The sequence below is a fragment of the Anopheles coustani genome, chromosome 3 (assembly GCF_943734705.1).
Source record: "Anopheles coustani chromosome 3, idAnoCousDA_361_x.2, whole genome shotgun sequence".
Classification (NCBI taxonomy): Eukaryota; Metazoa; Arthropoda; class Insecta; order Diptera; family Culicidae; genus Anopheles; species Anopheles coustani.
In genome coordinates, this window is record NC_071288.1 from 81,018,279 (window position 1) to 81,086,290 (window position 68,012).

General features: G+C 44.2%; 6 protein-coding genes and 1 long non-coding RNA gene across 9 annotated transcripts; 4 read left to right on the plus strand and 3 right to left on the minus strand.

Moving 5' to 3' along the window:
- Positions 1-8,860: 8,860 nt before the first annotated feature.
- LOC131258533 (uncharacterized) lies at positions 8,861-16,561 on the minus strand. Its single transcript, XM_058259868.1, has 6 exons — positions 16,123-16,561; positions 13,766-16,041; positions 13,302-13,687; positions 12,905-13,183; positions 11,931-12,665; positions 8,861-10,895 (listed from the first exon to the last, which is right to left on the minus strand). Exons 1-6 carry the CDS (start codon positions 16,454-16,456, stop codon positions 10,799-10,801), a joined length of 4,107 nt encoding a protein of 1,368 aa, XP_058115851.1. The 5' UTR covers positions 16,457-16,561; the 3' UTR covers positions 8,861-10,798.
- Positions 16,562-17,261: 700 nt separating this feature from the next.
- On the plus strand, positions 17,262-20,380 carry LOC131260900 (possible lysine-specific histone demethylase 1). Its single transcript, XM_058262748.1, has one exon. It carries the CDS (start codon positions 17,503-17,505, stop codon positions 20,089-20,091), a length of 2,589 nt encoding a protein of 862 aa, XP_058118731.1. The 5' UTR covers positions 17,262-17,502; the 3' UTR covers positions 20,092-20,380.
- Positions 20,381-21,951: 1,571 nt separating this feature from the next.
- Positions 21,952-48,783, minus strand: LOC131272196 (sarcolemmal membrane-associated protein). Of its 3 annotated transcripts, none has more exons than XM_058273853.1 (11): positions 48,682-48,783; positions 47,071-47,371; positions 27,151-27,540; positions 26,918-27,073; positions 26,479-26,828; positions 26,100-26,412; positions 25,866-26,003; positions 25,655-25,783; positions 25,459-25,576; positions 24,869-25,398; positions 21,952-24,447 (listed from the first exon to the last, which is right to left on the minus strand). In XM_058273853.1, the coding sequence occupies exons 3-11, from the start codon at positions 27,535-27,537 to the stop codon at positions 23,290-23,292; spliced, it is 3,279 nt and encodes a 1,092-aa protein (XP_058129836.1). In that variant the 5' UTR covers positions 27,538-27,540; positions 47,071-47,371; positions 48,682-48,783; the 3' UTR covers positions 21,952-23,289. The 3 variants fall into 3 exon arrangements, with proteins under 3 accessions (XP_058129836.1, XP_058129835.1, XP_058129834.1); XM_058273852.1 differs by having other exon boundaries at positions 24,869-25,395; positions 25,655-25,786; XM_058273851.1 differs by having other exon boundaries at positions 25,655-25,786.
- Positions 48,784-50,157: 1,374 nt separating this feature from the next.
- On the plus strand, positions 50,158-51,673 carry LOC131271444 (uncharacterized). Its single transcript, XR_009180117.1, has 6 exons — positions 50,158-50,213; positions 50,404-50,485; positions 50,673-50,715; positions 50,906-51,107; positions 51,288-51,343; positions 51,526-51,673. It is a non-coding gene; the product is annotated as an uncharacterized LOC131271444 (long non-coding RNA).
- On the minus strand, positions 51,641-53,626 carry LOC131271443 (ATPase WRNIP1-like). Its single transcript, XM_058272876.1, has 2 exons — positions 52,512-53,626; positions 51,641-52,450 (listed from the first exon to the last, which is right to left on the minus strand). Exons 1-2 carry the CDS (start codon positions 53,567-53,569, stop codon positions 51,751-51,753), a joined length of 1,758 nt encoding a protein of 585 aa, XP_058128859.1. The 5' UTR covers positions 53,570-53,626; the 3' UTR covers positions 51,641-51,750.
- A 737-nt stretch (positions 53,627-54,363) lies between these two features.
- Positions 54,364-57,772, plus strand: LOC131271528 (116 kDa U5 small nuclear ribonucleoprotein component). Its single transcript, XM_058272984.1, has 3 exons — positions 54,364-55,518; positions 55,697-57,575; positions 57,676-57,772. The coding sequence occupies exons 1-2, from the start codon at positions 54,455-54,457 to the stop codon at positions 57,555-57,557; spliced, it is 2,925 nt and encodes a 974-aa protein (XP_058128967.1). The 5' UTR covers positions 54,364-54,454; the 3' UTR covers positions 57,558-57,575; positions 57,676-57,772.
- A 1,987-nt stretch (positions 57,773-59,759) lies between these two features.
- Positions 59,760-60,585, plus strand: LOC131267455 (uncharacterized). Its single transcript, XM_058270343.1, has 2 exons — positions 59,760-59,963; positions 60,031-60,585. The coding sequence occupies exons 1-2, from the start codon at positions 59,760-59,762 to the stop codon at positions 60,583-60,585; spliced, it is 759 nt and encodes a 252-aa protein (XP_058126326.1).
- Positions 60,586-68,012: the final 7,427 nt, after the last annotated feature.

A 68,012-nucleotide genomic window follows, 5' to 3' on the forward strand; every position in this document is an offset into this window, starting at 1 on the left:
ATATTTCCCATTACTTTACTTTCGTCTTCTTTAAGTTTCACTTTCATCGAAAGAAGCTGTACGGTGGCGAGCAAAAGTTTGGGCCCCCAGTTTTGGACCAGGCTCAGGCGCGTTGCGCACCGAACCACTCCGACCGCGACCCCGGCCAGCCCTTTACTACTCATTTTCGGGCACCTATCCCGGAGCCAAAACCATAAAATTTTACACAGGAGAAAAGTTTGTCGGCCCTCGTTCGGAACAAAATGGCTGAGGCTCGCAATTTGAGCCCTTTTCTGGTGGCTAAATGGAAGCAAAAGAAGAAAGCGGTTGAAGACCGTAATGAAGTGGTCGAGTGAAGGAAGATGCCGGATCCGGAAGCTCTTATTTTCCACCCACTCGCTGTTGATTTTTCCCAAGCAGGCAACTATAAAGCCTGTTGGAGCACGCATTTTTTGGTTATTTTTAAAAAGGTATTTCAATTGTTATGGATGGTGGAAAACGAGTTTTATTCGAAATAAGCCAGGCTGCAAACAGTAAATGTCTTTGGCATGCTTGGATTAAACTATGGAAGATCACATTACAAAAAGTCTGCTTAGTGTATATCACCTGAATCCCTTTTTCCAAACAAACTCTGTTGTTCCAAACAAACACTGTTGTTGCTATAAAATCGATATTACCGATCATAAACAACACATGCTAATTCTAATATTGCTTCTAATAAAAATTAATCCATTTTTCTTATCTAAAACCATTTCATTGGAAAATCTGATGAACCTTCTTTTTGTTTAAAGTATTTGACAATCTTAAGTTTTGTAGATTTTATCCTCCTTTATTAAGAATCATAATTTAATTTTTTTTTTTAAATATGATATTTTTTTCTGAGCATGTTTATATTAAGAAAGATGTTTTGTATTTCATCAATCATGGAAGGTCATTTGCTTGCGTTTGACATATTGGAAGAAAGCACAACGCAAAAATAAAAAAAGCCGAAGACAAATAATTTAACCATCTACTCCTATTTTACACTTTCTTTGTATAAAAGTTTGTTCCAGAACGGATACAAAACAAAAAAGGGATACATTTCGGGTGCTCCTTATCATCTTCAGTTCGGCTTCCTAATTGCAAATTTAAATTCATAATTCCATTTCAATAAATCATAGCAGCAGTTGCTTTTTCCCCGTTTTGCATTGTTATAATTTGGCTTTCACGTCCCTTTTCTTTCGTGAAGGCGATATGCGCGAGAAAAAAAATATTCAAAAGTTAATTACAATCAATTAAAACAAGTGGCAATAAACATTCCAACATTAATTAACGACATTTCCATCTGGAGTATATGTGTGTGTGTTTGTTTTTTTTGTTTTTTCTAGGAGTAATTTCATCCTGTGGGTTGACTTTAACAATGAGGGTTTCCTTTTTTTGCGTTTATTTAGAGTGTCGTACCATCACGAGTTTTTTTTCTTTAATCTTCTTTTCCTAGTAAGTGTCCCCTTAGCAACGCACAACATCCTTTGGTTACTTTGTTCGTTCTATTAAGGGTTTTTTTCCACCCAGGAAGACTGTCTCAAAATCCTTCCAAACAAACTACCGTCATTAAAAATGAACGTAAATTTATGCTATCTTAGCAGCGAGACTCTTTGACTGCCGCGTGGGCCGCAGTTCGGCAAATACTCAAAACTTTCCTTTAAAATGCAAATTTCATTCCATCCCTTCCCCTCGGCCGACCGGTGGCCAAAAAATCCTGTTGCCGAGGAGCCAACAACAAAAATCTTTTATGTAAAAGAAAAAAAACTCGACTACCCCTGATGAGAAGAGTACTGCAAGAAGCCGAAGAAAAAATCAAGATGAGGCTGGTAAAGATGCTTAGTTGATAGAAAAAAAGAAGAGAAGGGCAAAAATGCGTCCGCCTAAAAGAACGATAAGAAGCAAAACAAGCAACCGAAGCTAAATGAAAAAGAAACAACGATAGAAAGAGCAAGAGATAGTAGAGAGAAAAAACCTGAGTACGCGCGAGGGGGGTTAAAAAACAGTACAAGGCGTAAAGTGCAAAAAATCAACCCCCTCACGGTTAAATATTCTGGAAATTATTTTTCACGTCACCCGCCCTGCGTCACCGGACCTCCGCCCGCTCTTGTTCCAGGGGTTGAAAAAAGGGGCCACAGCATCACGGGCCCCCTTCCGGTCCCAACCGGAGACCAAAGTCATTCCCCAACCCACCGCGCCCACCCGTTTCACCGTTCACCATGTTGTTATCCTTTTTCGCCTGCCTCCCTTTCCCGTGTTTCACTTTCCACGCTGCCGTTTTGGGTGCCACCGGTGGCCGGAGTTTGCCATTTAATCGTCGACACACGCACCAACACAAAGGCAACACTTTTTCCCCCTCCATCCCCGGCTCACCAACCCCCCGTTTGTTTCGGTGTCCTTATTTTCTTCCATTCTTACCAGCAGCATCCAAGGCATTTGTGGCGCTTCGGTACGTTTCATGTTTTTTTTTTTAATGTCCTTTTGGCTCCCGCTTTTTCGGTATTAACCGTGGGTGGAGCGAGGGGTGGTTTTTAAGTGAGAGTGTTTCGACGGACAATCGCATGAAGGGAGGGTGGGGAGCCGAAAATGAAAGCTTTAAAATGGCTGAAAGGCTTCGTTGCTCCGCGAGCCTTTCGCCTTTCGGGTTCGTTCGCTCGCCGAAAAAGTAAGCTGAAAAATAAAACGAAAGGAAACGCCAGCGGGCGCGGGAAGAATCTACCCCTAATTTATCAGCCACCCTCCCTCCCCGACCCGACGTCATTGGCCGCGCACGCACACCACGAAATGGATGGAAAAAAAGGAAAAAGTAAAGGAAAGTAGGAAAACTCATCCACAAGTCCAGCGCGAGAGATAGCAATTTGGTATTAAAATGAAATGAAAATCACTCCCCTTCACTGATGCCATCTCGCTCGTTGGGCAAGGTTTTTCCTGTCCCTCTTCGATTAATCTGACCCCATGTGCTCCACGAGGAAAGGATACACGCTACTGGAACAAAGAGAAAATGTGCAGCTTCTGATTTTTTTAAAAGGAAAATGGAGAACATGGACTGAATGTGGCCTTCATTTATTGGACCAACAGCCACCTGGGAACTGGTTCTTATTTGATTAGTTAATGATAACAAAATATTACTTACATTTAAGGTAAAATAATTTTATAAAATACGTATTTCGAATAATAAATTGTATCGTTTTTAATGTATCGGTATTGTTTTGGGTTCAAATAATTTCTATACTTCTCCTTTTATTGCATTCTACCGCAGTGCTTACATTAAATGTTGTGTGAAATTAAACTCGATCTTCAATCAGAACCTCTACAATCCGCAGAAGAAGACATTCTTGACCGGCCAACGTGGCGGCGACAGTGAGCTTCCCAGCCGGCGACAATTTAAATAAAAATTTTCCACTGGCCCAGGACGTCCGACGCACTCGAACGATTTGGACTTCCAGCCCAAAACCGAACAAACCCACCAAGCCATTTAATGAATCGCGCGGATCGCAAATGTGCCGTAACGGGAAGTGCCACACCGGGGACTTGGGTGTAATAAATTTGCAGATTTTTCACGAGGATTGTGCCGGACTCCCCTTTGCTTGCTGGGTGGCTGGGGAGGACTCAAACAAAGAGTACGCCGCACGGTGCAACTTGACCGAGAAGACGGTTGAAATAAATTAGAAACGGGCCGACCCCCGCGGAAATGGGCTCTCCATTCGAGCCTCTGTCGGTGGCTGGCCTCCGCCGGGTCATCCGCGCCGACAAGAGTGGCTTTGCGTAATTTTATAATTTTTTAATCCCAAAGTAAATAGATGCGCACCCGAAAAAAGATGGGATTTTTATTCATCCGGCATGTTCGGTGGAAAGGTCCCTGGTATTTTGTATTCGTTAAAACTGCCTTTCACGTAAAAGGATAAATGAAAAGAAATAAAAGACGTTTCGAGTTTAGTTCACAGTTTTCTAGAATCCTGACAAAAATACTTTTAGACTAACCTTATAATTTTTTTTAAAACTACCTGCTCAGAAAAAAGATACACCTCTGCTACACATTTAAATTAATTATTTTTCATTCAACATTTGCTTCTAGAATATGCAAACACTGCGTGGTTAGGTGACTTTTTTATTGTTCAACGAATGCCAAAAATTATAACTTTCAACAATTTGACTAAACTTGTTTAACAAAAGCATCAACACTTTTTAAGAATGTTTATGTTTTGTAAGCTAAGTTAAACAATCAAAACCAAGGAGAAAATACCAATAAAAAATTCAAAAATTCAATTCGATATACTATTATTTTAGACAATTTTTTTTTTGTAAAACTTTATCAAACACTAATTACTGTACGGGATAGCTGATTAACTTTAATGGTTATGACATTTTTTAAAAGGATTTTTATTGGAGTCACTTTCCGGCATCCCACGAGGGCTTTGTTTTTTTCCGTTTTTCATCATTGCAGCACACTTTTCGGTTAATGACTTTTCTTACATCGTTTGCTGAAAACCTTTTCCCAAACTTTCATGAAACTCCTTTTCGTCGGTAATGCTTACGGGGCTCAGACTGGACACTTTTTATCCATTCCCGCAGCCCTCTTCCAAGCGAGGAATCAGCCTAGTTCAGCCGCGGTGGAAAACTGGTCACGAAATTACCGACGCGGACGCCGGGGCGCGAGTTAAAACGATAATGGAACCGAAATGGCGTCGAGGTGCCAGCTGCGACACCTTGGAGGAGTTGTCTTTTTTTTTTGTAAGAGCTGATTTTTGTAATTTCCCTATCGCACCGGTCATATGATGCCACTTTTAATGTTCCATCCGCGTTTATGGCCGTCCTTTTAAGAGAAAGTGTCGCGAAAAGTGCAACATTAAAAGCATTGTAAACATTTGTTAGTGTGCTGCAAGTTTGCAAAATATATCATGAATATTGTCTTCAAAAAAAGAAGCGCATGACAGTAGAAAATTTCAAACAGAAGTTGCAGTCACCGGAATTAAATTATATCAAGATAAACAAATATTTTCAAACATAATGAGGAAATTTATATTCATTCTCAAATTATACGACAGGGATTTTCCTATACACATAAGAAGAATATTATTTCAATTCTGTATTTGTTAGTCAAAGCGACTAAGATTTTTTTCAGGATTCCCTGCCATAGTTTCAAAATTATCGAATTTTTAAAATGTATACTATAACACCACGAACTTTATCGAATTGATCCTAGAAAATTTAGATTGTTGATAACGATTTATAGTTAGAATATCAAATGAAATGGTTATCGCAGAGACATTAAAAACGTGAGTTGAGATAAACCTTTTATAAGAAAAAATCACAATAATAGCATAATCGCTCCTTTCAATTTTAAGTATGATTTCTAGAAGCTGTGCATAGTTTTCACAGCTTTCGATCGTTGCTATGGAAGTGTTGTTGTTCCAAAGAGCCGCTAGTTGTTGCTATGTTGCTCCCTACACATGCCCTTTTATTTGATATCACTCTATAATGGTTTTTAATGCAATTATTGGCAATTAGGAAGCCTAATTTATGAGTTAAAAATGGCTATATGACGAAAAAACAGATTGAAAAAACTGTACATAAAGTAATAGCAATGTACAAAAGTACGCGTAATGATAATTTCATGGGGGGGGGGCTTAAATGTAGCCGTTGGTTTCGAAATGTTTCGATTCATGATAATTGGATACTTTCGAAAAACTCATTAAGAGATTGAATATAAAAATGAAATATAGTAAATTTTCATTGATAAACTTAAGAAACTGTAGGAAAGTCCTCGCCACAGATTCGATTTATTCGATAAAAAACACAGTCTTCCGTTGTCCGGTATTCAAGAGTTCAAAGAAGAAGCATTAGGAAGTCCCTGAAAGTGGTTGCTCCTAGCATCGGAGGCGATATGGACAGGTAGGTTGGCTAAGATGTTCCGGGATTCATCTCGTTTCGATCGTCCATCGCAAAACGCAGCACGCGGTGGTGAGTGGATAATTTGCATTTAAGATTTTTGATTTGTTTATTTCATTATTATCTCGAGAGGACGCACTCGTCCCACCTCGCGTGTGTGTGTTTATTCATGGCATCCATCCTCTAAATAGGGCACATTTCAGTTTCGCGATGGTAGGTGGTTGTATTTTCCTTTTTCCTGCGTCCAGCATTTATTTGAACTACACGGAAGGTGGAAAAGATAAGCTAAGCAAATTAGCGAGCGTTTTAAAAGCAAAAAACGGTAGAAGAAAGTCTGAAGCAAGATCGTTTAACGGTGGGCTGACCAGGTTTCGCAATTCGATTTCCCTGGAACTCCTGCAACCGGAGGGACTGTTGGCCGTTGCCGATGGTCTAACTCACTCGTTCTACTCTCCCTTTTTGTTCCACGGCAACTTTTGCTCCTATCTACAGAATGCTACGGAGGATTTCACTGATTGGGCGGACCATGAACCACGTGCCGTATAGCTTGTTTTACCTTCCAAAGTTCAGCGAAAAGTTTCACTCACGAATGAGTATAAATATTGTGATGTATTCCTTAAATAATACCGACTGTTCAAGGAGAAAAGGAAACATAAAAAAGGAAGCAGCCCCTGGCAGCAGAAAGAAGGCATTTTAATTTTTGATTGCAACAATCGAAACAACAACATTAAGAACTTGTCGTGCGGAAAACCGCGCTGGCCAGGAGAAAGCGATCTGTGGTATGGAAAATCAGTTGAAATCTAATTATTCAAATCATCCTTTTCGATCATCGAAACGGAGAGGGAAGCACAAACAAGAGCATTTGGTGTGCAATCTTCAAATCTGAAAAGTTTCAACTTCCGGTAAGACCAATGATAAGAAAATAGAGATAATACATAAAAATGTATAAATCAAAAGTTACAGGAAATGCGCGTTAATTGTATTGCAGATTTTCTATATTTTATGTTTTATCTCCAAGTTACACGGTTTCGATTAGAACAAATTTGAGTTGAGGAGGAAAATTCGCTCAATTTGTTTAATTTACTTCTAATGGTTCCCAGGAACCCGGGCCGAACCCCGTCGCCACAATTCCCTGCAAACATCCCACCCTTTGCATTTCAATCACCACGCTCGAAGAACTCGTAAACAATGCTCTTCGCGCTTCGAAACACTTCAATGTAAATTCAACTCCTGAAGATGATTTTTCAAACTCAAACTCGGAGCTCTTCCCACTAGGCAATTGTGATTGAAAGAAATTTGTAAGAAAAGGTCTCGCGATTTAGTATTCTTGCCGGGTGTTATTAGTTCCTCGGCATTAGGCCTCCGTCACTCATTATTGTGTGGCGAAAAGTTTAAAGCTTGTTTTCGCCGTTTTCCCGACAGCGGTACTCTTCAAACCGTCACTGACAGACGACCACACGGTGATGGCGTTGATCGGGCGCACAATTGACCGGTCCAGGACCTGTTCCGCCCGGATGCACTCGTCAAAAACTTCGCTAGCAAACACGCGAGAGCATCGGAGCCACAATTTGCGTGGACGGTGGATAAACTCGTGCTGCCTCAAACACAGACAAACACACACACAAACACACGCACACTTTTCCTGCTCGCGGGAAAATGTGCGCCTCGGGCAACCCAGCAGATCTTCGCTGAAGAACCGGTGTAAATAAATTTGTTGTTTACCGAAATCAATTCAAACAGAAATTCTTCTTCAGTGTAAAACTTTTCCACCCAGAAGCTCTTTTAATTTTCTTCCCTCCTCCCACCAGTCACCCAGCAACTGTTAACTGCCCCCTTTGCCCCTTTTTGGGAATGAGGAGAACAAAAAATTAAACAATCTCATCCCATGGTCACCGAACCCCGGGCCCAAGGACCCTTGGGCGGCCAAGGACGCAAAAGGCGATGGCGAAAGGTAAAACGGCATCCAGCATCAGTCAGCGCCACTGGCAACGGTTGGGAAGGAAAACTTTTCCATTTTCCCGCCCGCCATTTTACTTTGCCTTCTTCCACAAACAGCGTAGGCGCTCTACGTTGTCTCGCTCACTTTCGTTTGCACAACAAGATTTGAGTAGCCGCCTGCTTTGCTATTTCTTCTTCGGGTGTTTCCGTTTCCAACAGCCTCCCTGGATTTGTTTTCCTTATCCTAGCTGCCCATTTCCTTTTCTTTTTCGCCCTCGCACTCTCTTTCCCTAGATTCCGTTCCATGTTCCTAGGTGCAAGGCATTTCGCGAATTGCAAACCATCACCGGCGAAGAAACTTCCAGCCCCATCATCAATCTACAGAAGGGGGGGCCTCGTGCGAAAAGCACCGGCCGTCCGGCAATCCCCGGCCATCTTTGGCCACTCGTAAAGATCACTTTACTCATTCATTCATCCACTTTATCGCTCGCCTCAGTTCATAAATCAAATATTTTGATAAGAACTCATTAATTTCTGCTTGCGCAAACTTTCCAGTTTGTTCCTTCAATTGCCAACTCTCTATCGCTTGGCTTTTTTTTCTTTCTGCTGCTTCTAGGTAGTTTTTCTTTGCTTGCCGCTTTCAAGTTTATTTACCAGGCCCTTGCCGGGCCTCATCGGAAGCTCTCAGAAATCAAACGACGAAGCAAGCGGTTTCGGTATGTCCGAAGCCGTCCAATAGCTTCATAATAGATGTCGCAGCGCTTTTGGAAGGTTTCAAGGATACGCTAATTGTTTCCAGTACTTGATTACCTTCGTCGTCCGATGATTTCCAGCCAATTGCAAAAAACAGTCAGAGGGTAATTAAATTCAGTATACATTCACTTACAACTTTACATTTTCTGTAAACAACATCACCAAATCCTCATAGTTTAGCGTAGTTCACATCAAAGTTCTTTCATTGTATCTGTAAAACTACAACAACACCGTTCGGTTCTCGTTTAATCATACATTTTATTTTCTTTTCATTATCCGATCTTAAAAATACATTTTCTGCCCTCTAATCTCCGTAGGATTTGTTCGACTTGGTTTCCAGTTCTTTTATCACTTGTTATCCACCCAAGAGGGAGGTAATCGGTAGTCGGGAAGTTAAAAAAGAGTATGTAACAAACGTGTGTTACGCAAGCAAATAAATGTAGAAACAATACTATGGTTGTTAACAGTGAATATGATTGGTAGAAAAAGAAAATAGAAACACAGTATTGACAACCATCGAACGATAAAACCGTTCATATCGGTACTAACTAGCTAACAATGTGAAAAATTTTCAATCGAAAATCAAAATAGAATACAGTGAGTGTAGAAAATTTTAACTAAACTAAACCAAAAGATGCATGTCGTGCGATGTGACTGATCGCTGATCAATTCGCGTTGGTTGGAAGTTGGACGGTCCGTGTTTTTAAAGTCGGGATACACGTGGGCAGCCCAAAAAAGGCTCCTTTAGTAACATACTAAGCCGCACCGCTTAAAGGTTGTTCGTATCAAACAAACAATCACACCACAATCGAACAAACACACGCACCTGTACAGACATACATACGTTACAGATGTATCATTGTGCCGTGATGCTGCCTTGTTTGAATGCAATGTTCCGCCCGAAGTAAAATGATAATTAAAATGTGTATAATGTCTAAAAGAAACGTATAGTACGAGTTTTTGAAAATAATTCTTACACAAACAAAAAGACACAATCGAGTAAGCTTAATGTTACGAGAACACACACACACAAACAAGATCTCTTCGCGATCGAGGTCAGTGCAGGTTCTCCAGATGTAGCTCAACGGATTTCTTCTGCGTGCGCAAAACCCAGTACCGGGTAAGTAATCCATTCGAAGGCAGATGAAATCTAGTGACGCTTTGTACTGTTTATTCTTCACATTCTCTCCTCTTCCTTCCCTGTCGCTCGCCAGGAAGAACATGGAACATGCCGGGATTAGTACGGAAACCACGTATGATCCGGAACCACACACTTCGGTACCGACGGCGTATCGTTGATCTGTTTGCATGAACTGCTTCGATTTATAGGAATTTATTATCACTCGTAGATGATAAACTTCTACCGTCGCACTCTTAACCCAATTCAACTATAACTTCTAAAAAAAAACCCTTTAAAATGTATCACCCATCGATCGCTCAAACAAGAAGCACTGTTTCATTAACTTTTGATCGATGTGTTTCCCTTGCTGTCCCTTGATTGACCTCAAATGTATTTCACATTCATCCTTTTTGCGCTACGTCGGTTTGGTCGCACCTTTTCGCCATACTCTGACACACCTTCACTTCTGGGTTGGTTCTTCGAGAAGGATGAACCCGTCGACGACGGTAGAAACGAACGAAAAAAACGATTCGAGACAACGAGTTAACTTACCCAAACCAGTGCATGTTCCCTGAGACACGGCACATGACGAAGATGATGATGATGTTCATGAACATTACACGTTGGTGATGATGTTTATGACGCTATGGTGACGCGCAGTTGCTTCACCGGTTCCAGCTCTTTTCCGCTTCCTCGTGTAGCGCGTCCCTGGCGCTCTTTACATCCATGGATCCAGCAACTCCGTCTCACCGTGTTGCTGCAGTGGCAACAAACTGTCTTCTTTCTTCTTAGAGATACGAAACAGATTCGTAAACAGTGGCATTTGTTGTAGGAAGCACATTGTCAGCATTAAGGATTGTAGGAAAGGATAGGAAATGGGGCGGAAGAGTTCAGTGAGTGTCCGCGGGAAACGAGGTGCATTCGTGGGTAGGAGCAAAAATTAAAACAAGAGATAAAGGAGCGCTAAAGAACGCACAGAACTGAGAGTTAACACATGAATGGCACTAACTTTACACTCTGAAATGATCGTCCTTTTCGTTCCGGCCGGATCGATCCATTTCACCCGAGGTTGGGCCAAAAGGGACGACTTATAATCGCTCACTGCTGATTAAAGTGTTCGAATTTACACTCACGATCGACGCACTGGCCCCCGAGCTCGTACGGGCAAAGGACACCGGTGGGAATGTGTTGCACGCTGGAACGTTGGTGGAAGAGAAGAAAGAGAAAAGGAAGAACGGCGCATCGCAAAGGCAATACGGTGCAAAAGGGGGAAGTGGGATAGATGGTACATGGGGAAAGAAGATATAAATAGTAAAATCAATAAACAGTTGGTGGATTAATAGAAACAAAAATTAAAAGAACAATAAGGATCGATAAACGGCTCCATGGAAAAGAAAACAAACAGGATAAGGAAAGAAGCGAAGGATATCATTGCGAATAGCGTAACCGTAACCTTGAACATAAATGTATTTAAGAATTTAGGTCATTTGGGGTCATGCGGACCGGTTGAGCATTAACGGGTCTTTCGTTTATAAAAAGATAACTTTGGATTTATAAAATTCTTAAGTACATTTTGGGGGTCCGCGACAGCCGGGCGGTAGCGCCGGTTAGAAAATTGGCCCATGAGCGCCGGGGCTCACCACCTCGACGGCGTGAGTTCGAATCCCAACCGAGACCAGACCCTCCCCTGTACGAGAGGACTGACTATTCACGTACACATAGGGTAAAAAGTCTCGTAAACCCTTAACGGGCAGGCATGACCGACAAGGTCGTTACGCCAAGAAGAAGAAGAAGAAGCTCATTTTATAACTTACATTATCAAATATTATATTCGCAGAGCATTGTTAGCCATTCTTTTGAATTGTTTGCAACCTTTTTGTGGTGCGCCAAAGTAAAATTTAAATACTTTCAACTAGATACATATGTATACATCAATTGACGAGAATAAAAAAAAAAAAACAAATGAATAAAAATTAACATTTGTTCAAATGCTCTCCTTTGTTCGGCAGTGACCCTTCACGAAAAAGATCCGACATCGTTTTTTTCCTTGCGTTCAATCGATAGCACAATTTTCAACAGAAAGAAATCGTGGAATAAATCTCCGGAGTGCGCGGCAATAAAATGCCATCTCCTAAGTTCCGGTAAAAGCTCCAACCTTTGTCCATGATTTATCCTCAAATGACCTAATCCTTGAACGCAACTTATTAAATGATAGTTTATAAAAACTTACCCTTGCTTCAGTGATAGCAGCGGCGACGTGTACTTTACAAAGGCTATTGGCTCATGTGTGTGGTCCATAGGTTGTGTGGCCTCTGTCTGTTCCACCACTTCTTCAAGCACAGCTTCTTCTGTTGCCTGTTTCAACGATTGAGCGTCATTGTTTGTGTCTTCGTCAACAACAATCGCTACTATTTGTTCTTGATCAGCCACATGATTTGGTTCAACGCTTTCCTGTGCAGAGGATTTATCATTCACACTATCCTCCGCAGATTGTACATCGCATGCCATAGAGGGTACGATTGGTTCGATTTGTTCTTCGCTATTATCCGGGTGTGGTTCACTTTCTGGAGCAGGCTCCTCTTGGATTTCTCCCAACTTGTCAGTCTCAAAAACCCCGTTTGATGTGTCATTTTCTACAATCTCTCCTTCCTCCGGATCTTCGCGTTCCAGAGATACTCCAACGACCGTTCCTTCGGATTCTTGGAGCTGCGGAAGTGCGGGTTCTTCTTCTTCTTCCGCATCATCGTGAGCACCCTCCTCTGGGTGGTCCTGAGCCTGGTCCTGAGAGTCATCCTTGTCCGGCACAGCGTTGGAAGACTCGATCGCTTTTCGTCGGTGTTTGGCCAACAGTTGCTCCTTGAACTCTTCCAGCGTTGGCTTCCGGATGGCTCTCAGTTGTCTTGTTTCCGTCGCCAGTATCCTAAGTTGTTCCTGCAGCACAGGCCCATTCGGTGACGCGGGCAGTCTGTAAGGTGCAAGTGAATCGAAGTTTCAAAACTCTACCCGCTCTCTTTCTTCCATCACATCGCAACCCCAGCCTGGAAGGGCAACAGGGAACGGGATGACCCCGTTGCCACCCTTGGGCCGGATGCTCGTCCGATCCGGGCGCCGATCGAGTGAATACAAAACCGAGTAAAAGAAATATCTAATTATATGGAGAGAAACCCCCATTCAGAGAAACCAAACTACACGTGGCGCACTTACTGATACTCCTCGCCAACGATCCGCTGACCGATTTCGAAGCACATGCGTTCCAATTCGGCTGCCCGCTTCCGGCTGGCCAGTACCTTCCGGTGGGATTCCTGCAAGCTGGCAAAAGAGTCCACTGACCGTTGTCGCTGCTGCTCGTGCGCTCGCTCGAGTATCGCCAGCTTTTCCTTCAGCAGCTCGATCCGGCTGTCGATCTGGAAAAGCTCGCGGCGCTCGTGCTGCGCCTCGTAGATGGTTGCGTTATGTTGCTCGAGCTCTTGCAGCAAAGTTCCACTATTGTTTTTGGTGGTGAGACCGCATTAGCGCGTGGGTTAAAATATCAAATAACGATAAATGCAAATCATTCGGCAACGCTTATCGCGATGCCTCCGGTGGATGCGACACCAATTACCTGTGTTTTTCCAGCTGCTTCTCGGCCGTTTGAAGCAACCGATTTCGGGACGCCTCGGAGAGGTTCGGCAGGCTGGCACGTATTGTCTGCAGCTTCCGTTCGATCGGATCCTGACTGACTGGATTGGCGACGGCAGCCTGCGCTTCACTCTGCAAATGCTTTCGTCTACCCGGACTCTTAGCCATTTGCTTGTTCGTTCTGCCTTCCTCACTAAAAGAGGCCCGTCGTTTCGAGGGTGAGGTAGCGGCTTCACTGTTTGTTGTTGTCGCTCGTTCCTGAGGACCCCGGCCTTGCTGGCGGGCAAGCTTGTGTTGTTCAAGCTGCGCCATACGAGCCATCAGGCGAGCGTACTCCATCTGGGCGGATTTTGGAAGATGTTTTACAGCCTACCATAGAATGGGGGTTAAAAAAATTTTATTCAATTTGTAGCAATGAAGCAAGGCCTACTCGAACATGAATCTCACCGAAGATGTAACCGTCGCGTTGGCAACGACTTGAGCTCGATTCGCCAATCCCTTCGCCTGCTGTTGCTTCGGAGTGCTTACATCACCTTTCTCCGTCGAACTACTTTCAGGATGGTCACCGTCTTTGGCATTCTCTGCGCTATTAAACGCAGTGTTGCTCGCTTTGCTTCGTACACTTTTTAAAAACCTATCAAGTTGCTCCTCGAACCGAACCGCCGTAGGCACACCTGCGGGGCTTTCGCCCGATGCCGACGCAGCCGTTTCGACTTCACCGTTCGGCGTCGGTGAACCAAAGTCAACATCCGAATCGGAATCGGAATGCCCCACCTGGATGACGAGTTTTGCTACCGGCTTCGAGGCGAACGAATCCACAATGGTCGGGGATTCGTTCCGCGCTAGTAGCGGAGGTGACGGTGATATGGTTTGGTTGAGGTTGATCAATTTGTTCGGATTATTTACAAGCTTTTGCGTGCGAACCGTTGACACCTTCAACGGCTCGGGACGCGTGGCGGATGGCAACGTGGCGATGGCTAGCGCTTTATTGGCGGATGGGAAGACTGACGGGACTGTTTCGGAGTCCATGCCGCCGGTGGATTTGATTGTTTGAGATTTTTTTCGTCTCTTCCGGGCCGAAGTGGTTCGATTGACGAGGGTGATTAAATTTGAGTTGACCGTTTGCGATGCCACTTGCGCGGACGTTCGAGGTAATGTGGAACATTCAACGATCACGGACTCTTGTTCTTCCATTCGTTCCGATACTTCCTCACGAGGCGATGATAAACTACACAGTTCTTCTGGCATTTGTTCGAAAGTCTCTCCAACCGGTTCGTCTAGCAACGTTGACTCATCCTTCTGAGGCTGAACCATCCCAACAGTAACTTCTTCCGTCGTCGTTTCTTCCATTGGAACCTGTTCTTCTACCGTCGGTTTTTGGCTCTGCTTTTGACGCATTTTCGTCAGCAGGAAATGTCTCAACGCTTCCGCTTCCGCTTCCTCCATCGAATCCGGTGTCATCGGAGGGCTTTGTGCCGGCGGTTTCTCTCTGCGTGTGAACAACTCCGAGTCACAGGAATCGGCACCCATGAGTAGCATGCTGTGCGGTCTAATGTCACTCCGTAAGCTTTCGGGAAAGGGTTCACTGCTTTGTTCACTGCTTGCCAGCTCCATGTCAATCGGATGCTGCGAATCTTCGTTCCCTTGCTCCGCCGAGTCCCGGACTGTCGGACTATCGACCGAGCTTATCTCCATGTCTTTTCCTCCCTCCTCCCCATCCTCATCCTCCGTATCGTCCAGGGCAATAAGCTCACAGGGGGCCTCGATGATCTCGACGTCATTATCATCGTCGACAATCTCCACCGAAGCTTTCCCGACACTGTACAAATCGTTATCCAACTCATCGTACACGGGAGGCCCGTCACGGACTGGGCTAAGAACAAGGTCATCGCTGGGCGAGTACGGTCTTTCGGCGTCCTGCTCCTTCCGCCTTAGTCGTGTTTCGTGTTTTTTCAGGTACGCCGATTTGAGGGCAATCAAACGAAGCTTTTGCTCCTCCGTAACATTGTTTTCCGGCCCGAAGGGCATATGTTCCGATGGCAACTCATCTTCCGGCGTCGTGTCCAACGACGGTGGCGGAGGTGGCGATGGAATCTCGGGCAGATCGGGAATCAATTCATTCAAACCGGCTGCCTTCACGATCGGTTTGGTACGGAGCGCCAGCAGGCGAAGTTGTAGCTCCTCCTCCTCCCTCCCGTCCTCATCGGGCTCGCTTTCGGACGATGAATCAATGACCATCTGCACCACTTTTTCGCGCTTTTCGGCAGGAACGGATACCTTTTTCTTGCTCTTCTCTCTAGACCTGGGTGTCATAAGTAATAGCTTGCGTTTAAGTGGATTTTTACTAGCATGGGCAGTGTCACCCTTGCGCACATTTTCGGTCGCACAGGCAATCTTAAGGTATTCTCGATCGACCGTCGCCTCTGGCTCGGAATCCGACGACACCATATGACGTTCTGGCGACGGGGAACTCGATACGTGCTTGCGCTTTTTGTGCTTCTTGTGTGAGCAACGTTTGGCCTTTTCTTTTGTCTTTTCAAGATGACGCTTATGGGCAGCTATTCGCTCGTGCTTGGATGCCTCGCGTCGATTGTCCTGCTTCTTAGCAGCAGTGATTTTTGCCGATTTGTGGCCGGTATTACTGTAACGTTGCTGTTGGCGCGGTTCATAGTAATGAAAATAATTCTCCTTCCCGTACATACCATCCCGGCTATTCAAATAATCTACAAGTAGAGAAAGTATTGCCCATTGACCATTCACCAAAGGAATGCTACTACTACGGACTGCTGCTTTACTGTGCTTACCGTACGCACTGCGGCTCGATATTTGGTGGATTAACCCAACCTCCTTGTCCATCGCTTCCAGCGCGGCCATTCGCTCGCGAATGTTCGACTCTTCTTCCGAGCTAATGTCCTCCAATTCCAGCTGCTGGATCGATTGACCAGTACCGACCTGGCCGTTTCCCGGCTCCACATCGTCTTCGTCGTCCTGTATCTCACCTTCTTCCTGCTCGTCCTCCTCTTGCTCCTCCTGTGGACCACCTTCATCACCACTGCTTACCAACACCAGACCCTCCGGAAGGTCGTCTGTTTTCACCTTCGCCATCTGCACCACAGCACCTCCGTCAGGATTCTCCATCGTGCGTATCAAAGGTGTGCAAAACGACGTCGAGAAACAGTGCGCATTCGACAAACTTAACAATATCTACACAGCAGCACCGCTTACCACGTTATTACGCACATCAAACTCTGTAAACTATCATAAATATTTCCTCTGATACTCCATTACATTATTTCGCGTAAGCAGTCGCTTTTTTCCTGGTAGGAATGGAACTAAATTCCTTGAGCTGTCATTTCTATTCGAGACGACAAGGTTTCTATCTGTCGCTTGCCAGGTGTTTAGATGCAAGCTATTTCGATGTTACATTTTGAATTTTAACGTTATATTTACCAAAAAAAAAATTGTAATTTTTTTCTGTAGTCGTACTGTCACGGGCACGGGTTTCTTTTGCAACACATCACTAACGACTTTGTTGGTCAGTCGACTGGATCAGGTCAGGATCCTCTCGTACAGGTATCGGTTGGGATTCGAACACACGCCGTCGAGGTGGTGAGCCTTGACGCTCATGGACCGATTTTCTAACCAGCGCTACCGCTCGGCCATCGCGGACCTCCACAAAAAATTCTCGCAAATCCATCTTTATAGACAAATTCTCGCAAATAGAAAAACAAATTTAATTCAATCGTTCCAATTCTTTGATTAGTAGTGAGTAGTGAGAAATTAAAGATGATTGGTTAGAAAAACACTGTAACATGAAAGAGCTTGTCTCTATACACCTTTCATGGGACAATCGGGCACAACTGTCACCTCGAGCGAATCGACTTTTTCCAAACAAAAACGACAGCATAGCTGTCAAACGAAGACAAAAGCGATGTATCAAACCCCGCCGCGGAAGGCGGAAAAGGTTGTAGGTAATTTTCTTCAACGCTAGCATGTCCCGAGCTTAAGGTCAAACTGTTGAGAGAAACCCGCTTCGGTGAAGGAAAACCCACGCCGAGGAGTAACAAAAATCATTCCAGCAAACGGCATGTAAAGATGGTCCAGTAAAAAAGGAACGCTGAGGTAAACGTGAATACTAACGGGCGCGAAACGAAAAAAAGGATATCGTGTCTAGGCCAAAAAAAATGAATGGATCAACGAACAAAAGCGAAGGAGCGGGTCGTGCAGACGATGAGCAGGTTCCGATGGTGACGGTCACGTTGATCAGTGACGATTCCGATGTGGAGATGACCGATATTTCCGTGCGGGGCCGCGCAATTTCTGAATCAGACGAAGGACGACGTACCAGCAGGCGCAAGAAAACGAAGGTTGAGTACGGTGACAATGGTGCGAAAACGGGTCCCCGTCCAGGGAGTGCTTGCGAAGGAGGGTCGGAACAAGTGACCGGCGACCGGGTCGAATCATCATCGCAGCCACCGACACCGCAAAAGGCGAAGAGGCGGGATGCGGAGGAAAAACCCTCGTCCACCGAGCCCGACCCGAACCCGTACAAGGAACATCTGACCGGGCTGGACGGGGCAGCGTTTCAATCGCGTTTGCCGGTGGAAAAAATGACCGCAGCGGAGGCTGTATGCTTTCCGGAAATCATTAAGCATGGCCTGCTTACGCAGCGTGTGTTTCTGAACGTGCGTAATCGCATCCTGCACATGTGGATCGAGGACCCGACGGTGCAGCTGACCGCGGAGAACGCCCTCAAACGGATGGAGCCCCCGTTCGACAGTGATCCGGCGCTGGTGGCCAAGGTGCACGCGTTCCTCGAGCGCCATGGGTTTATAAATTTTGGCATTTTCAAACGACTCAAACCACTGCCGGTGAAAAAGATCGCCAAGGTGATCGTAATCGGTGCGGGCATTTCGGGTCTTGCGGCTGCGCAACAGTTGCAGCACTTTGGCTTTGAAGTGACCGTATTGGAGGCACGCGATCGGGTTGGCGGGCGTATTGCTACCTTCCGCAAGAACGCGTACACGGCTGATCTTGGCGCGATGGTAGTTACCGGGATCTGGGGAAATCCGCTCACAACCATCAGCAAGCAGACGGGCATGGAGATGTGCCCGATCAAGAGCGCCTGCCCGCTGTACGGGGCCGGTGGGAAACCGGTGCCGAAACACAAGGACGACATGGTCGAGCGGGAGTTTAATCGCCTGCTGGAGGCCACCAGCTACCTTTCACATCAGCTCGATTTCAACTACGCCGGAAACCATCCCGTTTCGCTCGGCCAAGCGCTCGAGTGGATCATAAAACTGCAGGAAAAACACGTCAAAGAGAAACAGGTGCAACATCTCTCGGGGATCATTGCGCTGCAAAAGAAACTGATCGAAAACCAGACCCGCCTCGAGGAAACGCTCCAGCGGATACGGGAGCTAAAGGTTAAGACACAAGAGTTGATCGATTCGAAACCACCGAGGGGTGCGACCCCGAGTAGTGCGAAGGAAGGCGGTGGCCAGGATACGTCGGCAACCGATGCGACCAGCGCAAAGTATTTCGAGCACGAGTTTCAGCTGCGTGTCACCATCCGCGAGGAACAGCTAGCCTGGAAGGAGGTGGAGCGATTACGAGCGTCCCAGGCCGAGATCGAGGTGAAGGTGAAAGAGCTGGAAAACGAGCAAGTGTCCGAGGTGTACCTTTCGTCGAAGGACCGACAGATTCTCGACTGGCACTTTGCGAACCTGGAGTTTGCGAATGCGACCCCGCTGAACAATCTGTCGCTGAAACACTGGGACCAGGATGACGACTTTGAGTTTATCGGAAGCCACACGACGGTTAAAAATGGGTACTCTTGTGTGCCGATTGCGTTGACGGAAAATCTGGACGTGCGGGTCAACACGGCGGTCACCTGTATTCGCTATCGCCCCGGCGGGGTGGAAGTGACGGCCGATCTGAAGTCCAACAGCTCGTCAGCCTGCTACAAGGCCGATCTGGTCCTGTGTACGCTAACACTCGGCATACTGAAGGTGGCCATCGCGGACGATTCACGCCAGCTAAATACGGTCCGTTTCGATCCTCCGCTCCCCGAGTGGAAACAGTCCGCCATCCGAAGGCTCGGCTTCGGAAACCTGAACAAAGTGGTCCTCTGCTTCGAGCGTATCTTTTGGGATGCCAATACGAACCTCTTCGGGCACGTCGGCAGTACGACCGCCAGCCGGGGTGAACTTTTCCTCTTCTGGCATATCTCACAGTCGCCCATCTTGCTTGCCCTAGTCGCTGGCCAGTCGGCTGCCATCATGGAGAACGTCTCGGACGACGTGATCGTTGGGCGGTGCATCGCGGTACTGAAGGGAATCTTCGGGAATTCGGTCGTCCCACAGCCGAAAGAAACCGTCGTTACCCGATGGAGGGCGGACCCGTGGTCCCGTGGGTCCTACAGTTTCGTCTCGGTCGGCTCGTCCGGCAGCGACTACGATCTCTTGGCTGCCCCGGTCACCCCGAAGGTCTCACAGGAAGCAGGCGGCAGCAGCAAGCAGCAAACCCATGACAACAACAACGGTGGAACCGGCGTTTCAGATTACGACAACGAGGACGACGACAACGACGAAAGCAAACCGGTCGGCATTCCGCGGCTCTTCTTCGCCGGTGAGCACACGATCCGTAACTATCCGGCCACGGTGCACGGGGCGCTACTGAGCGGGTTGCGGGAAGCGGGACGAATCGCCGACTACTACCTTGGCTTCCCCAATACCTACCCGGCGGAACCGAAGGACGAGCCGAAAAAGTAGAGCAGAAGCGAATCTGTATGGAACGGGACGGCTTTATCCGTAGCCGGAAACACACGCACATAAAAACGACCCGGAATGGTGGAGAGGAAAGTTTCCGCGCCATTCCCCATTCACTCACCCACTCGCCTGTCATGCTTTGCCTCGTGGTGGTGCATTCCTGGCAGATGGATGCGCGATTTCGGTTGAAAATATCCTTTGTCAAGACTTTTTGAAAAACAAAAAATCCGTTGCACCTGAAGCAAACAAAACGGTAGAAAAAGATCGTATCGGTGTGCATAATTTGTGTGTAGTCCAATGTGTGCTAAGTTCGTGATCGTATGCAAGAGTGGGTGTTCTCCCAGCACCCAGTACTGTAATGTTTAATATGTTCTTTCCGTCTGCCATGTTCAAAACGTTTTTTGTAGATAAATAAATCATAACAAATCAACGATACACCTTTAACCCAAAACAAAATAAACTTCTGGTGTTAAATAACTTGGGTTATTTTTTTTAGAAAATTTGGTTGGAAAGAAAGGACACTTCACCCATGCCTACGTAAAACTGATAAAGGCTTTTTGTTTTAGATGTAGAACTTAATTACCTAATATCTAGAAAATACAACTGAACCCTTCTACACTCAAGTCTACAAAACTATACGAAATAAACTACTAGCATCCTAAGCGGTAATTTTGAACGCTACGCAATAATCGTTAATATCTGTAAGACGACTACTAATTTAGGGCGAAAAGTACCCTAATTTAATAGTTATCTTTAAGCAATACGATCGATTCTGTAAAAGGCTAGTTTTAAGCATATTTATTGTCTTTCTTTTGGCATTTTACACCGAGTTACTGGAGTGATGACCTAAAAAGCTCAAAAACGCCAAAATATAGTCAACAAATACACTAAAAAGAAACCATTAACGTATTCGAAAAAATTTACGAACTTTGTAAAAAGGCAGTCATGAAGATAACAAAAAAGTATTCGGGTGTATTCCAAAGTAATGTGGCGCGATGCGATGTTTGCTGTCATTATCTGAAAGGTTGAACTGAAACGAAGACGATTTTTGTGTAGTATTATTTTGTATTTTTTGTTCTTTATTGTTTAAATTGTCGTCCGTCTGCAAGTTCTGTTGTTTTTTGCCTCTTTTTCGTTTATTCTTCGAGTTGTTTCGCGGATTTCACAATTCTTCCACTCGTCGGTCGAGCGCATATGCGCCCACCAGTTCTTCTTCGTGGTTTAATCTCTACTAGTTCATTCATATATAATACATAACTCAAGCGTTTCATTTCTGAATCTTACTCTCCCCACTATCAACTGCCCCCCACTCCTACTGCGAATGAATGCTGGACCGTTTTGTTTGCATGTGTGCAAAAAAAAAACTAAGAGCGCCGTTCCGGATATACTTCATTTCTACTTGTCGGCCGATATCGCGTGTATGTATTATATAACTATGCATCTATTTTCTATTTAACTCTAGCCTTAGTATTATCTGTCGCTGGCCAATTCACAAAAGAAGTTTATCTTTTTTTTTCACACGAAACGTTTACTGGCGATCGATCGTTCGTATTGGACTGTCGTATCGGGTATTCAACAAGTTTTCCTTCTTGCTTAATTTATATTACTTTGTGTTTATGCTGATATAAGCCAATTTTGTTTCATTTAAACCAACTGGATCATCGTCATCTCACAATGCTGTTTATCGTGCCGATTCCTTTCCTTCTTCCAGCGCAACCGATGCCGTTCAATGGTGGTGCCATTTTCCGTTTGCCGTTTCATTCGTTGTTTTGTACTTTGCATTCCCCTAATGGCCACACAGCAAACAAAACGTTGCCCGATAATCCATCGATCGCCTGCGAGATGCGTGAAGTGCTTTCGTCCTTTTGTTTTAGTTATTAGTGGGTAATGTTGTGTAGTTTGTGTATGCCGAAATGCTTCGAAGACGTTCCCCTAAAGATACCAGCAGTTTGTTAGTTTCGAACGGATTTACCAACGCTCTTGGTGCGTCTGCCATGTTCATCGCGTGTGTATTACAAGTATTCGGATTATTCGTTACAATGATTAGGTTCATATATAGATTCTTATAAAAGCTAGCCTAACCAACGTTCGGTTCGGTGCGCACATGAGTAGCGGTAGTACGACCTAAAAGACGTGCAGATTTCGATAGGAAACTTTCCATGTTTTCCCCCTTTTTCGATCTTCTAGTTTTTGCTCTCGTGACGATCGTTAGTAACGGAACAGCTGGTCCATTTTAGGCGTTGCATTGCGTTTAGCTGAAGGTTATTGTAACGCTGGGGGGGGGAGGTAATTTCGAGTCCCTGGTGGGGGAAAAAAAAAACGAAACAGGAAGATAAAGCTCTGCCATCCCGAGGATAAGAGGGGAGGAGAAAAAAAGCGTGAGTTTTTAAACTAGTTTTTTTTACAGTCAATCCATGCCTGATGCACTCGTAACCATATTTCCAATGCCTTAGGCTTTCCTTTCTCGTACTCATTCATAAAGGCCATTCACTCCAACATTCACTTACATGCACACTCAATCACACACTATTGCTCATCATCACTGGTACTGGAGGGCGGGGTAGGGGTCTGATCCTTCCCAGGCCAGCAGTTCCCTTCTAGGTTTCTTGCACGAAGCCTTGCTCGATTTCCTTCGATTAATTCACAGTTTCTAAACGTTTTTCTCGCGTTCTTCTCTCACATGCAATTGCGTCGGTAAAACTAGCGTCGGGAGGGTTATTCATTAATAAATACAGTATTGGCGTTTCACAAATGTACATAGTGGGGGGACGACATGTTGTGAGATTAAATGGACAAACGTGGATCGTAATGATTGATTCTTTGAAGGGGCTTGTCTTGAGTGGCGGGCTGGATATTCTCACTTTTGAAGAGTTAACATTTTCCGACAAACGAAAAGTGATTCCTACTCCTTCAATCGATTTACGAAAGCCGGAGAATTCAAACTGGAAGCAGGCCCCCTTTCAATCTCCAACGGCTTTGTTGTGTAATCATAATAAATAGTATTTATAAACAAAAAAAAAAAGAAAACAACACCTTCCGAGCGATATAAAATAACGAGATATTTTGTGTCTCCTTTTGCTTGGTTTTCATCTCGCAGACGATTTGCACATCTTCAGGATAATCCAACAACAAACACAAACACATGCACTGCGCATTTGCGTTTTCAACCACACACCTCCCACCCACGGGCACAAGCGTTAATTACGTTCGGTTCAGCAGAATGTAGCCGAAGATGGCCACGATCGGTGCGATGTACATGGCGAGCTGTACGGCGGACCAGTGCCGTGATTGGCTCAACTCCCCGCTCAGTCGCTGCAGCTGCTGGTTTAGCCGAACGTTCTCCTCGCTCAAGTGGGTGTACTTTTCCTTGAAGGCGACCAACTCTTCTTCCCGCTGCACATCCGGGTGATTGATCATTGCTAGCTCAAGGTCGATACTAAGCGCCGCAGCACTACTCGCGTCATCCATGGTGCGTAATAGTTGTTCGCCTCCAGCCAGTAACGCTGCCGGCAAAGGCATGAGATTCCCGCCACCGTTTGTGACCGAAGCAGCCGTGGTCACGATCGGAGCTAACTTCCCTTCACTAGCAGGCTCGCCTGGATGAAGTTTCGCTGTACCATGCATCGTATCCCCCAACTCCAGTGGACTGAAGATTGCCATGGCGTCGATAGTTTCCGTCTTTTCATCGTCATCATCCTCGTCATCGTCGTCCAAGTCGTCCAGATTGGAACTGATCGATGTGTCTCCACCGTCGCTCGTATCGATCGGAAGAGGTAGAACGGTTGCTACGGTCATGGATAATGAAGATGCAGAACCAGCATATTCGACATCGGTTTGGGTTTCCACATCCACCATCGGCACCGACGGTATCATCACCGGGGAGGGCATCTCGGCTACCGGGGCATTCTCCGTTACAACCAGCAGCGTAGTCGGCATCATTAGCAGCTCCTGCTGTTGATTCGTCGATGCGGCACTCTCTTCCTTTTCCCTCGATTCGGTTTCTGGAGTCGAGGAGGATTTCTCCCGCACAACCTCCTCCACCGGATCCTGCTTTGCAGACACTGTGACCATCGGTGCTTCCACCACAACCTTACACTCATCGACGGCCACAGCCGACGCCGCCGCCGCCGCGGCCGCTGCCAGTGCACTGATCTTTTCGTTCTCGAAGTTCTTTTGCTTCAGCAGCTCGAGCTCCATTCGCTCCATCTCCTGCTGGCAACGGTCGTTCATGGTACGCAGCTCTTCCACCTCGATGCGCAACGTCGAAAGGGTTTCCGCGAGACTATCGCAGAGTGCTTGCTTCTGATCGAGATCGGATTGCTTGGGGCGGCTCTCCAGTTCCGCCTTAAATGCCAACAACTGAAAAGGAATGAAACAGGTTGAAAGTTATGAAGAAAGTTAAACTACGCTTGGTACATTTGCAATACACTTCGATAGGTGCTTTCAAACGATACGAAACTTTTATGGCGAATCTTACACATGTACCACTAAAGAGAGTTATGAAAAAAGTTGGCAATCTAAGATGCCGGTGTGTCAATCTAAGATGCCAATAGACTAAGCACAGCCATCTTGGATTAACAAAATGTGAAAGAAGCACTCTACTTCCCAATACTATATCGGAAAGTATCAACGACTGCAGTCCAGAGAATACAGGGTACAAGTTGGAGAGATGGAGATTTTGGAGATGGATGAAGATTTTCTTCTCAAAAATCCGATTGGTGTAACATTACCCAAATCACCCCGAAGGTAAAATAAATAACAGATCCGTTGTTACCCTTACCTCGGATTCAAGCTCATCATACTTGGCCTTCTGGGACGCTTGCTCAGAATGTTTCTGCGCTATCGTACGCTCTGCTTGGCGCAACAGTGTCATGCAGTCGTTCTTGATCAGTCGAATGTTACGTTTCAGAACGTTCTGATTGATCGGATCCACCGCACCATATGGAGGTGCCTGCTGTCCGACACCAACGTTCGCTAAAGATTCCTTGTTTCCATTGGCCAATATGTTCACTTCCGGCTCCGGCTTCATATCGCCCACAATATGGACGGGTGCTAGCTCTTGCTGAATAGCCATCGATTCTCCGTCACCATCGGTTCTGCCTGTTACGTTTGAGGTTGTGCTAGTGCTGTTCACATCATTCTGATTGCCGTCGCATTCTTGTTTGACGATACTTTCGGCAACCGCTGGCCCATTCTCTCCAACTTCCTCCTTGCCCTCGCCGGCATTGTCCTCGGAGGCCAGCTTTGCCACCGCGGTTCCCGTTACTGCCGTTGGTTCCGAAGTTTCGTTGTCCAGTTCGTTCGACTCTACTGAAAATAAATTTGATCCGTTGATAAAGGAACATTTAAAACAGGAACCACAATCCTTACCATTCTCGGACATGCCATCACCACCGATAAGAAGGGCGAAATTTTTCTCAAATGTACTTATGCGCCGCTGCAGTTTTGTCAGTCCCTCAGTGTAATCGCTATTGGTAATATCGTTTTCCTGGAAAGAAAAGAAGTAAAACATTCATTGAAACCATCATTTGTAAACAATCGTTCGGTATTCGTTTCCGAAACTTACGGTGTCATTACAGATGGCCTTAATTATTTCTTCCGATCCTTCCAACATTTTGATATCCGAGTTCTTCAGCCAGTTCGACATGGCCGAACTATTAATCTGCTGTTGCTGTTCATCATCCGATGAACCAATCTGCTAGTGGGTGTGAAAATATAAAAGGTTTGCTTTCAAGAAGGAACTTGACCATTTGAGAACCCTTCCCCACCCTTCTTACCGCATAAACGTCAACGAAGTGATCTAGCTTGTGCGTGAGACTCGTGATTTCCGATTCCTTTGCCTTCAGTTGTTCCTCGCTGGAAGCAACCTTCTCGTCGTACTGACTCTTTAGGGTATCCATGCAGACGGTTATTTCCTGTTTGAGACGGAACGTGTGGCGGAGTTTAAAAGGTGTTTGTTCACAAAGGTTGATTTAATTATCAATTCCTAACTAAAAGAGCTTGTTAATTACCTGTAGTTGCTGCTTGGTTTTGTTCAGCTGCTCCCGCAGCAGCGAACATTCGTCCTCGCTGGTGCACAGAGCTTTCTCGAGCGAAATCTGCTTATGCACGGCCTCGTGCCGCTCCTGGTGCAGTTTGTACATGGCCTCCTTGGCCGCGTTCTGATACTGCTCCTTCTCGTCTAGCAGCTTCAGCAGCTCCTCCCGCAGCTTGTCCTCGGTGATGTTCTTCTGGCAGTACTGTAGCTTCTTCTCCAGCATGTCGATCCGACTGAGTAGCCGATCCTCGTCGATAAGCGCCTGCCAGCCGAGGAAGGAATTTTGTCTGCCAACAAACAGTAAACCCATTAGAATAATACTCGAACTCGCAGGGTCACTGACGTCTACTTACTTGGTCGCCTCGACCATCTTCTGCAGGCTGATGAGCTTCGTTTCGAGAATCTGCTCGCGCTGGTTCGCCTCCTGGATGTACTGATTCAATCGGTACAGGTCTACCGGTGGTATGATCGTGCTTTGGCCACCGATGCCCACCTTCTGGCTCGCCTTCGTTTCCCGACCGTCCGGCAGAAAGAGCTTGAGCGTGGCGGTAATGCAGCCGTGCGTTTCGCGGCGCGTGTTCTCCATAACGTCCACGCCGAACTGCACGATATCACCCGAACTGATCTCGTACGGTTCCGACTCCGTGCACGATTGGCTGAGCCGGAGGTTGTTGATGAATGTGCCATTGCTGCTGCCCGTATCCTGCAGGGAGTGAATATAAAAAAAAACCGTACGCCATTAGACATCCCCATCTCGAAGGAACGCATATGTTCATCCTACTCCCAACCAACCTTGATAAAGAAACGGCCATCCTTGTACCACAGCACGGCATGGTTCCGCGACAACACCTTACAGTCAAAGATTGCATTGTTCTCCGAGACGCGAATCCTCGCAACCGATCGTCCTACCTTAGCTTGGGCTCCTGGCTCAAGGTAAAGAGTTCGATTCTGTCGAAGAGGGAAGCACCAAAACTCAATTTTTATGAATACTTTTGCACGTTTGAACCCTTGGAATGCGCACTTACATTGAAAGGATGCGAATTGGGCCGGCAGATGAGCAGCGCCCGGGCAACCTGTGGTTGGCCATTATTGTTTATACTGTTGTTGTTATTGTTATTTATGTTATTGTTTACGCAGGAACTGCTCACGCCAATGCCGCCGTTGTTGTTGATGAGGGTGTTGTTGTTGTTATTGTTGATGTTCGTACTGTTATTATTGCTCAGATTTCCCAACTGTTGCTGCTGCTGTTGTTGCTGTTGCTGTTGCTGCTGTTGCTGTTGCACCTGTGATGCAACGTCGCGGTTCAGTGTCGTTGTGGTCGTCGTCACGTTGTTCACTAAAGGAGTTTGCATTCTTACTCCTGGCACTTTCAGGAATGGTAAATAATCATCTCTGTTATTTATAAAAACCATGACCTGTGGAAAAAATGAAAGAGAAAAAAGAAACGTTAGTCTGACGGTAACATCGATCGTATAAGAGTAACAAAGCCACAATTCGTCTCTTCCATCCTCCAAGGTCCGAACACCGGAGTGAAACATGCGAAAGATCGTAACGCAAATTAAGAGCAACGAACGGTTCGTTGATTGCAAAGAATCCGTCTTCCGCCTTCCTTTTCCCACCCGGTGGCCGTTCAACTTCTATCTATTCTATAATAATATATAAAATAAATGCAAGTGTGCTATAATTTGGAAAACAAATTTCAAACTATCAGTCTCGCAACAGAAAAAACAGAATTAGCGTCTTCTTGTTCGGTCATGATGCACTTTCTTCTCGCTTTGAAGTCACTAACTTGCTACGTATGTTTAGTATTTCCACTTTGTCCACAATTATGAAATATGAACAAAATAACTAAGTGGATTAACGTTTGACAAAAACTACCAAACAGCTTTTCCCATTGGATAGCATTGATTGCTGTAGCAACCAGCTTCATTTGGGAAAATGTAAAGATACTTGGTTGATTACTAAAATACTTTTCATGTTGAAATTGATTTTCGAAGCTATTTTCACGCAGCACCGGACTCCCTGTGCCTTATGTAATGCGTTAAAAGGAGTCAAGTGGAAAGAAATGCTCGACACCGGGCAACTAGCAAGATTCTTCGTATAATTTAACAGAAAAAAGTAAACCAAAACGAAACAGAAACAGAAGTGACGCAGAAACTGAAGAAGTTGTTTTATAGGAATTTTTAGCAACAAATAGTTTCAAAGATTCATAAGATTGATATGAAGTCGGACAGTACCGATTCCAATGGTTGAAAATGTGACTCAACTAGACTTGGAATAAAATGTTGAATGAATGTCATATTTGACTAAAGTTTCATATTTCATCTTCTAGAAGATAGCTTACACATAAAAAATGCATAGTGCCCGTGTAACCGGGCAAATAAGCTAGTCAAGATGTAAAACGTAGTATACACATCCAGTCCGGTTCGCATTTTCACAGAACGTGTAAAGCGTGCGCCGACCGCCACCGAGCGCCGTTGTTTTAAATTTTCCGACAACGAAACCCCGTGGCACCTGCGTGTTACACAAACTAAACGATCACGACATGGAGAGCCGCTACAGGAACTGGTTGGGGAATGGGTAAAATCCCAAATGAAGCCCCCCCGGCGCCGCATCATCATCATTTTTTCCACGTTTGCGCCTGAAAGTTATGCAATAGGTGGCACATCAATTCAGTTTGAATATTTGAACCGTTGATGTTCCGTTAGAAGCTGTAATGATTTGAACTAATCGGATAAACTGAGCAAGATGGACATCATAAACCAATGAGTCGGAGTGAAAAAATGAGTATGAAACGGCGGCGCGCCCGCAGCGAGCGTAGCGAGCGGACTGCGCTAGGTCTACCGAAAAAGGGAGTTTGTTATAAATTTGTGAAATAAGGGGGGCCCGTGGGCCCCCCTCATACCGCACCCCTAGGTTGATAGCGTAGCCGAATTTTCATACACTCATGCAAGTTATGCATGAGGGAGTTTATGTTGTACATCCTTTCCAGTATAATAATCATCTTTAATTTAACGAGATTTCAATTCAAACGGTTCACACAACGGCATTTGTTTCACCAATTGCATACCTTTAAGGTACATCTGCTCACAAATGGTGTAGCCACGACAGCGATTTCGGCTGGGGGGGCTTCATTTGGGATTTTACCGGGGAATGAGAAGAGGAACGTCTATCTAAGGCATATACTGGCATTTTCTACCGTTACAAAACCCCAAAGCCTCACACGGCATAGCAACGTTCCTCTCCGCGTGTTGTGGTGTGTGCCCTTAACCCAGTGAGCTTTTGGGTTGTAATATAAAAAACTAAAAATCACGTTCGCTAGTCACCGATAGAAGATCGGTTGCGAAGTCGAAAAGAGGCGAAACATTATAAAACACCACCGAAGCTCATTACTGAAAGTGAGTTGAATACATTAAGGGTTAGATTTATAAGCAACCGCGGGTTCAGTGAACTGTGTGTGAGAAGGAGGAGAATGCGATTATTTTTAATATTGTTGGTGTTCTTGTTTTATGTAGCACACACACACATTCTAAATGTTTGTGGAAAACTGCATCAGAGGACGAGTAGAAATCGGCATGTTTTTCATGTCACGTGCGAAGGTACGTGAGAAAAAAGGTGGCTAAACATATCATTCGCGTAGAACGTTAGTATCAAGAGCTGCGTCCACGGGGTTGCAAACTCAGCTCGATGCAGCTGTACATATGCAGCACCAGACCGTTGTTTCTGGGGGTACACGTTGCTACAACGCGCTCGAGAATAACTTTCAATCGCCAAGCCCCAACTGTTAGCTAACGGGAACTCGATGGCTCGATGAACTGCAACATCAAGTTGAGGACCAACTTACACCTAGGTTCTAATTCCGACACACGCCCTTAGGTGAAACGCTACCGCATCCGGCGGTTTTGGAAAGACCTTTGCAAGTGGAGAAAATCTATGGCTCAGGTCTGCGTAAAGAAGGTCACTACATAATTGTTTTCTCCCCCTCCCAAGAGGGTGAACCACACCCGAACTCGATACAACACACAGCGCTGAAGAATGTAGACGCATGGCTGATTACTTTTTGATTAATATTTCCCCCAACACCTCGCCCTATCATCGCGCATCATCTTTGGAAGCCCCAAAAAAGGGCAAGTGTACGTACGGGGTTCGGTTCCAAACTTGGCACCGGCCCGGAAACCGGGTGGAAAATTTACCGACCGCAACCGGAGCCTTTCGGGGGAAGATGCATGGAAGTAGATTATCCACCCGCGAAGATGCAACGGTGCGTTCCGCATGGATGTGCCTTTATGGTTCCGCCGCATTCCGTTGGTAGCAGTTTTTGTTTGAAGTCGACATGAACCGTCGTTACCCTTTGGTATCAGTAGAGGACCAATGGGGAATCAATGACACCATTTTCGGGGACTGTCGTTGAACCACGAACCATGTGAACACACGAGGTGAAGGTTGACAGCAGTAAAACATTGTTGAAGCCATTGATAAATCGACAGTAATTTCGGGAAATATCTTTTCCGACTCTTGGAGAGTGCGCCTAGGATGATAACGCTAACTGTGTCTTTGGCCACCGTACGTTCCGATCCGCTAGCTTCCCCGCTGTGGACCAGAGCGCAACGAAATGGTTTGATCATGAAAGGTATTAATATGTTTACAAAAAATAAAACATAACAGAGAGCAAACTAGATCCAACGGAACCACGAAGGAAAACTGGTTCCACACAGCGCTATAATTTTCGCCGGTCTGCACACACAAAACGACGATAAACTGGATAATGACGGCGGCAGCACCGTGCAAATGGCAATGAAAAGTTTGCAACCCTTGCCTCCGCTCTGGGCGTTCCGAAGTGTTTTCCACCTTGAAAAGAGGCACACAAAAACCGATCAACGAGGAAAACAGTCAAGATTTCATGCGGCGCAACATCGCAGGGTCAAAGGAAGCAGCAGCCGGACGGGTAACTTTTTCGAACTTGTGCTAAATAAGTTTGCGAGCAACTTTGCCACCAATGCGAGATACAAAGAAACAAACTCCACTGAGGGCGCATTTTCGTACTGCACAGCCTTCAACGAGTGGCTTATAAATAGCCGTCAACAGCCAACAACGTTACTAATAAGCGGTCGACAACTAGAAGAGGTAAATGGATTAATTTTGAACCGCCCACCGAACCCCGAGGAAGGTTGGTTCAAATTTCTAAATGCCACTTGAGGTGCCCATTATAATGTTACAACCTTACCTTGACGCACGAGCTGTGCGAACTTTTGGTGCGTTCAAATCCCAAATCAGATGATGATAAGTAGTTTTCCATTCTTTAGAATAGTGCTTCTAGGTATTCTTGAGAAAAGCCTAAATTAAGGATCAAATACTTCCAAAAATGTTCCTTCAGAGCTTGAACAGCTAAACAGCGGACTTCTACCGGCAAAAATGAAAACCAGAGCAGCTCCAACTAATGAATTGGTTTAAACATTTTTGAGAATTTCAAAGAAAACGTACAGAAATTACAATGATAAATATGTTTTAGACTGTTAACACACTTGCTAACATACCGTGACGAAGAAAACTTAAAACAGAATTAAGGTTTATTCTTCCTGGTTCTTTTCTCCTTTTTCTAGATTTATATTTTGAAAAAAAAAACAATCTTTGGTATTGAAATTGGAACTGTAAACTTTAATGCTAAACAAAATCATCTTACATTTTCATCAATACCATTCTGCATTGCATCATACCATTCTGAAGAGATTGTCCAAACCAACCCCATCAGAACCGTGTCTTGTTCAACAGATATGAACGAAATCTATAAAATCTGTCACAGCGATTGTCTCGAATTAGTTCCATTGCGTTGGATGTTCCCTTTAAACCTGATTTACCCGTCCGTAGGGTTAGGGATTAAGCGAAACCAAAAATTAATTCTTCGCAAACCGCATAGCCACATTCCGCACAGATACTGCAGTGTCATAATTTGGTGGCACTTATACATAAATAAGAAATATTGTTTTCACCTCGGTGAGGGGTTAATGTACGCGTTCTCTTGAGGCCCAGCTTTTTTTCAGTTCAGTTTCAAACTTCTTACGGGTGCGCGTGTAAAAAGTGGCACCGTCAGCGTGCTGGGAGTGTTTTGTCTTTGGCCCGTATCCAACCCGGGGAGCGGGCGGAAGTTGGGAGTACAGAAACGCAAAACACACCACGTGAATTCACAACCACACACAACAGACACATACCGAACCGGTTAGAATGTGGTACGATAAGACAGCAAACAGCTGACCTAAACTCCCATCCAACGCCCATTATTGGCCCTCTTTTCGTCCTGTGGTTCGTCCTGGCGATTCTGGTGATCACCCAACTCAGGCCACAAAGCAGCCAGTAGCTTTAAATCGATAAAGTCAATTCGCTGAGTGACTCTTTTATTAGCTTAACCTCACTAGCTACCAGTGGATCTGGTTTCGCAAAGGCCCTGTGTTCTTGGAGGCCAACGGAACCATCTTCCTTTTGCCGAGTACGCCGGCCTGAGTAGTGGGCAAATAAAATTAAGAGCAACATGCGGGATGCGGCAGAGCAACACAATCGGCAGCCAGCGAGAAGGATGTAACCCGACACGGTTTTCTTTCATTCGTGTTTGGATTGGATTTTACTAATTCGGTAGCACCGTATTTCCTCTAAGAATATTTTCCTTTTTAAGCGAAATTTGGTAAACTCTGGCACGCATTATCTCAAAATTATTAAAAATTGTCTACCCTTTTAACACCCTGCATTAACGCAGGACGATCCCGAGGTACGTAACAAGGACATTAAATTAATTTTAATATCGTTATCGTTGATGGGCACGGCAGGTCTCGTTTATAGCACGGTCCCAGGTGCAGCTTGGCGGTTGGTTAGTGCATATGCCATGCCATGCTACTATTATTAGCCGATCCAGACTGGCGCGATATGCGTGAAAGTCGTAGTCATAAAAATTTTTGATTGATAAATCCGCACCATAACCTCTCTCGTCGGATCGCGGTATTCGCGGTAGAAGTGCATACCAAGCCAAGCAGGCACACGGCCTCCACCGGACCAACGATGGTGACCCAGCAGCAGCTGGGCAGACACACACGTACACAACAACTCGGTTACCCGGTTATGGAACGCGAGCTCGCGAAAACGAAGGCAGCTGGAGCACACCCGACCATCATCGAGCAACATTAACTGCCCCACCGTGGGATGACCGTGAACAGCTGAGCACCCCGCTACTGGAAGGGGAAATGTTTGGCCCGGACTGGTTCTGTTTCTCCGTCGGGACGAACACCGTGTCATGATAGCGTTGCCGTTCGACTTTGCTTCGAGAAGGGAGAAACGTCGAGCCGATGCATACGGCTGTAAAAATGTATGTAGCGGACATGGCTGTGTCGAAATGGCGTCTAAAAACGAACCACGTATTTTATATCCGTCAATCGTGACACATGCCCCGTCGATCCGCGGTATAAGGTAAGGTGGGCCAAAAGAACGCGAGTGGCAGTGAAGAAAACTTAATCGTAAAAAAAAAACTAAAGGCTTGTTAGATTATATTCATTACCATCTTGAAAACATTTTTTGTGTTTAAACTAATAAACATTTTATAATCGTAACATTTTACATATGCCCTTTAAAATATTTCGCATGTTTTTTTACTGATTACGACAGCTGGATCACTTATTTAAGCTCATCATCATCGAAACATTAGAAGAGTTCGTTTTGAAATTTATCCGGCGAGAAAAAAATTGAAAATGGCACAAGAGAATCGTCTTGAAAAAATAAATAATCAAATAGAAAAAGAGAACGCAATGGATTTCTATATGTTGAGAATTTATAACTAACCAATCAAATTACATAAAAAATGTTTAATTATATAATGATTTATTTATTGTTTTCTTAATCATTATATCAAACTACATTCAAAGAAGCTTATTGTTGCATTGAGTGCTATTTGTCTTGTGCTAACCCGGCACTGAACAAATGGCTAATTGTTATTTTATTTACTCGTTTGCTTTTATGTTTTTTTACAAAGATATAATCCTAACAATTTCATATTTGAAAGAAGTCTCAATGCCAACCATTAGAAGCGCACTTTTGCCCCGCCTTACTCTATACTAGCTTCCCATAGAGTGCCCGTTTTATAGGCCGTTTCGATGACGAAAAATGTTCGACGAGACTAAATGATGAAATTGGTCCCAAATCCAAACCACGTTGAGAAGAGAAACGTGCTAATCAAAAGCATTACGAGTGAAGAAACATGCACGAAGAAATGCTAGAAAACACTAGCATTTAAGATGGGAAGTAAAAAGTCAAAGGATTAACAGTAATGTGATCGATATTACATTACTTTATAACCACAGATTAAAAGTCACGTCATTCATAATTATAAAGTTTACGAGCCTTGTTTAACGATCGCTATTTGTCCATCAACACAGCTCTCTCTTTCTCACACTCCAGCCTTGCGTCAAATGTTGACTCGCGAGCTCAAGATGCCGTGACATTCCAGCAGATGATGATCGTGACTGTGACGACGCAGACTATCTTCACAATAGGTGCGTTTGTTTGTACTTCCGATGTCCGATGTCTTTCTTCGGACCTCAGCGCTGTACATACTCTTGAGGGTTTAATTATATGGAGATGAGCAGCAAACGGCGCGACGTGCGATGGAGTTAGTGATTTGATTGTTATTTTAACCCGATGAGCAAGTACCGCGCATTTGTGGTCACGTCTACAAGGGAAGGAGCAGGGTGGGTAAGGTAGATGCGCAACTTACTTTGCAAAAATACGACTCCGTATTCCCATCCCATTGCACCGCTCGTTACCGACTGATATCGTCGACAAGTGGCTAGGGTAGGTGGAAAAAAAACATATGCATCTGGAGGAAGGGTTACAAGCCAGTAAAAAAAGGGGCAAGTCAGTAGACACGTGAGACGTCTGAATGCATCCACCAAAACCACTACCGGTGCAACTGAACGTCATTTCGATTCATCAGCACTTTACCACTTAGTTAAAGCGCTATAATCAACACGCCTCTCTCGGCAACGGAGTTCGCAAGCGGTTGAGTCCATAAAACCATCGGTAGAGTGAGGGTGATTTACGAGTGATGAAAGCTCTTCGTTTCCCTTTCTTTAATTAGCACCGTGATCGCAGTTATCCTATCTACAATCAAGTCAATACTCTGTTTGCATGATCATTCATCAAGTGAATGGAAAAATGGGTCGCTACATTTTAAACGCTCTTAGACAATAAGAAAAACATAAAACAGGTAGCAAAGGAAAAGAAAAAAACACCAAAGCTGTAACGCAGGGTTCGTTACACTTTTGATAGAGCGGGATAGATTGTAGAAAAAATACTCCATGTCCATGGATAAGGTATTTCACATTTGCTGATATGTATCAGAGTAAATATAATTTTAAAATTTCTGTAAATGCCATTTTAATACGAATTGATAAGTTTGATAAATTCGGTAAAGATCGTTGACAGTGCCATGCTTTGTAAATGAACAAATGAGTCTTTCAACTAAATGAGAAACAAACAAATGTTTCAAAACAATATTCTACAGGTTTTTGGATTCTCACTACTCATCTCACTAGGAACCTGAAAGCAAAGTACTGCATGAAGCATTACAAACAACACCTCAAGATACCTACTAAACTGTATGACTAGTAATGAAAATGGTAGATTACAAAAGGATGGGTCGATGGAAATACACCAGAATTCTGTTTAGCATAGTTTGTTCTAATCTTCGAAAATTCCCGAGGTTTAAGTTAAGGTTTACAAATACTAAATTCTACAACTCACGAGTTGCTTTTCGTTTCCATGAACAGTACTTTAATTGGCTCTTAACCTCTTTGTCATTAAACTGTTTTGCTTAGGTGTGCTACCTTTTGAAGCTTTGTAATCGAATTTGAAATGACTTTAACACTTTGATTAAAACAAACTTAGTAGAAGTTATGTTTCTATAGAAGCTCGATCGGATCAAAAACTTATGTTTCTATAGAAGCTCGATCGAAGGTTCGTTATAAAAAAGGTGATGGACTAGTCTGTGTCCGCCATATTTCCACGTGAAACCGTAAAGTTGCCGACCCCTGCTATAACACACGATTGCTATGAGGAAACACGAGCGTTGTGCTGAATTTATGCAAATTGAACGATTGCATACACAGTCGCTCCGAGCGGCCACCAATTACTCCCGATTGCTGTACAACATCATGAGCGTAGCAATGGCGTCCAAGAATGTATGCAACTCTCCCCGACTATTGTAGCACAGAAGAAGAATCAGAAAAAAAACAAAAACAGAAACTCCACCAGACTAGACAACAAGACAATTCCCTTACTTCTTTTCCTCCACACTCGGTACGAAGCCGGTGCTGCAAAACACCAACTCTGCATGCTGCAAGCTGCAATCTTTGTGATTCATGCAGCTCGCGGTCCGTTGTTATTTTTGCTGTTTCTTGTCGGGTTGCCTCGAGCGAGCTCGCGGACGTGAATCCATTCGACTGCGACAACACGACAACGGGGCAACAAAGCAGCCAACCCTTAGAGCCACACTCCATCGCCCCAGAGCGTACAGTATACTACACATAGAAACAGGAAGCAGTGTGTTCCGCGTGTTATGCGTTCTGGTATCTGATTATCGGGCGTCGGCTAGAACACGCGGTCGACCGCGGGGAACTGTCTTCATCGGCGTGCCCCAACTGTCTCGGTCTTGGATCAAAACGCTTCCACAATCCCAACCAGAGGAGCAGCTGCTAACGAACGAATTCCGATTTGCTTGCCCGATCTCTGTACGCATAATCATCCCGCACCCGACCCGACCAATGTACCAAATCGAATGGCAAGACGGGCGCGAGGGGGATCTGCTGTTAAACCCATTACCCACGGTCGTCGGAGAGTTGGAGGTACCTTCGTTGGATTCGCCCGACGGCACGACTTTCCTCCGGCCAGCTTACAGCAAAAGCAGCACTAGCTAGTCCCAATCTAATTCCTCCCGCCATAACAACGGCTTGATTTACTAACGATCATTAAATTGCGCCCGATCCAGGCAAGCGTATTTAACGTTCATCGAATGCAAGACGCACTCATCTTTGCCCGCAAGGTTTTTTCCCCATCGTTTTTTTTTTCTTTTGCTTGCCCCATCGAATGCTCACTAATGAATCCAGCAAACACGGGACACAGCTGCGCTTTGATTCACGGAACCACACGTTGAAACGCTTGGAGAAATCCATGGATTCCGATTTGTCGAAGGCTGTTGCCGTAACGTCACCAACGAACAAGATATTTAGCATCGGAACGATCTCTTTATTGATGACGCAGGAATCAGATAAGATCGCTTACGGTGGATTACAGAACGAATTGTTTTGACAATTAAGATGTTCCCAAATTGAGGGTTTCTCATTTATTTCATGCAAACATGCATGAATTTGAATCGCTATTTAAACTAAACGAATGAGCCTGAAATTTTTAACGAGAGATTCATGAATCCTTAAATCCTGAATCCAGTCGAAACCGTAATGAATCTTTATGAATCTTTCATGGATTTATCACGAATCTCCACAATTCTTTCATTTGCGTGAACCATGCGACCAAAAACTGGACCATGCGACTCTACCCATTTTTTGGCTGAATTCTTTTCATCAGCTGGTGTGTCTTTGCGATTCATGAATCTCTCGACAAAACATTGATGAATCCCTAAAAAGCAAAGAATCATTCTGATTCATGAATCTGAATCTGATTTACATAACTTTACATTTGACGAATAAAGAAGATTTATCATTTTTTCGATATTTTTATTCTCAAAGATAAATCAATTCCACTGCATCTCAGATGAAAGGATTATCTTGTGATCGAATCCTTTAGGATTGATTTTATCCTTTACAATTTTGAAATGTTTAGTTCGCTCTGTAAAATATGGTACATATGCAATGAAATAAAATTGAATTTATTTTGAATAAATCTAGCGCTTTCTTACAAGCAGATGCCCAATTACATTAAAAAAAAATAACTAATTACAATTTATAATTCGCGATGATCCCAACCAAATTGACTGATGAGTTCCGCGTTGTTTGCATAACCGAGATTAAGATCATTTCCACGGTGAGCGTTCCGGTGAAAAGATGATCCCCGAAAACAAATGGATTCATCAATTCCGTCCAAATTATGTTCAATCCCATTTGTTAGTTTGAATACCATCTGTCAAACGTCTGCCACGATTTGTTTGACAGCCCGGAACGATGTGGCGGATGCACAACAATTCAAAAATACACACCGCAAACCACCCACCTCAAAAAAGGCTAAACCGAAAACGAACGGTAGGCGATTGTGGAGGGCGCATAAATCGCCCACGAAACGCCACGGAATTTCGAACCCGGTGTGGTCGGTCTCTGTCCGGAAAATGGATGAAAAACGCTTTCACTCCAATTTTTACATTCCACCAATCAAGGGGGTTGGAAATGGGCGACACCAAAATGCGGCCCTCACTCTATTCGTGGCCAGCCGGCGAAGGTCGATGGCCGCCCAGCCCGGTAGCAAAATATTCATCCACTCCATAATGCCACAATTACCATCGGCCACGTCGTCAACGTCGTTGTTTCTTTGGTTTGGAAAGGAAAAACAAACCAATCACATTTTATCTAAAACACACCGCCAAACACCATCCCGGGCTACACTGCAGTGTTACCCTCCTTTCTTTCCTCCTTGGGTGGACGATTTTGCTTTCCCGCCGGAAAAACAAAAACTTTCTTCCGGCGATGACATCATCCAGCAACAGAGCGCGCTCGGTGGATAATTAACGACCGACGGAGAAGCGATAGAGAAGGAGAAAGACCGGATCGGATCACGCCACCTCCTCCCCCCAATCAAACCGTTCCTCCAATCGCCCCCTCGACAGGGGGAAGAGAGGAAAATCTCAACCGATCACCGTTTCGATCGGTTTGAACTTACTCGAGTTCCGAGCCAACATCAACGCATCCATCGCAACATGTCCGAGAAAACAAGCAAGAAAATTGCTTTTTTCCTCAATCTCTGGAACACACTCGAGCTGATCCTCGGTCTAGGAGGTGGTCTTTCTCTTCCACCGTGCCGTTGTTCTCGTGGAAAACAGGCCTCCGCGCGAGTCGGAAAAGCGGAAGTGGTGAAGCGGAAAAATGGAACCACTATCGCGCCGAAAGCAGAACCCATGCGTTGGTTTGGCCGCGGACGCCTCGTCATCGTCGATTCGATTCCGCTCGGTAATGGAAAGGGGATAATTTTAGGCATCCCTGAATATCGGTCCTACAACCTGCCTCTCCGCCGCCCGTTTCCACCACCGACCACTACACCGATGTGTCCATTGCGTATTGCTAGTGCTGCTACTTGAGAAACGACGGAACCGGGCACTGACGCTGACAAGCTCGCTGCTACTACGCTGGCCCGTCTGGTCTAGGAGCGACCGTTCGCTACCACTACTGCTGAATGCTGCTCCGCGATAAATTTAGATTTTCAACGTGCTCCACCACTCCCGTCCGTACTCCCCCTCCATTCCTCAAGCCCCAAAATGTCTGATGAGCCTGTGAGGTTATGTGTGTCGGTCCGGCGTCCCGAGACGAATGGCGGCGTTCTAGTATATTTTTTTAAATTCTACACAGCCAACCCACACCCTCCTCTTCCCTTCCCATGAACCTGAGTTTTGGGCATGTTTGGGAAAATGTATTTTCAATTACTTGCCGCTCGTTTCCCGTTCAAGCAAAACGAACGCACAGCACGAAGGAGAGTTGAACGTGATACCTAATATCTCAAGTGAAGAAAATTAGAATAACCTAAACAATCCGTTAGCGACCACCAAGCGGATCGAGGTTAAAAAAGGCACACACTTGGACATCGTAAAACCCACTCATAATCATTGAGACGAGCGTAAAAACACGTGCAGGTCTTTCGCGAAGACGCGTCGGTTTCTTTAAGTGCATGCGCCATCTCGGCCAGGGGAGGATGTGTCTGATAAGGATATGTCGTGGCGCCCGTTAATCGAACCAACACTCGACGAGAGCCGTAGGAACGCGTCATCGAAGCACGATGAGCTAAGCTTCACGCGCGGGCAATAGAAGGAATTAATCTTCATAGTTGAAGATGAAAAGGAGAAGTGAAAACCGCTATCAGTTACTGAACCGGCTATTGGGCGTTACTACTTGAAAGCCATGCACTAAACAACGATCAAAATCGAAAGTCAGTTTTATGGTAAAATTACATTTTTAGAACCTTTCAATCGTAGTTAAATGATGCTTTTTTATTTAATTAAGCTTACTATAAACAACTTGATTTGGTTGAAAACGTAAAATTTTATGCTTTTTGATGCATAAATATTTTATAGCAGTTTATTTTTATGGTATCCCACCAGTACCCTAATAAAAGTATGTTAAAATGAGGGTCCATAATTCGAAAACATCAGCAACAAATGACCATCATTGAGGTCATACATAAGCTCTGGTAATTTACATTTCTATTTTTTTGATTATCTTTTTTTCCTCTACAGTTTTTATTACCATTTATTTATTGAAACGAATAACGCACAATTGAGCAGATAAATATCCTGGTGAATTTCGGCACATTAACACTTTCTCATCATTAACAATCAAATAAGCGGCGGAAAAGATGCGCGCGCCTTGATCCCACAGTGTTTCCCGCTTTCGGCAATCGAAAACCGAAAACAACATCGCACCGACTGATAAAGATAATGTGGCTGGTAATGACGAACGTCAAGCATCTCCTGTGGTCTGCGTCTGCGGTCCATTAACCGTCCATTAGACGGTGGTGGACCTCCGGTGAAGTCTGGAGCATGAGATTCGCAGAGAAAGTGTTGCAAACGAGAAGACGCCCAAATGGCGGAAGTGACCCATCCATCTATCACCTCGTGTCTCGCGCAAGTCACTGGGTGGGCCCCGAAAGAGGGAAGGAAGAGCCGATGATGATTACCGTCACACATTTGCACATATTTTGCCCCATAATTATGCCATCATTGTGGGACGGCGTTCGGTCGAGCCTGTTTGTGTCGTTTCGGAAACGTAACAAAAGAGTGGCAAAATAGACGCAGATGAAAAGTGTTTCGCTGCACGAAGATACCTCCTGCCTAGACGAACCTACACAAGAAGCGAATGAGAACCTGTGGCAAGGCGGGGAAACTACGTGCTTCTCGACTTTTCTTGCGACACGCCACCGTAGACACACACACACACCAGCAAAGTCCACAATTAAATCATTTGTTTATCAATTATGCACGGTATACTTTATGTCCTAAGCCTTCGCAACAAATTCCTGCAGTGAAATATACCGAACACGCGAACTTAACAATAAGGAATTCGGTACACAGCGTTTACAGCAATAGGCGACCCGATGGCGATAGCGACACCTGAGAGGAAATTAAAAATAAAACCGCATTTTCACGAACGCATTGGCTTTGCGACTTTGTCAAGCGGAGCCAATTAACGACAAACTTTTAAATTTTACACCGCAGCTTTTATAACGACACTCGTTTTGTATCGGAAATGCGAGAGAGTTTCGGCGGAGTCCCAGAGTAAATTGGTAGACTATTTATGACCGCTAAAAACAGCTGCTGGAAAATGGAATTGGCTATGGTGGGGGGCCACGATAGCATCATCTTCCTGTAATTGGCCAGCATATCCGTGGAAATATGCTAATCGCAAGCTTACCCTAGTTCCAGAAGCGATCCACACCGGAGCGCAAAAATCCTTCGGGACCGAATTAGCACGGATTGCGCGTCACCCCACTGCCACCTGTCAATCAGGGTGGTGGCACCGAGGGAAAAGCGCCCGGAGGCGAAAGGGCGAAAGGGAGAAAGCGATAGAGGAAATCGAAACGCGTGTGCGTGTGAAAAATGCGCACGCGGAAAACAGCGAGGCCGGGAAAAGTGAACGAACGAACGGCCATGCGAGGGTTGGGTTGTAAAAATAGACGACACGCCCGTCTCTCTTTCGAGTCACGCTGCTTCCCCGATTTTCGCCATGACGTCGACTTCGCTGCCGTCGTTGTTGCCGAACGAGGAGCTCCTGGGGGTGAGGGGAGGTCCACACTCACAGCTTTTACCGGAAGATGTGCAAGTCCTTTATCACTGCGATGATACTGCGCGATGGGGAGCACAGGAAAAGAAAGAATCAGATGTCGACGACTCCTCACCGACGAACATATGAAAAACCGACCCCTCCCGAGAACATTGACGTCCGGAGGATATGCTCCGGAACAGCGTGCTACATCTACCGACGCTTGGAGTTGCACGTGCTACCGATTGCATATCGTAAAAAGAATCTCCCTCATCCTTTTGTGAAGTGAATATTGTCTCAGCACAACCGACAGCCGACGGTTGCAAAACATTATCGTCTTCAAGTCTCGTATAGCAAAGCACGCGAAAGTAAACGTTTTTATTTTATTTCATCCCAACGCAAACAGGCCTGGGAAAGCACATACGACGGAATGGAAAAATGGAAATTTGTCCGCCACAACCCGTTCATGGAGATGCCTACGAAGACGACTGCCTGTCAGCACGTTATGAGAAATGGCTAGCGGTCGGGTCGTAAGCATCAATGCCCCGATCCATCCGGGTGATGAGGTTTTTAACATGAAAATTAAAGTGAGTAAAAAAGCGACAACCAGTTGTCTGAATTCCATCACGATGATCATCATCATTCGCTGCAATTGCCATAAAGAGATGGTCTAGCTGTGAGCGATGGGTTCGTAAATCCGACGAGAATCCTCCGCTCCCGTTGTCCCACGTGGAGGAACGGCGCACAATCGTGAGCGGAAATTTCGCTGCAAGGAATAATTCCATTTGCACAGATGCACATGCAGTTGTAGCGTGGCCAGACGAAACGGGCCAACCGGTTCCGCGCTTTCCTTTCAGATAGGGAGGAGGGTTTTATTTGGCGAACGGTAACGTAGAACGTACGGTGCAGGGTAAGGGCTATTACGGCGAGTGAGTCTTTCAGCAGGTTGGAAAAGCGTCCGACATGTACATATGACCTGTTGAGTAGCTCGTCTCACCAATCCCCAGTGCAATCCGTACGCTCGATAGTGCTTCCGCTTTTTCAGCTTTGCTAAAAATAAAAAAAAAATCAAACGATAAACCGTTTTCATGCAACCGAGGGAAATGGAAAATTCGTACACGCTTTGTGGATGAAGGACTACTGAGCGTGGAAGGGCTTTATTTATAGCACAAACAAACAAGAGATTGCAGTCGGTAGAACATAGAACTCCAAAAAGTTAAACTACAATCAACCAAAAGAATTAGAAAGCGTAAAAGAACCATTTGCTGGAGCTTGCTAAAATTTCAATGGGATCGTTTTTAACACGATCCGGATAAATATTTGACATCCTTCGTTTTTGTTTTTGTTGTTTTTGGGGACTTAACGTGACGTTGACAGAGTGAGTCACAGAGAGAGTCTTAAAAGAATGGGGGGAAGTGAAGACGAAAAGTGGACACACTGGGAGGAAGCTTCTGTCAGCGCGGTTGGGCCGAGTGTCGTTAGCCCTGGACCCCTGGAGGTTGTGCTAATACGTGCCTGGAAAGCTTAATCCTAAATTCTCGGGCAAAACACGAGGCTTGCATAACACACTTTTCTGCCGGTGAAGGATATTACGTGTGAAGATACCGGAATGGCGGGAGAGTAGGGTTGAAATCGTGCATCATCACCGTTTGGAGTTCGGTGTCCATTGCGAAAGAAAAATTCATAACGGTTGTTGGTGCTGGGAAAAAGGCCACCAAAGAGTTGCAGATTGTTGTAGACAAAGTTTAGGTAAAAGTTTTAAAATTTAATATCTCATAGTGCTACTGAAAACCAACACATAAGATATGTCTAAGCACGTGTGGTTGGCTGAAGCAGACGTACACAAGCGGAATAACACTACCCCAGAGCAGCGAAAGAGTAGGTTTGATATTTTAATTTACGAGGTCAATTAGTTCAATTGCGAACGAGCGTCTTCTAGTTCACTTCACGGCGTCGGCCAGCAACCAATTGACCGATCACATAATCATGACTCTCCACTTGTCGGGCAAAGTGTCATGACTCAGGCCCGAACACAATCACATCAGAGAAACATTATGTTATTTACTCTCTTTTGTCTTCGCAATGGAAAGATAGCAACATATCAAAGTGCATTTTATTTTTCACAATTAGAAAATTAAATCATCACATTTTTCTTCGATTTTTTCTCAACTTTTACTAGTGACCTTGGTATGAATACTGTTTTTTCACAAGGCCCCTAAAGCACCAGGACGATGGAACGATCGCACCCCCAAATGACCGAGAAAACATTCCGTAAGCATCAAAATGTCACACCTCCACAATGTGTTTCCCACCAGGAATGCGAACGTGAACGAGACGGGCCGCCCATGGGTCACGTGTGTTGCAAAGAAAAGCAAGCAAGCAAAGAGAAAACTGCCCCCACTGTTGGCCTTATTTAATTTGATTTAAGCCACCTAGTGGACACGGCCAACTGGCGGAGCTCGATTATGCTTCCTTCTAATGGCACAGGGGGGGGAGAGAGCCCTACCTTTCCCGGAGGATCAAGCCACTCGCTTGATTGAGTAAAAACCACCTCTTGGCAAGGCTTGCCCCATTGTTTCTGGTGGATAACATTAGCGTGATGATGTGTTCGTTGGAACGTATTGCAGCTTGCAATTTAGGGACAAGTCACCATATAACTCGATTGAAAATTACACGACAAACGAGGAATAAAACACGAAGCTTATTCCAACCAACATCCACCATGCATGGCATGTAAAATACCAGCCAGCAGCAGTTAGGTTTGGGATACTGCTAGCCACTGATAAAAATCAAGGCATCAAACGCCACTCGGAAGAAGTGAATGTCCATTTCATACGCTTTCTATCAACCGAGCTCCGAAATGGAAGCAGTGGCTGGAAAAAGGCTGAATTTATCGAATTCGTTTGTTTTGACCAGCGCGACTGACAGCGACACATTTGAACACAAGCGAAATGTTGTGGTTTGTTGTACTAGTAGTAGAAGTGGTGAATGTGAAACCTTTCCTAGCGTAAACCAATAATCTCATCCGTTTTCTTTACTTTTTCATCAACTTTTATCAAAATGAGATACTCCACAGCTTTCATAAATATATATTAAACGTAAAAGAAAACAGTGGGAGAGTTGACTCTAAACATGTAAAGTGAATCAAACCAACTGGTCATTAAAACTACCTTATAGGTTACATTGACACACTTATCGCTGGGGAAAATATCATACAAACTGAAAAGATACATTTTAGTATTTGTTATTCGTCATCATAAGCTTTAATTTTTTCCGCTATTGATACCAAAATTTACCTCTCTATACCATAAGCCATCCATTTTTCTCTTTTGCAACTTTTTCCTTAGCTTTAACATTCTGAGTTGTGAGAATTGTGTATAAACAAAATTATAGTACTTTTATTTATTGCGCAAAATTAATTTTGAAATTGATGAGTCGTTTTAACGAATGCTGTCAAACTAATAATCTGTATCTGAATGTTATACAACTAGCCTGCGAATGCATTGATGCGCCGATATCAAAGTGAAGACAATTTCGCTTCGAAAGCCGTTCCAACCAACTTCTCTATCGCTGGCAATAGTTTCGTTCGTGAAAATTGCCTTCAGTTTGGTAATCTCCTTTACGAAATAGGCAACGGAAAATTCACACGCCCCAAGCTCCCAAACACGGGGCGATAATGCACGCAAGCACGAATTAGTTCGATATATAGAGATCAAAATTACTCCACAACCACCGAAAGGCCAGCACTAGCCAAAACCCGGTCAAAACTCGGCTGACTGGCCTTGCAAAATTTTGAACCAGAAAAACAACAACCCTGCCAACGGCTTGAACCCTACACGACCGGAACGGGGAGCAGGGGGAAAGGGTAATGTCCGTACCGAGCGCAATGCTCTTTTTGGCGTATATTTAGCCGCACAACGCGGGTCGCGCGGTGTTAGTATGCTGCTTCCCCGTATGCTCCTTTCCGTAACGATTGTTTATTGGCTGAACGCTTTTCAACGCATAATTTACCCGCACTAAACGGACACGGGGATAATACTTCAGGGTTTACCACCATGCGTTCTTTTACAGGAATGGTAAAACTTTACTACAAACAACCTCTGGTGAGGAGTGAATTCTTGGCCATGTCCGCAGCCACTAATAACTATATTTCAGGTGTTTAGCGATGAAGTTGTTTAGTTTTTTTCCACCTTTTCTGCCCAGAAATAAACACCTCATACCATGCTTCCTTTTCAATCAAGTTCCAAGGGGCAGGTATTTGGCAAGGGAAATATAAAAAGAGCTAGAAATAAGCTGAACTATTTGGGTAAGACGAGTTAAAAATTATTGCGAAACACTATTTGTTACTGAGCTTTCCTATAAGAATTCCAAACAATCTGCAATAAAAGTGTCCCAATAGAACTAGCATACTAGGATGATCGCGCAATGCGCGTTTTCTGTGACGTGCAAGCCAACTGGAAAAAAATACCCATAAATCTTCCCCGAACCAGCTGATAGCAATCGGACAACAAATCAACATATTCCAACGCGAAAAAAAAGCGGAATATATTTATTGAAATTACGATAAGAAATACTACTACGACGAAGGGGATGATTCCCGGGCACACAAAGGAATGCAAACGAATTTGTTTGTATTAGGAAAGATAAGCGTCAAACGGTGGCCCAGCGGAGAGGTGACCATTAAAGACCAAACAATCTTTGCGATTCATTCCGACACAGCATATAAAAAGATGCAACGCAGCCGCATGATAGAAATGGTGGCTGCTCATCATCACTTTGCGAGAATTGTCGCGATTGTAGCCACGGGGCAGAAGAACGACAAATTGCATTATGCTGGCTACCACCAAACAGGTGTGTACGAAATTGTGTTGTTTTTATGGTTTCATTCTCGATAATATGAATAAAAAATTAATTGAAAACCGACCCATTCAAATGGCTTACCTGAACTGATCACTTAGCGCCGTTATGGTGATCGATGGAAAGATGATGGGGATCAAACGAAAGCGGAGACTGCAAGCCGGACGATACTATCCAGACCGACCGGCTAAAATCTTCTCTGGAATCTTGACTTTTTCCACTAGATTTGGCAACACACGGATCTTTTTCTCTTGCACTACGCTTCTTGTCACACTTCATTCGCTGAGCGATCGCTTGTCGTTATATTTGCACAGGAAATTGTTTTAAATTCTATTAATTTGCACTCATATTTCGGGATTTTCACTAACACAGTGCACACAGAGCTCTGTTGGAGTAGAGAAGCACAGAGGATAAATGGATAAATCCAACCATAGCTTGTTTGAAACAAGGAAAATCAAAGCTATAATCAAATACTGGAAGGCAAGCGAAAATAGAAGGTAGATAGCAAAAAAAAACTAAAAAGACAAAGAATATATGTTGATCGAAGGAGGCGCAATTTTAGCAATTTTTTTGAAGTTTAAAGCAGGGCCAAGGACACTTGATTGCCGTATTTTCTTGGGCATTGGCTGGGAGATATCCAGGAGGACTTTAACCTGTCGCTTTGGACACAATTATTGCTATATCTACACGTACCAGCGCATGTGAAACAAAAGTATTGTAAATGATGGATTCATAAATTACGAGCAGCATAATCAAGAGTTTTAACTTCATGCACACACTTCATATGCACTTTATGAAGCACGGCACGGAACTGCAGCAACACAATTGCACAACGGTCCCCTCCACTTTCCAAACGCCTACGTTTCTATCAATGTACCGTTTGTCAATTCCTGCTTCCTGTGTTTCTTCTAACCCGTAATGTGAACGAACCAAACCGTCTCCTTCTCCTCTTTTTTCGCCAAATCCCTGTCTATAATGTCGGCGACGTTTCCTTTTTCCAGTACGAACGAAAGGCCCCTCTTCCCTTCTGCTATGAGCGCCGTTTCTGCAGTCTCCGCCCGGCAGTTGTAGCCACCTTCACTTTTTCACTCGTACTGCTCCAAGCCTTTTTGGGGCGTGGGGAGGATTGAACCAGGGGCAAGACCCCAGTGCGATGCTCCGCTCGAGAGTATACGACGAATACGCCTAAATCGAAAATTACCACATACACACGCGCCTTTGGCACTACGATTTGCTGCTCCTTGACATTTGATTTTCATCCACTGTCGAAGTTGTAGAATTTTCTCACGAAAAGATGCAAAGAAAACTGGCGAATCTCGAAAGCACGACTGATTACGAACAAACCCTTTTGTTGGACTCCCAGCTTGCTTGGATCGAAATTAGCATATTACATCGACAAGCGAGTTGTTTTACGGTACTGGTAAAACAGCATCGAAGCAAAGGAGTTTGGTTACTGACGTAAGTAGGCTGATTCCATTTTTTTTTCACTAGCTGCGAGAACAAAAGTGGTCCACCGTCTCCGAAAGGTACCGTTTGCTTTTTCGCTTGATCAACTCCGGTGCACGGGAGGTCAAGACTATTTGTTCTCGCGCAGACACGATTTTTCAACTCATTGCGAGAATATGTTACGGGTTTTGCGAATGGTGTTTCTATATTTCTTACTCCTACGGAACACCATTTACTAGCCCGACCTACCACTGGTTTTCGTTTCAGATGCAGTCACGAACGTTGTAAAAAGCGAAAAAAACGGAGATATATTCGGTCGCGCAGGAAAACAACAGAAATGGTTCTCTTCCGACTCGACCACGGACTGACAGGTTAGTGTCAAGAGTTTCAAGCTGAACCTCCGATTATTTGGCAGGCAATCGATAGCGACCACGATCGGTGAACAGAGGGAGGTTGCACAAAATATCTTGATCATCGCCATTGTTTTAGCCATGACAGTTAGATTAGAAAATGAAATCAAATATAAACGAAGTATTAACGCCTTTAGCTCCATACATACTATACATACGGTTCAATTTTATCATGATTATTATATCAGTCAAGATATTTTTACTAGGGGACAGCGTAAAAAGAAAATAAAATCGTAATTCGACTGTTAAAATTATTCCTGGGAGATACATGTAGTGACCTCTTTCTTTCACCGCTCTTGATTTTCACAAACGTCATTGTCAAATATGCCTGGTGAATGGTTTGATGACATTCAGCATTTTTCAATTCTCCGGTCGGATTACAATAATTCAGATCAGAATATACCTAGAATTTTATGAAAGATGAAAATATAATTGGTAGAAAAATCGAATAGGAAATTTCTATACCGTTTGCTCATTCAAGTCGTTTCAGTACGACAATACTCATTAGGCATTTTCAATCGGAACCACTAGGCACTTCACTGCTTTCTTGAAAGTGTCAAACTGTTTGTCAGATGGAAAACTGTACATCTCGTTCATTTCTACGTCGTCCATCTCGGAGGTAAGATCAGTTCATATTCCATTTGTTCTCATTTATGATTTAGCTAGGAATTTATCTGGAATTAAATGCATAACGTAGAAGTAAAGGAGCGTAGAAGTAAAGGAGTCTGTACTGCTTGTGGAAAGCTCGATAATGTGAATTTGTTATAGTTACGTTTATTAAACGTTCGAGTATAGGTGGAGAACATGCCGGCATTGGCAGACACATCCAAATAGATTTTGGTTTGGTAATTTCACTCTTTCGGCAAATTTTGTCAAGAAAATTTTCCATTCAATGATTCATGCTCTTCATATCAATTGTAATCTCGATTATAGATTTAAAATGATTACAATCATATGGGTTTCTTTATGCACTTGTAAAATTCCTTAATTTCGAGGTTATGTTCAATTATAGCTAGAGCTTCACAACCACGTGTATTACAATGGGGTTATTTTACTTAACACGTTAAGCGCTATGCCCAAATTGCTCTGCTTTCCGTTCTGCCAGCAATTCGTAGAAACGCCGGCCTACCTAACGGGTTCTGTCGGTCCGAGCAGACCGACGCCGACTTACGGGGAAGAACACTGTCGGCCCCACGGGACCGCCGTATCGCTTAACGTGTTAAACAAGCATTAGTTGCAGTTTTCCCTCAAAATCCACCTCTTTATTCACATCGTTTATGTTACTGAGACGTTAAAGTGTTTATTTCATTCATTTTTCAGGAAAAAATTGCCAAAAACTTCTCCTTCATGGATCAATGGGAAAATCGCAAGGTATGTTGAAGCTTGTCTTAAATTTAAGTTATTACAGCTACGTTGATGATTGCGCGTAAACCCTTAAACTTACAATGAATTACCACTGATTCTATACCGTGCACCATGCTGAAATTCTAATGGAGAAAAGCATTTTATAGGCTTCTAAAACGATCTTTCATCTAAAGAGAACTTTTCTACTTCCTTCCAGATGCTGCGAAAGTGGATTATGCCATGTATTTCCTGAACAGATTAGCTGATTGCATTTGGCCTCGGAAATGAATGTGCTTCAGGTAAGAACCATATTTTTTCTTTTCACTACCGTTAGCTTTTTTTTATGATGATAATTTCCCAATTTTTATGAATCGCATGATTAAACTTTTACATGCATCACTATCTGACGCAGCTAAATCTTGAAACATCACCAACAATTTAATGTACTTTGCAAAATTTTCATCTGTTCATTGTTTTCCATTTCAGAAGCTGATCTGGCGATGCACTAACAGCTGAAGAGACTTAGAAGGTATGTTGAACATTGCCAATAATCTATTTATGCTCGGTAAAGATGATGATACTGCATTTTACCCTTAACTTACAGATGAATATACTTTGATTCTAAACAATGCACCACGCTGAAGATTTTCTTGCAATCTCATCAGAAACAAATGCTTTTCGTGCATGTTGAATAATGATTCTTTTGTTTTGTTTTTCAGAAAGTGATCCTCAGACAAACGCTATTATGGAATTGGTAGTTGGTCCTAAGATCAATAGAGGGCTATATTGGCAAATAAGCTTGCGGTTGAACGCCCAAGAAGCAAGATTTAAATAAGTCTTGCTGGTGTAAATCCTCGATCCTCGCTACTGGTATTCGAATCCCACGCCAACAGTGGCCTCCCATCTAGTCATTTTCAAAAGGTAGGAAACATTACTATTATTTTATGTACGCAGAACTGTTATGATGAAAAATAACCTTAAGTTTTCGATGACTTAATGATTATAATTTTGCACCACTATCTGACACAACTTCAGCAAAAGCAAAATATATTACTTTATTTCCTGTACAAGGTTCATCATTTCGTTTGTTTTCTATTTCAGAAGCCGATGCGGAATCGAGTGATCAAGCAATGCACAAGCGTCTTCCAAGTCGCAAGGTACGTTAAAGAGCGCAATAATTTTGTAGAACTTTTGATGAACGAGCTTACCCTTTTTACTCGATGAATTTCCTTTGATTCAATATAATGCACCATTCTGAAGTTTCCATGTTATCCCTCTAGAGATAAATCGTTTTGATCGATAAATTTGTAATAGTTTTTGATTTTGATACTCGTTTCAGAAACGACGTGGCCATGGAGTCCTTGGAGAGATGAAATCTAGAATCATCAAGAGGAGGCAATCCTGTGTATTTGATCTGTAATCACATGTGGGAAATAAATAACTTATGATGCATGTAGAGTTTATGTCAAATATATATTTGCGTTTGTTAATGGCTATGCCAAAAAAGAAAATAAATTCATTTGTATGAAAAGCCTCGTGCATCGGCAACAATGTGTTAACATTCTCAATCAGAGAAGTAGTTTTCCTCTTCCAATTCTTTCGGCAAGTAAGTCAAGCCAGATTCGTTCTTGTGCAGCAAGTTGTACCCGGCCCCGTAATTGAGATCCTTCATCAGCTTAGTGGGCGCGTTCCGCAGGTGCATGGGAACACTTGGCATCGGCCCTTTCCACTGGTCGATGGACGCACGGCAGCGTTTATACGCTTCGTACACTTCCCGGCTTTTTGGTGCCCGTGCCAGATAGACAGCACAGTGCGCGATGATAACGTCCGCTTCCGGCATCCCGATCGACTGCACGGCAGTCAGCGTGCTGGTAGCTACCTGGAGGGCGTTTGTATCAGCGATGCCAATGTCTTCGCTTGCCATCCGGATCATGCGACGGCAAATGTAGCGTGGGTCTTCACCGGAAGCGATCATGCGCGTTGCCCAGTATAAGGCAGCGTTATCGTCCGAAGCACGGATGGATTTGTGCAAGGCCGAGATTATGTCATAGTGCTGATCGCCATTGCGATCGTAGAGTAGATGAGATTTCTTGATGCCATCGCGGACATCCTCCAGGGACAGTATTTGTGGGCTCGTCTCTTCCGACACTCCAAGATCGAGCTGAAACGATCGCAGGGCCAGCTGTAGGCCGTTAAGCCCGATTCGGGCGTCACCGTCACTGGTCTCCGCCAGCCAGCGGATGATATCTTCCTTTAGTATGAGCCTGCCGAGGAAAAAGGACTGCGTGAAAAAATTATCATTTTTCTAACTTAAGCTAAACGTACCGAGGCACGAAAGACAAATGGCTTAAATCAGGCAGTTGGTCGTTCTCGTTGTTATTGTCCTTGACCATTATGGCCCCGTATTGGGGTAAGGCACGCTCCAAAATACGCATCATGCTCTCGACCGAGTGCTTTTCAAGCACGATCACCCGACACCGGCTGAGCAACGCCGAATTCAAACTGAATGAGGGGTTTTCAGTCGTCGCTCCGATCAGTGTAATCGTGCCCGATTCAACGTGCGGAAGGAACTGATCCTGTTGCGCCTTGTTAAATCGATGAATTTCGTCCATAAACAAAATCGTTCGCCGTTTGAACTTAGCATCGTTTTTGGCGACTTTTATCACGTCTTTCACCTCGGCGACGCCTACCATCGTGGCCGATAGCTTCACGAAGCGAAGACTGTCGACATTTTGCTTGCAGTGGTTGGCGATGATGTGCGCTAGGGTCGTCTTGCCACAACCCGGTGGACCCCACAGGATCATGCTTGGAATGGTACCGTTGTCGAAAAGCCGACGAAGCATCGTGTTGCGTCCCATTACCTGGTCCTGACCAATGTAATCCTCGATCCGCGTTGGCCGTACCCGTTCCGCCAGTGGCACACTCGACTCCACCGGTAAGCTAGCAGCATTTTGGGAATCATCTTGTTTGGCCTGTTGCTTGCTGGTGCTAGGTTTTGGATGCTCTTCCTCCTCTTCTCCTTCCGTTTCAATACTAATAATGTCCTGTTCCAACTGCTCTATTGTGGGATTAGCTTCATTCTTCTCTGGTGACTCCCGTCGTGCCCGTTTCGAAGCCGATCCAGAGGCTTTGTTTCGCTCGAAAATACTGAACGTACGCTTCGGTTCCTTTGTTTCGCTTGATGTGATGCTGGAGGACGCTTCCTGTGGTGAACTGGGTATGACGATTGGCAAATCGCCGGGATCTTCGCAGTTGGGGTCTTTCAGGCATTGGTCAATATGTTCGTTGATTTGTGTGTCGGGAACCCACTTGTTGCACACGGGACAGGGGTATTTTGTCGCCGATGTGGAGGGCTGTGGCGAATCTAGAGCGCTTTCCGCCATTTGTTACGAGATTTGGGCCGCTACTACCGGTTAGTCATTCAAAGTTCACACACTGAGTTGTTTTGCAACTTAACGCGCGATTTTTCCAATGACGTATGAAGCACGCAGTTTTACAGAAAACATCAAGATGGGTGAAAGGGAGGTAACCGCAGCCAGAAACATTTTTGACAGTTAGGTAGCATTACTTTTGTTTTCCTACGCACTATGCTGAATTATTTGTGATAATGTAAAATAAAATCAAGAAAAATTGTTAAAAGTGTGTAAAACCTTCTCAAACGGGATCACAAAAGCCCTTTTAATTTTGGACCGTATTGTCAAAACAATGGCGGTGAAGGAAACTAGTTTTGCTGCAGCCTCACTGTTTCCGAACTTGATTGTACTCCGGGAAGGGATCAAATCATTCCAATCCGAAACAGGAAAAGAGCTAACTCTTTCATAAGCTCCGGGTTTTGGAGCAAAACATTCTTTTTATTCGTTTTACAACGTGTACACTGGCTTGTACTCCATTGTAAGCTGCTGTAAGAAATATGGTTCCTAATTAGAATAGAAAGTTTTTATTTAAAAAATTGTAAATAGTCAAACATAAAGTATCATATGATTTGGAATACCTCTTAAATCATGCTCATATATTTCATAAATCGTCTGTAGACGGAGCGTTCTTAAATTGGGTTCGATTGTTTCTTGTAGAATCGGATTTAATTAAACAACCCAACTCCGACCTAGCATCTCTACTACATATGCGTTGTATGTAGTGACCATCACTAGTTCAAAACTTCATCGATTGTTTGGTGTTTTTGCGGCGACTACCGCGAAAGTTTAGCACGTTTGTTTCTAGATACAGGTTAGAAAGCAAATTTTAACCAAGAAAAACATAAACCTGCCATCATGGATACGGCCTCATACGACGAGTTTGGCAACTACATCGGCCCGGACTTGGAAAGCGACAGTGACGACGATCAGAGTATCTACGGGCAACCGGACCAGCAGGAAGATGAAGACGAGGAGCCGATGGAGGACGAACCAGAGCCGGAGGAAGAAGAGAAACGGTCGTCCAAAGCGGTAGTGCTGCACGAGGACAAACGCTACTATCCGACCTCGCTGGAGGTGTACGGCGAGGAGGTGGAAACGATCGTCCAAGAGGAGGATGCTCAGCCGCTGGACAAACCGTTGATCGAGCCGGTCAAGAAGATGAAGTTTCAGCTCAAAACGCAAGAACTGCCGCAAACGACGTACAAGATGGAGTTTCTTTCCGACCTCATGGACACGCCGACGTTGATACGCAATGTCGCCCTGATAGGGCACCTGCACCACGGCAAAACGACCTTTGTTGATTGTCTCGTGCGGCAAACGCACCCCCAGTTGCGAAGCATGGAGGAGCGAAACCTTCGCTACACCGATACGCTCTTCACCGAGCAGGAACGGGGCGTCAGCATAAAGGCCACCCCGATGACGCTCGTGCTACAGGACGTTAAAGGAAAAAGCTTCCTAATCAACACGTTCGACACACCGGGGCATGTCAACTTCTCCGACGAAGTTACCGCCTCGATGCGGTTGTGCGATGGCGTCGTGCTGTTCGTCGACGTTGCCGAGGGTGTCACGCTGAACACGGAGCGGTTGCTAAAGCATGCAATCCAGGAGAAACTCTCCTTCACCGTGTGCATCAACAAGATTGATCGACTGATCCTTGAGCTGAAGCTTCCTCCCCAGGACGCGTACTTCAAGCTGCAACACATTGTGGAGGAGATCAACGGACTGCTCACGCTGCACGGTGACTCCACGGTCAAACCGGTCTCGCCCGTGCTGGGTAATGTGTGTTTTGCGAGCTCACTTTATGGAATTTGCTTCACGCTGAAATCATTTGCTCGCCTCTATGCCAATACGTACCCGGAGGTAAACGTGGAAGAGTTTGCAAAGCGGTTATGGGGCGACATGTACTTTCACAGTAAAACGTAAGTATACACTGAAAATGGTATGTCTATGAAAGACATTGGTTGCTATGCCAACGAGCAAAAGCAGTCGGTTTTTCAAAGCAACAAAATGCCAGCAAAGATACAATATGTTAAAAAGGGATTGTGTAATACATATACATTTCTTTTATCTTTCTTTGTCCGTATTGAAATTATGAAGCCGCAAATTTACACGCAAACCGGCACACACTTCAGCCCAGCGAAGCTTTGTGGAGTTCATTCTGGAACCGCTGTACAAACTGTTCGCTCAGGTCGTCGGCGACGTGGACACTACGCTGGCCGACACACTCGCCGAGCTGCAGATCCCTGTGACGTCGGAGGAAATGAAGTGCAACATTCGGCCGTTGCTGCGCACCATTTGCAATCGGTTCGTGGGCGACTTCTGTGGCTTCGTACAGATGTGCGTCGATCACATCCGGTCGCCGCTGGAAAACGCTCAGACCAAGATTGACCATATCTACACGGGAGTGCGGGAAAGTGGCATCTACCAGGACATGCTGAATTGCGACGCGAACGCGCAGCTTATGGTGCACAGTTCGAAGATGTACCCAACGGAGGATTGCACGTTCTTCCAGGTGCAGGCGCGCGTTATGAGCGGTACGCTGCACGCGGGCCAGGAGGTGCGGGTGCTTGGTGAGAACTACTCGCTGCTTGACGAGGAGGACAGCCGGGTGCTGCAGGTCGGGCGATTGTGGATCTACGAGGCGCGTTACAAGATTGAGCTGAATCGCGTCCCGGCCGGTAACTGGGTGCTGATCGAGGGCATCGATCAGTGCATCGTGAAGACCGCCACCATTACCGATGTGCAGATGAGCGAGGACGTGTTCATCTTCCGGCCGCTCAAGTTCAACACGCAGAGTGTCATAAAGATCGCCGTCGAACCGGTGAATCCTTCCGAGCTGCCCAAAATGCTGGACGGGCTGCGCAAGGTGAACAAGTCGTACCCGCTGCTATCGACGCGCGTCGAAGAGTCGGGTGAGCACGTGATTCTGGGCACAGGCGAGCTGTACCTCGATTGCGTGATGCACGATCTGCGCAAAATGTACTCGGAGATCGATATCAAGGTGGCCGATCCGGTGGTGGCATTCTGCGAGAGTGTGGTCGAAACGAGCTCTCTGAAGTGCTTTGCCGAGACACCGAACAAGAAGAACAAGATTACGATGATCGCTGAGCCGCTGGAGAAGGGGTTGGCGGAGGACATCGAAAACGAGACGGTTTCAATCGGCTGGAACAAGAAGAAGCTGGGCGAATTTTTCCAGGTCAACTACCAGTGGGATTTGCTGGCGGCTCGCTCGATCTGGGCCTTCGGACCGGACAATACGGGCCCGAACATTCTGGTCGACGACACGCTGCCGTTCGAGGTGGACAAGACATTGCTCGGCGCGGTAAAGGACTCGATCGTGCAGGGTTTCCAGTGGGGCACGCGTGAAGGTCCGCTCTGCGAGGAACCGATTCGAAACGTAAAGTTCAAAATTTTGGATGCCGTGATTGCACAGGAGTCACTGCATCGCGGTGGTGGTCAAATCATTCCGACGGCACGTCGTGTCGCCTACTCCGCGTTCCTCATGGCAACACCGCGCTTGATGGAACCGTATCTGTTCGTCGAGGTACAAGCGCCAGCCGATTGCGTGTCTTCGGTGTACACAGTGCTGGCGCGTCGTCGAGGTCATGTCACGCAGGACGCACCCGTGCCCGGTTCGCCGCTCTACCTCATCAAAGCGTTCATTCCGGCGATCGATTCGTTCGGCTTCGAGACGGACCTGCGGACGCACACACAGGGCCAGGCGTTCTGTCTGTCCGTGTTTCACCACTGGCAGATCGTACCGGGTGATCCGCTTGACAAAAGCATCGTCATACGGCCACTCGAGCCGCAACCGGCAACGCACCTTGCACGTGAATTCATGATCAAAACCCGCCGCCGAAAGGGCCTCTCGGAGGACGTATCGATCAACAAGTTCTTTGACGACCCCATGTTGCTCGAACTGGCACGACAGGATGTGCTGCTGAACTATCCGATCTAAGCAAAAGTTACTGAAAAGGTAGCTACATTTCGGATTGACAATCCAACCATTTCAATATCAATATCTTACCTTTAACGAATAACACTTCGCGCTGCTTTTCTCTTTTCTCTTTTTTCAGTTTTTATGTTCGTGTAAGAATACAACAATACATCTTTTCATAGTGTAAACATGAAATAAATTTTATTCAATAAATGTCCATCTCTGCTCATTAGAAATCGACTGAATTGTGTTGTGTTGTATACTGATTGAATATAATTATGAGCTGTAGATGAGCAATCCCGTATACAAACTCCGCTAACTGAGTGGTTCCATTAGACAGTACGATTGAGCGAAGTGAGCACGTAAGCGAGATGCACTGATGTAACGCTTTTCTTACGCTTAGATAGCAATATAGCAACGAACGAGCGAAGCGAGCGCGAAAACGAGATGCACTGAAAAATACCGGTTATCCCACGCGTTCAGCTTTTGCTAAGCATACTAAGGATGAAGGGGAAATTTTTGTTGCGCTCTGATCGGGTGAACGATTTGATGAGCAAATTTTTGGTAGTTGATGGTTACTTTGATTATCGATGGCTACTTTGCCGGAAAATAAAACAAAGCAAAGCGGAAATCTGCAGGCACAGTTTCATTTAAAGTTTGTAATAGGAGGGAAATGAAACGTTTTCGTGATTATGGAAACATTTTTTTCGAACATTGCATTTACTATTGGGAAAGGTGGTGCTTAAACGTGATGAACGAAATAACCAACGCAGAATAAAATTAATAATAAAACTACATCCATAAGGTTGAGCCGGGACCTGTAAACGGGCCCTGTTACCGGGTCCTGTAAACGGGCAGTGTAACCGGGCCCTGTAAACGGGCACTGTAACCAGACCCTGTAAACGGGTCCTGAAACTGGGTTCTGTAAACTTGCCCTGTAAACGGGCCGTGTTACCAGGATCTGTAAACGGGCCCTGTAAACGGGCACTGTGACCGGGCCCTGTAAATTGGCCGTGTTACCTAGCCCTGTAACCGGGTCCTGTAAACGGACACTGTAACCGGGTCCTGTAACGTGTAACCGGCCCGTGTAACCGGGCCGTTTTACCTAGTTAAATTAAAAAAACAATTATTTGTTCCTAAGCTTGCTTTTCCTAACTGCCCCAACTAGCCCTAACTGTTTGTGTTTGTTTTATCTACCATATATAAAATTAATGAAATTGGTTGATGTATTATCTTCCTCTTTGATCGTTAGTTATTATGCTGTAGATTGAATAAGGAATGATTTTGGGTATTAGATTAAGGATATTAATTTTTTTCCGAGGTCGGTTGGCAGCGTCATTTTTCATCTCAAAATAGCCCCTCTTGTGAAACATGTGTTTTAATATCTGTTTTCTAAGGCACACTTGTTTCCTAGTCTAACATTTTGTCATCGGAAAATATGTTGAAACATGCTAAAACCATTTCCAACTCTATCTTTATTCCTTTATAACGATTTTAGTTATGAACTTTTTAATCACAAACTAAGTATGTTTCAACGTTTTGCTATGAAACCGTACCTGCGAGCTCGTGAATACTTTGAAATAATTATACAACTATGTTAGCAAATCTATTGCAATACTTAGTTTTGCCAATTACAACATGATAGTAACGAACATTATTAACTACCTTGAGGGATAGTTCACGAGCTGCGGATTGACTGATAATTGAGTTCTACACTTTAAACATCATTTTCAGAAAAAATGCCTCTATTTGCATTCCCATGCTAATAGATATGTCGGAAGGCACTAAGGCGATAGGGGGAAAGGACACGACCTGCATTGCAAAACGAATTGAACCGTGAGGGGGAAAGTTTCCGTGTTGTCGTAGGTTGTTACCTCCTTCCATGGAGCTCCACCGGCCTGGATGATGATAGCGAACTGACTAACTTTTCACCGGCCGTCATGTTTGTTGAACCCTCTTATTATGCTTGCGCTTTTTTCCCTTTCAGCAAAGAAACACCCGGAGGTAAATAAAAAATGGTAGCAAAACCGGCGGCATTCAACCCGCGCGCTGAAAAGTAGTGCAAGGGGAATGTCAAGTTTATCATTCTGCAAAACCGGCAGAAAAAATTCAGAGCGCCCGTTATCGATCCAACAACGGGAGGCGAATTCAAATTCCGATTCCAAAACGATGCGCTTTTGCCCGGCCCCCAAACGTCCAGACGTGCCACGGCTGTGCATCGGAATGGACGACTATCCCAACACGAGCGAAGATCCGACCGTGCGGCGCCAGTTCGCGGAGAACATCTTTCAGATACTGCGTCCACTGTCCGCCTCCGAGATGCCCCGTAGTTGTCCGGTCGATGGCGAGTCTTCGGAGTGTAGTGCCCTCTCAGATCCGTTCTCGGATCTGGACGAATCATACGTGTTACTTGATCAGCGGAAAAAGGTAGGTAGAGATCAAGACAATCAACCAGGACATGAGTGGATTAACGAAGGGTTTGATTGCTTCACAGAAACCTGGAGTCGATGAGACCGATGAGCTGCTGCTGATGAATCAGTTCACGCCGGAGTTCCGGTCGGCGTACGACGAACTGGCCGGCCAGGAACCCCTTTCGGCACGGAGCCCCGAGCAGCCGATTCCATGCCAGACCTGCCAGGATGATCCGGCGGCCGGTTTCAGTCCAAAGTTTCGCTCGTTCATCGACGAGATGCTGCGTAAATGTGATCTGCAGCACCATCAGGAGGAAAAGCGCCGTCGAGAGCAGCAACAGGCCCAGCAGCGAAAGAAACAGGGCCGCGTCCGGACGGTCGTGTCGGAGGAATCGTTCTGTCCGGTCGAGACGGACTCGCTTTCGGGCATCTGGCGCATGCTGGACGCCGTATCGGAGAACGAACAGGAGTTGTTCACGACCACCGGACCACACTACGACCTGTACTACGATCGTCGGTTTGCGTGGATGACCCGGGACGAGATTGCGTGGGACCAGATCGAGGCGTCGAAGAAAAAGTGTGAACAGTGGCTAAAGTTTCCCTGTCAGATGCCCGAGGAGAGTTCCCGACCGAAATGATCGTGAAAAGCGCCACATGTCTAGTGTTGGCAGAAGTGTTTGTGAATTGTGAAAGTAATAAAGGGGAACTGCCTTTTCCTGTAACATTAAAAACAATTAATAAAATTAAAATGGGGGTGCCCATGGCGCAGCTGCAGCGCGAAGAAACACCACGCCACAGCTGTGGGATCGAGCGCTGAGTCTGGCATCCATCGACATTACGAACAGCTGACCACCGATCTATAATATACCGTCTTTCGGTCACCGAAAACTCTCCTCGGAGAGAGGCCTTGTCCCACAAGGGGAATGTCGTGCTACATAAAAAAAAATAGTAAAATTAAAAACATCATCGTTTGGTATGTTTGAAAAGTGTAATGTGTAAAACCATGAGTTTTTGAAAGAAATTGGAATTTTATAAAAATATTGTTTTTGATTGTTTGAAAATTTATTGTTTGCAAAGAATTGGAATTTTATAAAAAAAAATGAAAATAATTAGTTATCTAATTTTTCAGTTTAGTTTTAATTAAGAACCATACAATTCATGAAGAGCAAAACAAATCGTTTTCAAACAATCAATTTTTCTGTAATTAACAATTAAGAATAAAAGGGATCATTTAGTCTTACTATCCGTTACTATACATCATAAGAGTAATTTTATACTCTTTCGAATGGTAGTTTTACGCCAACCGTAATACCTCCGCAAGACACTTCCAACACGGCTCGAGCCAGGAGGCTGAAAATCGAATATTTTCCATTCAGCAAACATCGGAAAACACTCTGCAATTATGAGTGTCCGACCGCAGGTTTGGGCTCGCTTTTCCGGCCGTACGGTTGAAGCCGCAGGGAAAATAAGCCTTTTTCGGTCGTTCACAGTGCGCTCGCATCCGGTCGGATGAACGAGGACTGTTGCCTGGAAGTGTAGTGTAGTGGGAGAAAACGGTGTGGAAATGAATAAATAATCTGACCCGGGGTAGATGGAACCGCTACCTTGCTCTCCGCTGACAAGTTTTTTTTATCGTTAGTGAAGCAGGTCCGTTTGGATGGATGGATCAAACCATCCTGAACGGAACTAATGACTGCTGGGGATATCATTCGATTGTATTATCCAAGTTATTCCTTCCAGGTGTTGATACTCAGATCATCCTCACATTTAGGGAAAGATGTTGAACACCACTGGTGAAGCGTAAACGAGGGATGGAACTGTTAAACAACAACGTAATAATTAATATAAGGCACTAACCGGCCTCCACCAGCCCTATAATGTCCTTCCATCGTTCTTTTCACATAGTTTTTTTTTATGTTTTGTCGACAGTTTTCACGACCGGATGTTCTCTCTTCGCCATCCGATCAAACACACCTACAATCCTGTTAGCAGAGAAAAAATGAAAAGTGTAGAATTTAATTTTCCCTGTTTTTTGAAACCCCAGGGATATATGTTTTTGTATGGTACCTCCCGGGAGCACCTCTGGTAAATAAGGAATCCTTCAGAACAGAAATAAACAGAATGTAGGACGAAACGAACAACGTTATTTATATTCAACCACTCTCGGCCCTCGTCGCGAAAATGACGAATCAGATGCTGAGTAAAAAAGATGATGTGTTTCCCAACCCCGTTCGTACATCCGACCCCTCCGGGCAATTGTGTTAGAAAAAACAAAAATCCAGCAACAGGATGAGGTGGAATTTCAAAGTAACGTTTAGTTCTTAGTTTTTTGTCACCTGCGCTGTTCGGGGTGTCGAGGGTTAGATAATTTGTTGACCACCTGGCTCGATGCACATGGAGAAAAGGAGATCGCTTACATTTTCAATAGCCTTTATTAACAATGGGCGGCCTTTTCCTTTTGTCACTTTATTATGGAAACTGTGGAAAAGGGTAATAGAAAGGGGCCTTTTCTGGCGAAAAGGATAATCATATTTCAGTCTTTATTCATCTAACAAATAATGAAGGATACAAAAAGGTGTATCCACCACCACAACCAGGTTTTAGCTAATAGGAACATTCAAGCTTTGATGTTTTATGCAGGATGTTTTAATTTTGCCTATTTCTGGTTCTGAGTTAATACCATTTTCTTTTCGAATCTATTTTTTCCTACTTTTTAAACCCTACGTTAAGGGTGTCAGTGTCATCGATGCGTATAACCAGAACAGTTGATGTAATTTACTAAGAGAAAGAATGGTGAAATAAGCAAGTTTTTATAAAATATCCTTAATACGGAATTAAAACAATAAACCGTTGCTTGCTAACCGTTAAAAACTACTTAAGCGAGGAATCTCGAAAAACGTAAAAAATCAGTGTCGCAGATGGAGTTGCTCCAATATTTATTTCATTAATTATATCATTAATTTATAATCGGGCATTAACAGCAACACTTTATTCCTACTTTTGGTAAAACTGAACTCGGATGGATCATCCCCCAGGGGGAAAGATCATTTTCACTGCATGCTTCGTTGGCTTTTATTTTCAAACCAGCATCGATTTCGTCAGAAATCTTTTCCTGCTAGCAAACAACATTAAGGTATGACCAAACGTACCCTCGGGAATTGCTCTCGGGGCGAAACGGGTTAAAAAAATCAGGCAGCATCGAGCCACCGGAATTCCTGTTTATATTCACTCCAATTTCCGGTAGCTTTTTTCAATTTATATGCATTTTATTTTCATCGCGGAGTATCGGGGTTTTCTGATTGAAGAAGAAGTGCATCATCATCATCAACATCATCGTTGGGCTGGAGCAGGCAGTAGTTTGCTGGGTGAGGATTTGTCGTTTTCATCGTCGTACCATCGCTCTCTCCACCGTGAATGTCTGTGTCCGATTTTTTCCGCTTTACGTGCATACCGGACGTGCCTTTAAGCTTTGCTTTTTTCCTTTCGAGTCGAACCTTTTTCACTCAACACTCAATCAATTCAGCAGCGAAGCGGCATGGTGGTAGCAGTCGAACGGACATCACCGGTTGGAAAAGCTCCGGTTCAACCTCTTCTCTATGTTGAATCAAACCGAAGGGAACTGAGTAGCAATCCGCAACTGGCCAGATCGAAGTCCGGGTGGGATGGATATTGCTCTTCGGCCAATTTTGGTTTTGCTAGTTTCGTGAAATATTTGAACGATAGGTTATCTTTCCTTGACAAGCGAGTTCAGTTTCAAGTGCAATGGTTTGGAGCAGATTTGAAACACCGTACAACGAGAGAAAAAGTGTTATTGCAATCCACCCCAAAATCCTTTTTTATTGCTCGACAGACATAGGTTAATGTTTATTGTATGTTTGGTTTTGTCATTTTCCAATTAGTGCAAATATCTGAAACTTATTTCTAAATAATCCTAGACTAAAGGCCTTCTTCTTTTTTCTAGTTTCCCTGTTTCATAGAATCAAACCAGGACAAATAGAAATTTAACCACAAACTCGATGATGAGTTGGTTTAGTACTATTAGTCACTCTCATGTACAACCAAAGCATGCAATGCACGTTCCAGGAGGACCCACGAACGTGAAATTAAAACCGACGAGCACATTGTCAGCAAAATTGCTGGATAAATAAATGAAGCATGTGGCTAGTGGCTCCCTGAACTTTGTAAGTAGTGAAAACAAACAGGCAGGGAGCATGAGCGAAGATGTTGGAATACCTTTAGAAAATATATAAAGGCGATATTATAACAGCCTAGAAACTGTACAATGCAGGTTCTACTCTTTGTGTTTCAAATTAAATTCCAATCGGTTCCTCCGTCTCTAATTTTCGAAGTATTACTTCACCTTCTACATTAAATACACCGTTCAACCAAACTAAACAAATGGTGGTCATTACATTACATCAATTGGTTTGAAGAAATATAAAAAGGCATAGATATTTTTTTCTCAAACTAAGATTAAAATTTTAAGTTAAATTGAAAATTGTAATTATTTTGAGCGTATTTTTAAGGGTTCACAAAGCAACAAGGGCTGCACATTTGTAAGAATATCAAACAACGCAAAATCCCTTTTTTAATGATCAACTCGAGAAATTGAATGGTGACTTCTATAAGGAACAGAAAAAATCTATTAAAATTAACGCAAATAAATATTAATTTAAATTCTTGTTCATTTCAACCAAGTTTCCATTTCCATTCAGATGAATTGCTTTTATGTGCAAATGTGTCGAATTTAGATTTTACGATGACTTCATTTACTGACCAACTTTGTCAAATAGTTTGAAGTGTTTCTCTTTCAACTTAATTTTCCTTCCCACCCTTTTGGTTTTACCGCAATTTCACAACATGATTCCGCCTGTCCCTTTGTAGAAACAGTTGAACTGCTCGTATCTTTTACACAATCAAATAAAACAAGTCTTTTGTTTGTCTTTCCCTCCACCGAATTCCCGGGACGTTCAACTTGGCAAACTGGTTAACACCATCCCCCGTCCAGCTTTTGTTTAGACTTTGCTTAAAGTTGTTTGTTATTTTGCGAGAAAAAGTGGAAGTGGAGCGTTTTTGTGCCGGAACATTAGGAAGGGTTGATTTTGATAGCTTTATTTGACCAATTACTTTGCCTAACAAGACCTCGTTAAGAACCCCCCCCAGATCGTGGGTTGCAGGTGCGTGATAAAAGTGGTAGTAGAGCTCTCAGAAACAATTAACCGGACCGGATACAGCCGGATCATCCGATTCCCGGACGGTGTTGAGATTGTTTGCGAATTAGTTTGTTTTGAGCCTGAAAACTTCATCGGGCTAGTCACATTAAATCACTTTGATCTGGGTTCCCCTTATCGCCATCATCATCATCATTACCATCTGTATCGTCATCATCCACCTGAACCTTACGTTCAAAAGAAACTTCCACCTATCTTCCAACGGGGATATACATCACAACATGTAAAAGAACGACCCCATGGAGGCGCCCGGTACTTGGTGATTGAATGAAAAAGTTTGTGCCAACCGCAACCCTTTGGGAACGGAACGAGGACGGAGAGTTTCTAACGAAACCACACACAAACGCATACATGGTACAGTTGCATCGTGGTACAATCTGCAGCATGCTCACGACAGGACTCATGTTCTCATCACACTTACGTGACCACGTGAGGAATAGTTTTGCCTGCTTCGGTTTTTGTTTGTTTGTTTGTTTGCTTGTTAGTTGGTCGGTTGGTCGGTTTGTTTTATCCATACGTGTTGCTGCGTGTTAAATTGTAGTTGAATTCCATCCAAGCGAACGTTGCGCATTGTTTTACTCCAGTTTAGAGTTCAGTTCCGTTTGATCTGTTCCGCATTGTTCTCGCCAATAATTTATTGCTCAACAACACAACAGCAGCAGTCTGCATAACATTTTCACCCTACGTACTATCAGTTTTTTCCGGCGACCCTTTGTTACGTGCTGCCCGTCAACTAGTTCACAGTTTGAGCATGAAAGAATTGCAACACGTTGTACATATGTTATCCGCAAATATTTCATCTGTACATATTGTTCATTTGAATTTTGTAATAAATTCAAGTTACACTTTCCACGCTTTGTGTGTGCAATGAATTAGTTATGGATCTGTGGGATCCATTTATTTGCCTTAAACAATATTTGTTCGATTTCAAATTATGGAATTTGAATTGATTTATCCATGTTAATCGAAAGCTTTTATTCATCGCGAGGGGTTATTTCAATTCCAGATGGGTTTATTCAATGCAAGCCATTGACTTTGAAGTTCGCAATCAATTAAATTAAAAGGTTCTACAGCATTTTGTTTAACACATGGATATGTTTCCAGAGTTTTCGTTCGTTAATCTGGTATAAAAGTAATGAGCCTGTAAAAATATGTATTTTTTTATTCTCCCCAAGATCAATGTTGGAACAGTCGAATCTCTTATTTGCCTCAGCGTAACTAATTAAGGTATATTAAAGTAAATAAATCAATGAAAAAGAATTTTGAATAAACTACATTTCCAATGTTTGATTTAACTGTTTCAGTTATTATAAACGTCTTTTAAAATCTGAAAAATCCCTCAGGAAACATGAAACGACACAACAGAAAGGATAAAAAATCTACATACGTTTCAATTCCGTGAATATGTTATTAATCATTTTACACATTCATTTTCGGCGACTCTGCGAAAATCACATTTTCAAACCCGTTGAAGCAACTAAATTGAAAACAGACCATGCGTTATGAGCAAAACGATGTGTTGTGCATATTTGGACGTGTGATTTTTTCGTTCTTTTTCACACTTTGCCACTTCACGGCCTTCGTCCGTTCCGCTGTAGGCATCGAACTACATTTGGAACAGGAATACGTTGATGCGGATGTTGTCATTATTTTCCTGAAAGCGGACACTTGTTCACTTTCATGTTTGTCATAATTTTAAATTGATTTACGAACGGGGAAGTTTGTTGATATAATTACGGTATAATTGGTCCGCAACCGAGTGGGATGCAGTCACTTTGATGAAGCTCAATCCGTTTTGCCCCTAGTGAAAGTACTGACTCGATCGATTTCCAGTTTAAAGCAGGACAATGTTAAACAAAAGAAGAAAAAAAAAACAATTATTTTTTTTATATGCTTGTTTGGCCTCGTTTCTTTTCCAGCACATTTGATTTATTACGTGCACCTTTACTCAAAACGAAATCCAATGTGATATTTAATGAAAGGGATAGTTAAATTTTAAAGCTTTTTAGAATTCGGAAGAGCTGTATAAATTGGCATAATTATTCGCACTGCCATTCATACAATGCGCTAAAACATGAGGAAGAATAAAAAGTAGAATCGATTTGGTTTACTTTAATAGTGTACAATGTTTGATACTTTTATTTGTAGCCTTTGTTTCACGTTTGTGCTTCGTATCTCTTTCCAGTTTTTGGGTTATAGTTTTCCATTTTAGTTTCACTACATCTCCGCACACAATTGTTCACAATTCTACTCTTTATTTCGATTTTCCCTTAACTACCTTCCAACTCTGTATTATTCCATTATATTTTTGTCTATACACTGCTGAGCTCTTTCCGCTAATATTCTCCTTCGATTTCCATTCTTTCTTCAACACACACCAGCCTTTCAATACGTTGCATAAGTTTCGAATTAACAAATGGTTTGCCTGTGAAACGATCATTTGAAACGCCCTAAGCATAGGATGGTTTAGTTAGATTAAAGTATCGAGTGAGTTTTCTTTTAATTGTTTGTTCGTAAAATATATGCAAATTGGATGAAAGTTTGTTTAGTTTAAATAGTTTTGTTTTACTTGCTTGAAGTAGAGCTTGGCAGCAAACAACCAAGCTAAACGGAAGGCAATGAAGCACCGATTTTCTAGCTTTGTTACTCATTTTTTTCAGCATATTTCTTTTCTTAACGGATTTAGGGGTTTAGAATTTTTTCATTTTTATGTTTTATTTCTTCTTTCATGTAATCCTCACAAATAACAGACAAGAGTTTATCCATAAATAAGAATTAAGAGTCACATAATTAGAATACGTGATGTTGAGTACAACATGAACTTTTTGTTACTA

Bases quoted from the DNA above. Each gene is read 5' to 3' on its own strand.
- LOC131258533 (XM_058259868.1), bottom strand. From the start codon at position 16,456: ATGGAGAATCCTGACGGAGGTGCTGTGGTGCAGATGGCGAAGGTGAAA. The intron at 12,666-12,904 runs GTAAGTGCGCCA...TGCACCTTACAG, and splicing joins ATCGTTGGCGAGGAGTATCA to ACTGCCCGCGTCACCGAATG. The intron at 10,896-11,930 runs GTAAGTTTTTAT...CCAACGTTCCAG, and splicing joins CTGCTATCACTGAAGCAAGG to CGTGCAACACATTCCCACCG.
- LOC131260900 (XM_058262748.1), top strand. From the start codon at position 17,503: ATGAATGGATCAACGAACAAAAGCGAAGGAGCGGGTCGTGCAGACGAT.
- LOC131272196 (XM_058273851.1), bottom strand. From the start codon at position 27,537: ATGGTTTTTATAAATAACAGAGATGATTATTTACCATTCCTGAAAGTG. The intron at 27,074-27,150 runs GTAAGTGCGCAT...CCTCTTCGACAG, and splicing joins CCAATTCGCATCCTTTCAAT to AATCGAACTCTTTACCTTGA. The intron at 26,413-26,478 runs GTAAGTAGACGT...GTTTGTTGGCAG, and splicing joins AAGATGGTCGAGGCGACCAA to ACAAAATTCCTTCCTCGGCT.
- LOC131271443 (XM_058272876.1), bottom strand. From the start codon at position 53,569: ATGGCGGAAAGCGCTCTAGATTCGCCACAGCCCTCCACATCGGCGACA. The intron at 52,451-52,511 runs GTACGTTTAGCT...TTTCCTCGGCAG, and splicing joins CATTTGTCTTTCGTGCCTCG to GCTCATACTAAAGGAAGATA.
- LOC131271528 (XM_058272984.1), top strand. From the start codon at position 54,455: ATGGATACGGCCTCATACGACGAGTTTGGCAACTACATCGGCCCGGAC. The intron at 55,519-55,696 runs GTAAGTATACAC...GAAATTATGAAG, and splicing joins ATGTACTTTCACAGTAAAAC to CCGCAAATTTACACGCAAAC.
- LOC131267455 (XM_058270343.1), top strand. From the start codon at position 59,760: ATGGACGACTATCCCAACACGAGCGAAGATCCGACCGTGCGGCGCCAG. The intron at 59,964-60,030 runs GTAGGTAGAGAT...ATTGCTTCACAG, and splicing joins TACTTGATCAGCGGAAAAAG to AAACCTGGAGTCGATGAGAC.